General features: G+C 44.1%; 2 protein-coding genes across 2 annotated transcripts; both read left to right on the forward strand.

Annotated features, from left to right (window-relative positions):
• The first annotated feature begins 9,290 nt into the window (after positions 1–9,290).
• Positions 9,291–9,920, forward strand: FIBIN (fin bud initiation factor homolog). Its single transcript, XM_086472352.1, has one exon. The coding sequence runs from the start codon at positions 9,291–9,293 to the stop codon at positions 9,918–9,920; it is 630 nt and encodes a 209-aa protein (XP_086328478.1).
• A 16,270-nt stretch (positions 9,921–26,190) lies between these two features.
• Positions 26,191–57,498, forward strand: BBOX1 (gamma-butyrobetaine hydroxylase 1). The gene is made up of 7 exons (XM_086472285.1): positions 26,191–26,574; positions 29,667–29,781; positions 48,836–49,034; positions 52,346–52,451; positions 54,801–54,997; positions 55,654–55,820; positions 57,338–57,498. The coding sequence occupies exons 1-7, from the start codon at positions 26,191–26,193 to the stop codon at positions 57,496–57,498; spliced, it is 1,329 nt and encodes a 442-aa protein (XP_086328411.1).
• Positions 57,499–71,691: the final 14,193 nt, after the last annotated feature.

A 71,691-nucleotide genomic window follows, 5' to 3' on the forward strand; every position in this document is an offset into this window, starting at 1 on the left:
CGCAGCCCAAAAATTTAAAAGAAAAAAGGCTACTGTCTGCAAGTAATTTGCAAGTAAGCCAAGTGCAAGCAAGGCAGTTACAATATAGATGACAAATATATTTCCAAGATTTCTCTTTGACTCTGCCCCGCCGAAGAAGGCATGGGTAAAGTCCCGTCACTTTCAGGAAAAGTCAGAAAGAGCTTGTTTAGAAAATGCAGTCCTCAATGTCTCTTTCTCAGTATCTCAGTGACTAAGGTAGTTATTTTCTCCATTTATGCTGAAGCAGCTTTGGACTTCCTTTTTGTCACTGCAGCAGCAGCAACACCAGCAAATGTCCAGAAACCCTTCTTAGAGGTGTGCTCCCACTCCTGACAGTGAATTAAGATTAAACCAATCCCTTTCAGAAAAAAGGAGGGGAAATAATATTGATAAATGGAGTAAGACAAACAAAATATTTTATAATGTGCAAACAAAACTATTTAAATGATCGCCATAGAATTAGTGGTCCTAGCTATGATTTATAACTTGCAAGTCTTCCCAAAAGTTACAGTATAATGCTTATTGCTCACTTTAACACCTTCGAAAATCCCGTGCATATATTTTCAGGAATATGAGAAACCACCACAAAACAAGATTGAGTTTGCAGCCTATAGTTAGTTCTATGTGAACCCAGCTGGACTACTTCAAAAGAAAGGTAGGTTAGTTTTAATAGCTGTCTGAGTGTGTTTTGGTTAGCGCATCCATCTCAGCAACTCCTTGTTAGTCCAAATTACTGAGTTTGACAAGGAATCGAAAGATTAACGAACTACCATCCATGATTATTCAGAGAGTAATGTTAGAGAGCTTGGCCTGATGTGTTGTAGGTTGGATCGGTTCAAATGTATAACATTTTTTTAGAAATCAGCAATACAAGAAAATGAGCAAAATGTAGTTCTTTGAAGATAAATCCATAAAAACATATAAGTATGTTTAATGGCAACGCCTTTTACTTGCAGCGTGAGGGGCAAATCCTCAGAACTGTGCCTGGACAGCAACCTGACCCTGCAGCCCCTCTGAAAGCGCAGTTTCCTGGGGCAACGAAGGTCCAGCACGTCTCAAAACTGTGCTTTGGGAGGTAAGTGTGAAGATAAGTAGAAAATGGGAGAACCTGTATGGTTTCATTACCCAGAGAAATCCCTGCTGCTATTCCCAGTATTTTACTTTGTGGTAAACTACTCCTTCATCAAATTTACATGCAAATGACTCCAGTACAACAAGAGGTTAAGAAAACATGGAATGTGTCACCCCTTGCCATCATCCTGTGTATTACAGTCTTTCTACAAAAAGGAAGTGATTTTGCAGTCCAATGCCATACCACCCCAGGAGCATAACCTGCAAAATATATTGTAAGATGACAGAGTAAGTATTGATTTAGCGGGTTTGAAACCAAGGGTGAAATCCCACCTCTCACCAAAGGTATGGCACAGTGCCAGGGGCCAGCTTTTACCCAGAGGTTATTGCTAGTCTATCACACTGTACAGCAGGGGAGACAGAAAGAGGAATATTGATTGCCTTTTTGCTCAAAGCAATTTTTGTGCCTCTGAATGTGTCTGCCTTCAGCTATTTCGTAAATGGGGTGAAAGAGGCCACACGCTCCTGCTGTTCCTTTCTGGTCAGCCATTGTTGCTGCTGATTTAATACTGGAAACTTAATTTAGAAGGGTCTTCCTTGGGAGAAGAGTTGGAGGGGAAGGAGAGGCAACCCTGTAGGTGTAGACAGGCTCCCTCTGCTCTGAGTGCTGCTGGCACTGGATGAACAGCGCACGTGGCAGCCATTTAGCCCACGGAGGCGTTCTGCCCGTGGGTTACTCTTGTGGAGAGGATTGGTTGTCCAGCCCTGCCTTCCAGACACTTCTCGGTTTTGAACGTACCCTCTTAATTTTAATTTCAAACAGTTGTCACAGCATTGCTTTGGCTTGCTTGAACCTTCTGAGGGCTCTGAATAGCGAAGCGTTTTGAACACCTCCGAAGCTGCCTACTGTGAAAGAGAAGCGTTTATTCTGTTCCCTGAGGGAAGCTGCTCTTCTTTGTGCTTCTGCGGGTTTGGGCGCTGAGATCCTTCAGCAAATTTACACTTGGGCATCACCTGTCCACAACTGCCATCGCACTACAGCGCTGCTGTCTCAGGCTTTCCAGCGCCCTGGCAAGACAGTCCCTAGGGAAAGGCAGGTTGATCAGCTGGCACATGGGAGCATAAACCCCAGTAGGATTAAAGCACCAGAATGAACCAATTTGCGAGAGCAAACATGGTGTTCAGAGGCTCTGAATGTCAGCTGTAAGGCTGGGGCTTTCTCATCCTCCAAGGCAACCAAGCGGGAAGAGCTGTAATATTTCCTAAGCCTAAATTAGCCCACAAACTTTACTCAGTCCAGCTTCTTTCCATTAAAGCCGACCATACGTCTTTGCTTCTTGACCGTAAACGTGGCAACAGGCGGGTAGTGTTCCTGCAGCTCTGCAGAGCACCCCGTGTGCTCTGGTGCAGAGTCACTGGTAGCACGCTGGGGCTCCAGGTCGAGCTGCAGAGGCAAGTCTTACCAGTGCCCATGGCATCCTCTGCAGAAGGGCCTGCAGAGCCATAAGAAAGTCATCTCGAATGCTGATTCTTAACATGTGCCATTCTGAATAGAAGTTGTAAATTGTAGCAGGAGGTATAAATTCCCTATCAATATTCTGCACCAACCTCGGCATGGCAGAATAACGCAGTGTTAGGGCTGCTGAATGAGCGCTCTGTGTGCACCAAGTCATTAAAAACCCGGGGAACAGTCAACCATGACTGCACAAAAATAAATATAGAGCTGACTGTAAATAGTACTCCTTCACCTGCTTCTTCAAGTAGAATTGTATAAGAAAGTTTGTTAAAGGGAATGATTTTTTTTTTCTTTTTAACAGGGAGATTTGGGTATATTTCAATTGGAACCATATGCTTGGTCTTATGCTGCTCAAACACAAAGTCAGTCTAGTCTTAAATTTAATACACTGTTAAAAACACCTAAATAAAAATCCAAGTGAATGTGTTAGGATACAGAAACGACATTTTCCAAAAACAGATCTGGGAAGAGAAGTGAATTTTACTATAGAAGCACGTTTTGCTTTATTCTTTATTTTCTACATTGGGAAAGGTATGGGTGAGATGAGACTAAACCAGTTAAATCCTAGGAATTTTTTTTTTATTGTTTTCTATCATCTCTCTTTTTTATCTGCACAAAGGATACTATTATAAATATTTCGGGTTTATCTGAAGCAGAGAATAGAAAGGCTAAACCATTGCGGAGACATGTTTAATAAAACTACGTGCAGTTGGTTAGCCTTAACATGTAGGCTCTCACTCTAAATTCATGAGCAAGGACTTTAAAGCACCTTTAAAGGTGGAAAAGAGGAAGAGGAAATTTGATAACTAATTAGTATAAAATGTGTCATGATCTAGCGTTTATTCAGGAATTCATCCCTGATCTTGATACGTAAGATTATGTGTGTAAATCAGAAAATGCCATCCTCATAAAGATGGTAAAACTGGAAATTTTATAGTGTAAAATCTAGTTAAATTGTTTGGGAACCAACCTAGAGAACAGGCCTGGTGAAATTCAGTTTTCAGAAAATTTAGATGTTTTCAAGATCATGCCTCAAATAAATACATCAGGTCACAGGACTGCAAATCCTGAGCAACTGTATCAATGGATTAATCCCATTGGAAATGACATCAGCATTTCCCCACCAGACTCTCTTAGATTTCTTCCAAGGCTTTTATTCAAATTCCTTTCCAACCCTGCCTGAGCAGAACATGTCAGGTTTTGAGCTTTTTCTATTTTGTAAGAGAGGGAAAGAAGGAAAGGGAAGAAAAGTTGTGGGTTGTTTGGTTTTTTTTTTAAATCCTAAAATGAATCTTATTTTAATCCTAACAAGTTAGAGGCAAGCAGAATGTGTTAATATGAATAATTAGTGAACTGTGTTTCTGTAACATCTGCAAAGTATATGTTTTCACATACAGCCTTTCCACGTTTATGTAGACCATTAAATATAACACAGAAAGGACTGAAAATCAAATCAACATTTTAACAGCACGATACGCTGTCTCTGTAACAAACCACATTTACAGTAAGGGGAAAACTTCTCCATGTGCTGACCAATTATCTTGCTTTTAAAAGTATTTTCATTTCCACCAAGGAAGTGTTATTATTTCCACTTCAAGAACCTTGATGAAGAAATACTAACGATATCCCTCTTGGGGTTCAAGGCTTTCCATCAACAGACAGAAACTGCACTAGTATTGTACCACTAAATATTCATCCCACTTCATCTCTCTTTTAACCTCTTCCCCTCTTAGGAAGCATCCAGATGCATCATTTCTCCTTTCAAAAATAACCTGAGCACATCCTCAGTTTTCTGCTTTAAGCAAATTACATTTACATAAAGTAAACCAGCACCCACTACAGAGATGGGCTGTGGTAAAATCTCTTTCTGTATTTTTCTGCCAAGGTTGAGCTCGTTTTGGTATTGGCTAAGGTTAAAGTAGATTTAATACTAAATGGCACATTCTTCTGAGACAACCAGCCTCACAGACCCTTTCTATTAGTTGTATTCACGTTCAGCCTCATACCCAATACTTCTATAGCTACTTGGGTTTTTTTAATACAGTTTTCTCTATTGCTTATCCAAGAGCAGCCAGTGCTAAAGGACTCAGAGGACTCTATGCCCAAACCCAACAGTGGTATCAGCCTGAAATCTGTGAAAAAGAAAAGGGTTATCAGAATCTCTCAGCCTGAAACACAAGCTAACAACAAAGGTGTTTTCTCTACAAAATTGTATTTGAGAAATCTCTTGTTCAGCTGTTCCAATTCTGAATTAAATGCACCTTTCTAAGAAATTCAAAATTTTGGTGTAACCACAGATAAGCATGCTAGTCCTGGAACATTCAGTACAGTCCATGCTTCAGCATATTCTTTCCCAATTTCTGTCGTATTCCGAAGTTATGCTGAAGAAACATTAGTTCACTATATATAAAATGTTATCTGTAAATTATGAAAGTTATAAAAGTTCCATTCCACAAATCTTTTTTTATTCTGCACAATTTCTGGTATATTCTTACGGCAATTTTCCTAAAAAAAAAAAAAAAAAAAAAAAGGCATTATTCCTTCACAGGCTCTTTCGTGCTTACCTCACTTGACATCATTTAAGCTATTTAGTGCTATACCCTACAATTAGAAATTACACACACATACTTGTTAGCCTCATGTTTAAACAAGGTTATCTTTATGTAAAGTTATAGAACAGTTCACAGCAGGAAAACAGAAGCCATAGTCAGAAAACAACATTTATACCCTAAAGCCTGTGGGGCCTTTAGGACCGTATAACGTATACCTGTTCTCCAAATTAATGGCCATTTACATCTGAAACATTCTGATGCAGCAAAGTTTACCATCATCTGCGACAGAAATAGCAAGTACGTGTAAGCCAAGAACCAAAGACGAAGCACTGCTTGCAGAGGAAGATTATGCAAGCGTCACCTGAAATCACAGAATCACACAGAATCACAGAACGTTAGGGGTTGGAAGGGACCTCGAAAGATCGTCTAGTCCAACCCCCCTGCCAGTGCTGAGCTGCGTATTTGCCACCAGTTTATAGGCAATTTCTGGACTGGAGGCTTATTTTGGTGCTGTTGCATAAGAGGTTATGCAGAGTAAATTCTGCAGTTCTTTATAGTACTATAAACCTAATGCTGTTCATTGGAAAAACAATGGCTTTAGCACAGCAGAGCGTATCATGCCAAGTATTTGTAAAAAGACAGTACCAGTATGCTGCTTTATTTTTGTTTCCAGTACTTTTTCCTCATTTTATGCAAAAGGGATTTTTAAATGCTTGAGCAGGCACGGAGGGTAAAATACTGTCATACTGAAATCAATGGGCCTTTTGACAATGCCACGATTTCAATGAGGGCCTTCATGGGAGCATGCCACAAGGAGCAGCTGTTTCTTGGATGCATCCCAAAAGCTCCCCAGATATTTGATCTTGTACAACCACCCCTATGGACTCCCAGCAGAAAATGCAGCATTCAGCAGAAAACAGCTTGCTCTCCTCCCTGTTTCTCTCCATGCTGCGTTTCTGGTATTCCCGGGAAATTCCCTTCTGTCCTCCTTTGGTTCTATTGCCCTCTGTGCCTTCCAGATAATGCCAGAAATTACGTTTGAGAACTCTACATTGACACTAATTTTTGATGTTGTTATTTCAGGCATTGCCGTGGTGTTCCTGCTGCCATTAACTGTGATGAAAATATCTGACCCTTCAATCCTTGTCTCGATACATAAAGGTAAATGTTACTTCTAATATGTGCCTTTCAAAAAAAGAAAGATCTAATTTTCATTTGTATGCACGTGGTTTTATGGACAGTTTAAGGGTACTCAGATCATCCCAATGCAGTCCTTAGACTTTGTCTTTTAGATGTGATCTTGGATTGATAATGGCTACTCATGCACAGTACTGTTCTGTCAGTGTGAGCCTACATCTTTCACATTGTTTGATGCTTTTCAGTTAAAGTCTTCTGTTAAAACTTAGGACCCTGTTGCATCATAATCCTGAACCATACAGGTATTGCCTTGGATCGGGCTGTTGCGTATCTTTCAGCAAGTTCCAGCTTTTACCAAAGCTTTGCCCATTGAGTCACCAAGGCTGCAGATCCTGTATTCCAGACTTCCTTCAGAAGCAGACATTCCAAGCGGGTTACTTGGGGAGAGACTATTTTGGTGCAAAATTTAAATAAAGCTTGGATAATTCATATCGGATTGAAAACAGCAGCGGCCAGGAGTCGGCAGCTGCAGCAGGGAGCAACAGGCACCTCTTAGTCTCTTAATGTATGAAGAGACGGAGAAAAAGTATTTACTAAGGCTGAATTTTTTACCCACTGTGGCACTGGTGAAAGCATAACCATGCTGACAAAGCTACAGCTAAGTGATTTACAGCACGGTACTTCCATGAAGAGGCCTCAAAAGTGGAGTCCACCACAACCCAAGTATCAGCCAAACCAGTCAACTGGCAGTAACACCAGCCTGGGTGGAAACTTATGTAGATAAAGTACTATAGCTGGGAAAGAATTGAGAACCAAAGAAAATATTAGGTGAAACAAGAGCGTCTCGGGAATAAAATCATTTGAAAGAGCCCCCGTTGGCAAACAGAGACCAAGGATAAATGCCAAGCAGGCTCAGTTGAATAAGCTTTAAACCTTTTATAGAAAGCTGAAGCACAAAAGCTTAGCCTAATCCAACCTATTTATATGAGTATTTTCTGAAATTGATTACAAATTTAAAATGTTTCCAAATGCATGGAGCGTTTCTGTTTGGGTAGCTTGTCTGGCCTGGGTTCTCAGCAGTACAAAAGAAGTTGCTTGGACTCTGCAAAGATTGCTAACTTTGACGTGTATGTGCACGTGGTCTTAACGGACTCTGGGGCTTGGAGAGACCAAAGCAATTCAGTAAGTGAAGGGTTCAGCTGTCTCTGGGTTAGGTTTTTCTTGGCTGGCTGACTGGTTGGTTTATTTTTTGCTCTTGTTTCTTGGTGTTTGTTAGTCTTAGGACCTCCTGCGCTTATATAAAGCGCTTCAGCAGGCTCTAAAGTGAATAATGGGGAACACTGATAGCACAGGCTGTCATGAAGTACTAAGGGCCACACTGACAGTGAGAACTTGCATACGGTGCTGCTGCGTCATACCTTAAAGGGCCTGGCCGCGTAGTTAGTCCCATCACGGAGCTCCCAGGAACCTACTGACCTACACATTGGCAGCGGGGGCACCTGGGAACAGAATCAGCAGCCGGCCACCAAAGCCAGATACGTGGAGATGGGGGCCTTGCTGGAGCCTCTCAGGGAACTGCAAGCAAAGAAAGGAGCAGCTTGCGGAGCTCGAGAAGAGCAGCTGATCTCTGCAGCAGCGATTTGCTCCACAGGTGCCCAGGGACAGGATAGCTTGCGATTACAGAACGAAGCTGCCGTGAGGGAAGGGGCTCAAGACTCCGCATTTGAAATGTAGGTGTCTAAAGTCACGGCAGCATAAGAAATGGTAGAGCCAAATTCCCCTGAGCCCCACAAGGCTCTAATCTACAATGCCCTGCATTAATAGTGAAAAAAGCAGAGGTACAATGTAAGCGTCTGGCCTGTCTCCCAATGAAGTTAACTGTAAGCATCATAGTTAGTTACCACATGCAGAAAGTACCAGGATGATAGTCGAAATATTTCCATTAAAGAGGCAATGTAAGTATTTTTGCACAGACAGCAGTGGGAGTTGTAACTCTGGACGACTGCAGGGTTTGGTATAATCTCTGCTAGCTGGTGATTTTTTCCATGAAAGAGAAAGAATGATGTGAAAAGAGCTGGTAACTTTACAGACCCTTTCTTTGTGTGATCTCACCTTGATTTAACAACTCAAAAATAGTAAAGGTGGATTTTGTACTAGTTACGCGCAAGGTTCGTCCCTGCTGTCATTCAGCTACTGGATTCACATGGAATATTGTTTCATGAAAGAGAAACGCTTAAAATTTTACATAGTCAGTCGCGCAGGATGAACCGTACTAGGATTATCCTCAAGCGCATCTGACATTTTACTCAAGAGCAGATTTTGCGTTCCTTCTCCCCGTCTTCACCCTATCATCAAGGTTCACGGCATCACACCTTACACTTGAACCTGCACCCTCTTCCCTGTCAAGTTTTTCACCGGTGACAAACCGCGCGGCCCTGAGCGCGCCTCCAGCTCTGCGAAGCCCCCCCTGCCCCGCACCCCCCCTGCCCCGCACCCCGCGCCTGCTGCGGGCTGCGCGGAGCTGCTGTGAGCTCGGGCTGTTCGCAAGAGAGCCCTTTGCGACGGGAAACCAGAACCCCCCGATCCGCTCCAGGTTTGGCGTTCCGTGCTTACGGAGGGCAGAAAGGTGCACGCGGCTCCCTCCCCCCGCCCGCCCGCCCGCCCGAGGGGGCGATGCCCGGGGGCGGTGCCCGCCGGCGGCTGCCCGGGGCGGGGGGCGGCCCGGCCCGGCCCGGCCCGGCCCTGCCCGGCGCGGGGGCCGCTTCCTCCTGGGCGCGGGCCGCCCGGCTTTTAAAGGCGCTGCGCCGGCAGCCGCCCCCAGAGCGCCGCCGGGCCTCCGCGCCGCCGCCCGCCTCAGCCGAGCCGGTCCGCGGCGGAGCCGGCCGTGCCCGCGGGGCGGCGGGGACCGGGGGGGAGCCCCATGGGGCGTGGGCGGCGCGGCCGGGGGCAGCGCGGCGCCGCCCGCCCCTAGGCTGCCCGGCGCCGGCCGCAGCATGCCGGCAGCGCTGCGCCTGCTGTGGCTGGGCGGGCTCTGCAGCCTCTGCCGCGGGTACTTCGAGGGGCCGCTGTACCCCGAGATGTCCAACGGGACCCTGCACCACTACTTCGTCCCCGACGGGGACTACGAGGAGAACGACGACCCCGAGCGGTGCCAGCTGCTCTTCAGGGTGAGCGAGCAGCGGCGGTGCGGGGCGGCGGCGGCGGCGGCGGGCGGCGGGCTCAGCCTGCGGGAGGAGCTGACGGTGCTGGGCCGGCAGGTGGAGGACGCGGGCCGGGTGCTGGAGGGCATCGGCAAGAGCATCTCCTACGACCTGGACGGGGAGGAGAGCTACAGCACCTACCTGCGCCGGGAGTCCGCCCAGATCAGCGACGCCTATTCCAGCTCGGACCGCTCGCTGAGCGAGCTGGAGGGCAAGTTCCGCCAGGGGCAGGAGCAGGGGGGCCGGGAGGAGGCCCGGCTGGGCGACAGCTTCTTGGGGCTGCTGCTGCACGCCCGCGCCCTGCTGCGGGAGACCCGCCACATCTCCAGCGGGCTGCGGGACAAGCACGACCTCCTCGCCCTCACCGTCCGCAGCCACGGCGCCCGCCTCAGCCGCCTCAAGAACGACTATCTCCGAGCCTGAGCCGCGACCCCCGCCGCACCGCCGGCGGCGAGGGGCTTCAGGCGGCGCCCTCGGCCCCGCTGGCGGCCCCCCCGGGAGGTGCCGGAGGGCGCAGCGCCGGGGCCCGTGTGGAAGGAGCCGCCTCCTCGCGCAAACGCAGCCTTCGTCCTGGAAAAACTTATTTATTGTACTTGATTTCCTGAACAAATAAGCGCGTTTCTGTAGAAACCGGGGGGTTAGAGGTATGCTTCAGTTAACACCCCATATTTAAAAAATTACCCCCCGCTATAGCGTTCATCGTTGGTTACAAAGCGAAGTAAGCTTTCTCGTCTCCAGCGGTACCTGTCGTGGGTTTGTGCATCGCCTGTGCTGCCGCGGCTCACCTGCCGCAAGCGTGGGTAGAGCATCGTGCCCGCCGGCCGCGGCCAGACTCGCGTGTAGCAGATGCTTAAATTGCTTTTGCTGTTACTCCCCTTCAGGGTGAAACCTCTGGCCCTCTATTAACTTCCTTAACCTTTTGTAGCAGTATGTATTCTACCCACGTTTAAGCATTGTCCTACCACGTAATTTAAAGCTGTGATTTCTGTTTGCGTTTTTGAAAGACGGGAACTATTCTGGCAGGATTTGTGCTCTTCCAGGCTTGCTTATCTGTGACTGTAAGCTATCGTAACCCCGAGAGCCAGCCAAAAAGTCTTATGTCAGATCCTGAGAATGCTGATGCAGATTTTTATAGTAAGAAGAAGGAGCCCTAGCGGTGATCGTAATTTCGGATCCCAAATTTGAGAGCTAAATTTCTTGGAGCGTGTTTCTAAAGCAGACAGAAAGGTTTTGTCTGTGCCAGCACAGTGACATTTCGTGTTGGTGCCTTTGTACTTTTGCTAGCTAAGCTATTAATAAAATTATTTGTGCTCCTAGACAATAGCAAAAGTGCCTGGTGGGAAGGAGGGGAAGGATTGTTTGGGTTTAGACTCATTTAATTGTCAATTTGGGGTACTATGGCTACTAGGTTACAGATACTGCAGGCAGAATCACTGTGTGGATGAAAAAAGTTCTTATGTTGTTATAATAAATATTTGAAAACAATGTTAAAGCACGTTTTTTTTCTTTTATTGTTCTGCTTGAGACGCTTTTGATTTAAAACATGCTGTTGTAATATGTCTTTTCAGCAAAAAATTGCAAGTATGTAGATCCTGCTAAATGCGATAACTTGTTTTTTAGTAAAAACAAATAAAAATTTACAGACTCAAGAGGTAAGCAAGTTTCATTAAAAGCAGTGACGCGGAAGGGCGCGCAGGGTGGATTTCTCGGAGTTTGTAAGCCTTTTTAAGATGCTCGCAACCTCATGGCACTGGAAGAGAAGCTGTTTGATGCACATTTGAGGTCTGATCTTGTGAACCCTGCTCGCATTCAGGGGTGCCTTGGTCTGCAAACCAAACAGTTGGTCAGTTACTCAGCGGTGCAGTGGGTCAGCCTAAGTCCCCTGGGAGCAGAGTGCCGAGGGCACCGAGAGATGGCTGACAAAGGTATGTGCTTGCAGAACCTCTGGACCATCCAGGCAGCTGGCTTTTGCTAAAGGCAGTGAGCTGTAGCTCCTAGAAGGATACTTCACGAGTCAGTTTGCACCTTTAGATCCCCAGTATCTTTGAAGATCTGCCTGAAAAAAACACGAAACATTTTCTTGATTGACTTCGGTGGAACTACTCCGTTGTTTTCAAGTATGTTGTCAAGTTAGATGGTATGACAGGTTCTGGCTCTTAAAATTAATTTATTTGTGATGCTTTCCTTGCCAGTAGGGCTAGATACACCACCACAAGCGAAAACGGCCACCTGAGTCCCTAACTCTTGTCTGCCCGCTGCCGCAGCACACCATAGAGCATTTCTGGGACGGACCAAGCTTTGGAAGTGCCTGACAGCGTGCCCAGTCTCCCCCTTCTGATTCTTCCCTGTTCAGAAGTAGGTACCAAAGATGTTGTGTGGTTCCATTTATGCCCAGATGCTTCTTAAAAGGAGTTGTAATCTCTGCTTAGCCACTTTCTGAGTCATTGGTTGTAACGTGAATTGTAAACATCAAGAAAGAAACTAATTTCTTGAGCCGTCAGACAGCGGTACTCAAATCCTAATAGAAAAATAGTAGCGGTAGCGTAAAACACAGCTTCTGGAACGTGCTTTAAGCAGCTTGGCTATTCTATGGGCAGCAGCAAACTTTTAGTCAAGCTCGAACTATGCTAATGTACGCAGCATACCAAGAGGGTAAATGTTTGCAGAGCACTTACTTTTGAAAGCAGGAGATTATGTGAGCTGTGGAGATTTACAGTAAAACTCGTTCCGCTCAATACCCCTGTCTGTAAGTTGTCATCTAATGGAATAAAACCATGGTTCTTTAAAATACGGTAAATATGAATATTGATCTCCATTGATCTATGTTTCAGCAAAATACAAACATTTTCATATTTGAAACTGAAAACCAGAATTCTGCTCTGTAGCATTGACTATAAAAGGCGTTAAATGTTCTCTTTAGAAAAGAAAATCTGTACATCTGAGTCTGGTCTATGCATAAGTTCACATGTTTAGCAAAAAGGGTCAATCTTATGTGGATTTGATGAAGCCAGTACAAAAGTCTTCTAGGACATTTAAATCTACTAGAATTTGGTTTACCTCATTTTGGCTAAGCATCCGTATATATTAAATGTATCAATTTTTAGTCAGAGCTGGTAACATTAAATGGCCTTTATGAATCTGCAGTGCCTGCAAGAACTGGGTATTTAGCACTATCCAGCAGTTTAAAGTTTTAAATTCAGAATAGTTCTTTAAAAACTATGAAAACTATATTGCAATCCTCTTTGCAACATTATAATTTTTTTCTGCTTTTGCTTTTGTATCTGATAAAACTTATTTAATTAGAAGAGATTAAGATCCTCTGGTTTTATACAGACTATTTAAATAGTAAAGGCCTTTTTATGATTGAAAACTCAGTAAGGATTTTTAAGCAGAGAGCTTGAAAAGGATGATTGTAGCAGCTATTTTGACCCAATAGCTCCTCCTTTTGTGTTTAAATACTGCATCAGTGTTGGGCTGCTTTTTTTTTTTTGCCTTTTTTTTTTTTCTTTCCCTTTTTTTTAAATGCAGAAGTTTGAACTAAGATTAAGCTGGCTTGGTCTTTTTTCTGGTGTTCTGGAGATTTTCAAATTTTATACTGTTTTCTGAATTTATTGAAGAGTTATTGGTGCTGAAGAGTTATTGGTGCTGAAGAGTGGAAAAAAAATAATAACCAAGTAATGCAGCTGGAACAGCCCTAGAGAGCTTACACTTCTGTTTTCTTTGCTGCTCGGCCTGTGACTTAACTCCTCGAGAGTCAAAGCAAGGCATTAAGAGACACCCCTCCGCTCCTCTCCAGGTAGCTTACTTTTGAAGGCAGGGCTCTGCTGTGGGCATTCTCACGTCTACTGATCCACACGTGGGGAGGAAGAAGCTCAGAGTGTGAATATGGAGCAAACTTGCTGTCTCATACCAGCACTAACGGAAGCCTGGGAAAGAAAAGGCTGCACTTGCCCTGTGACTAGTCAATGGCCAGGAACTGACGGCGGTGGTGGTGCAAATTGTGGCTTTCTGATTGCAACTTCCAGTTTCACAGGCTGACCTACCCCCCGACCATCCTGAGAAGCAGAGAAGTGGAGGGAAGCTTTTAAAAACACGGTAAGCCTCTCAAAACCTCTGTGTGTGCCAGGCCGGGTGTTTGAACTGTCTGAAGCTAAGCTGTTGCTCCTATAGGCTGTCGTGAGCTCGGGTGCAGGTTGCCGAGCTGCGTATCTGAGAAGCAGAACATACGCTTGCTTTAGTCCATAGAAACAACCTGGTGAGCTACACGGACAGCCTCAGGTCTAGTTATAATCTTAATCTAGAAAATGTGTTTTTTTGAGAGAAATGCTGTTGGGCGTGTCGCTGTGGGTGTAGCTGTTTATTTAGATGGGCCTTCACGTTACTTTACCAGCTTCTCGGTTATCACTTTTGTGATCGGTAAAGAAGTTTTCAGCTCACATTGAAGTGCTGTTGAGTGAAATGTATTTGACAGCCATTATTCTTGGAGTAATCCTGTATGTTCCCGATCTGGCACTTTTCTATGTTTTAAAAGGTATTTTTACTTACAGCCCATTGGGGAATTTATTTTCTATTGCTTTGATTTTTGGCGAGCCATTAGCAAAAATTGAGCAATTTGTAGGTCCATGTTTCATTCCTGAAGTATGTGAAACTGGCGAAAATACTGACCCCACTACATGCTTTTTTAAAAAGCTTTTATTAAAATGTATACTATAAAGAGACTATAACTCTGTGCTTATTTTATTTTCTTCATAAAATTGTCATCCTGCCTACAAGATCAGCTTACAACTGGAAAAGGCAGAATTTAATGACTAATTCAAGAAAAACATGTGGTCTCCATTATCATTACATTTTTAATGATGTGGCTTGGACAGAGTCATTCATGGCTTGTAGAGTCATTCGTCCTTGAAAACTGCCTTACCTTGGGGAGGTATTGCTGACGGTCTCCACCATGCCATTAACATTCTTTCGTAAGAAAAGACAATGCCAAGTGTATCGTATTTTCTCAGATTACAACCTTCCTTAGGCTGTACATATACCTCTTTTAAGTGCTTAGAAAGTGCCTATGCGATAGTAATTGTTCATGTCTGAACTTTCTTGGGGGGGGGGGGGGGGAGGTCCTTGGAGAAGGCTGGAGAGGTTCATTATCCAGCACTAGATATTGGCAACTGCAGGATGACTGAAAAAGCTGTGCTACTCGCGTCGTATTTTCCATACTTTTTCCACGCTGCAAACATTTTGCTGTGATAGGAGTTACCAACATAAATTAGTTTTAGTGTAAATAACAGAGACCTTACTATAGACAGAGTGTCCAAACTGCAAGATTTTTTTTCTGTCTACTTCTCTTCTCAAAAATAATGTGACCAAGATTTCCAGTTTAGTGCTAGGTCCAAGACAATTAATTCAGTGGACCTTTGGTCTTAGGTTCTCAGCTTTTTAACTTAAATTTGTCTAAGAGCTCATTATGCCTTTACCGGGGTAATGATAAAGAATTCTTTCGCATGTACTTTCTGTGTTGACAGATCTTTGGTTACTCAAGAGCAGGCAACTTTTCTTAATAACAGTTTTTGTCCTTTTTTTATGAATATGAATTTGTTTCCAATTTAATGTGATTTAACTGAGATTTGTATTAAAATTCAGAGTAATATGACTGCACATGTTAAATATCTTGCAAATTAGCTTTATGCTTTGATGCTTTCTTACAAAGTAGTATATTTATTAACGCTGGATTCTAACAGAGGCAGAACAAAACACAAGCTAGTCCATAACTGGGTCAGCACATGAGTCAGGATGATATTAGGTTTGTAATTTTAAATAATATCTTGCATATCCTCTAATTTCAGAAGAGGAACCCTAGAAAAACATGAGTGAATGAACAGGAGATAAACCATGCTCAGGTTGTTTTCCTGATACGAGTGCAGAGGAATAAATCTGACCCCGTTCAGTTCATTCTTCATCAAGAATGAACTGAAGTTCACCCTATGCTCGTTTACCCTAGAAGCTAATTTGCAACCAGGCCCAGTTTTTGTTTCTAACATTTTATTTGTGGCAACTAGGGTTTTCAAAAAGCCGGGGATCCCCCCGTGCTACATATATATAGATTTATAGCTCCTATCGTAGTTGCCTTTCCACTGGGTCTGGTTCCACAACCATATGCAGGCTGCGTGGTATTTACTTACATAGTCTGACTGAATTACTATTAATTCCTCTACATTTCTAAGCTACGTTTCAGTCTGCTGTGCCGCACAGCCATCTCGGGCCTGCGCTAAGTTGCTTCTTGCATCTCCTCAGCACGCACGCAGAGCTGAAGCTCACAGGACCAGGAAAACCTCAGTGCTGTTGGTATGTCTGACTCCACTGGGAGCACTGGTCTGGGCCATAGCCTTTTACAGTCATGTCAGGGTAGCAAATTTATTGGACGAACATCAGGGTTTGCTTCCGAAGGATGTTCTGCTTCTTATGCTCTTTGCATGTTAGCCTGTGACTTTAAATTTTGCACTGGCCCTTTACCTACTAATAGCTGCCAGCCTTGAATGTGTTTGGCAGTAACTCACTGCACAGAGTAGTAGCCACACGGAAACCTACGGCATAACCCCCGCGGTATTGTCCTTCCCTGTATGAATGATAGTGGCAGAGTAAAGCCCAACGGGAATCGGTGAAGTGATCTTGCGCTACAAGATTCAACAAAATGATGTTGTAACCGTAAAAAGACACATAAATGTACTGTAAAATAAATAAGGTCCAGGTTTTCATTATATAGCACTTCTGACATACCTCTTTTAAAATACTTTTCTTTATAGATACTCAGCAAACACAAGAAAAACACTAATGATTCATATTTTGCTGAGTTATGTCATCTTGAAGGCAGTTTGTTTTTGTTTCCACTCGGATAGGATACTTTTTCACTTGCACATTATGTAACACTCCTTATAAAAATAGAGCGCTGGTCTTGCAAATGCCTTGGAGTGCTCCTGTTACCCAGTGAGACTTATGACCATTATAATTCTCACACCCTCCTTATTATGCTTAATAATACTTCAAAATGTTCCCCTTTTGGCTTGAAAAAAACCCTCCATTCTTGGTCTATGTACAGCTTTTCTTCCTGAGGTCTAAACAAAATTTCTTCTGGTTCTTTTTTTTTTTTTTTTTCAGCCTGATAAGGATTTGCATGTATGCTTACATCCTTAGTTTATAACAGATTTCACTCATTAAAAACCTTTAAATATATTATTTAGACACAACCTGATTTGTTTCTCCACGCTTGAAACAAATTGATTCACTTGATTCTCCCTTTAAGTAGTAAAAATAAGAAATGAATTGTAAACCTATACAATATACAAATGTTTTCTTTCAGCCAGTATGTATTTATTAGGGTGTGCACTGGTTCTAAATGTAAACAAAGAAGCAAAAATACTTGAGAAGCCTAATGTTAATGTAATAGGTTGCAAAGCCAACAGCACAAGAGTCAGGAAATTAAAAACTGTGGCTTCTCAAGCAACAATCTACATTCAGCATAGCCAGAATGTTCACACTGCCCTTTCCTAAAAGCTACTACTTGTAGATTAGCGATTGACACAAGAAATAAGGTATGCACTCTTTACAAAATATCTGTGGGTACAGAATTTATTTTTTTTTTAAAATGAGTAATTAAAACTCTGGAATAAAGCCATTTGTAAACAGTTTATATTTTGTAAACAGTATATACGAAGTGAACCCAGTTATCTGCCAGACATCCAATCTATAAAACGTTGAAAATAATTTAGAGTTTTCAAGTTTTTGGTTTCAAATAACGTATTTAAATGGGGGGGGGGGGGGGTGGGGGTGGGGTGGTATACATTGGTTACTTTTTAAAAAATTTTAAAAAAACCCAGGAAGACAGCCATGACAACCAATAATATCTGTGTTCCATAGAGAAAATGGGGGAAAAAAAAAAAAAAAAAAAAAGGCAAGAATGTGAAAGCAAGGTGGAAAATAGATTTGGGACCTAATTTGAAAGCAACCAATTCCTACTACTACTATTTCCTTAAAACAAATATATCCAACTCCATGCATTATAGCATTGCTTTGGCATGTGAAGATTGTTTTTCATTGAAGATGTGGAATGATAACTACCAACAAAAATATTTAATTTCCTATAAGTCACAGACTCAGTCTGAGCCCTTTTTAACTGCCAAAATGCTTAGACGGTCTCTAAACAGTCATTGAATATCTTCAGTTCTGCATGTGCTTGTTTCCATCCAACTAGCCAACTTTTCATCTTGGTGAATGCTTTACTGTCTGTGAAAAGAGCTGCTTAGGCAACGTTTATGTTGAAGGTTTTCCCTTTATTGGTTACACCGAGGCACCAGGATTTTTGGGTGCTTTGCAGACCACAGTACGGCCCCTGAGCGCCCAGTGGAGCAGGTGCCTCTGGCACAACTGGGAAGAAGCTTCCCAGCAGGGAGGAAATAAAGGTTTTCCTTTTCCGTTTAAGTTCAGCTCTTCTTTCCCATGTTGTGGAGTTCTGGACGTCCGACCAATCGCAAAAAAAGAACAGGAGATTGTGACAAACATCTGTCCCGACAAACAGAAGGCAAGCAAGCGGAACCTGTGGCGCGGGGTCAACCTGATAGGGGGGTTTTTCCTTCCTTGCTTTCTTCCCCTTGCTCTTTGCTTTCTTCCCCTTGCTCTTTGCTCTTTGCTTTTTTTGCCCCCTTTTCTTTCCTTTTTTTCTTTATCTTGCTTTGGTCCCGCGGTCCGAAGCGGGCTCCTAGCCTGATCTCTCGCCTCACTAGAAATGGGAGCCTGAAGCGGCTGGGAAGCGTTTGCTGCCCCCAGGGGAGAAGCAGCCACGGCAAACGATGCCTTTTCCCACCTCTCCATCTTCAAATCAAGTCCCAAGGCCTCTCCAAACCCCCCGCCTGCGTCAGGCTCGAGGCCAGCGCGGCGGTGACGAGGCGCTAACCGAGCCCGTTCGCTCCCGGTCTGTTTCGCAGGCGACCGAACGATTTAAGCCGGACCCCCATTAGCCTGAAACAGACACCACCCCACCCCCGAGCCGCCTTCCCTGGCGGACACCACGGGCGGGTGGGCTGCTGCGAGCCGGCGCTGCCCGCCGGGGGGGGGGCGCTGCGGCGGCGGGGTCCTCCCCGGGGCCGAGCCGATCCCTGCGGCGGCGGGCGGGCGGGCAGGTAAGGGGAGCCGGGCCGGGGGGGCGGGAGCGCGGGGCCCGGCGGAGGCGGCTGCCGCCGGCAGCAGCGGCCCCGACCTCCCTGCGGCGCCACCCGAGAGCGGGGCGCGGCCTCGCCTCCGCCGCGCTTCTGCGGGGGCCTGCGGCGTTCGCCTCCCGCCTGCCCCGCAGCAGCGGCCTGCGTGCGTGAGCTTCCTCGTCGGGCGCCAAGCGAGAGGCCGGCAGCCGGGCGGGCCGGCAGCCGGGCGGGCCCGCAGCCTGGCTCCCGAAGGGGACCCCTGCAGGCAGCGAGCGCCTCTTCCCGGGCTTTCCTGCGCGGTACGGTGCCGTCGTGCGGTGCCGTGCAGGGCCTTGGCCCTTCACAGGTTTGCGTGTTGTTTTTCTGCTGTAAGCTGAGATTGGAGCCTCGGGGAGCTGTTTTCCCGCAGGGGCGGTGCGGTACGCGGGTGCAGTGCGGCCTCGCGGTCCGCGGCGTGCGCGCCGCCGTTAGCCCGGGGTTATCCCGTCCCTGAAGTTGGCGTTAGGCGGTGGCTCGGGCAGTGCTGGCAAGGTAGAAATCCTCAACTCAAACTGAGGCCAGTTCAGGCTCTTCCTGCAGTTGTCTGTGGTCTTGTAGATCTGCGTTAAATTCTGCTGCGCCTTGCAAGGAGCTGGCTGCGTTGACCAGCTTCTCCTGCAGCAAACTGGTTTCCACGTGGGGTGGTTGAAGCCCAGCCAGCGACTCAGCACCACGCAGCCGCTCGCTCGCTTCACGCCCCCCGATGGGATGGGGAGGAGGATCAAAAAAAGTAAAACTTGCAGGTTGAGATAAGAACAGTTTAATAATTGAAATAAAATAAAATATAGTAACAATAGTGAAGAAGAAGATAACAGAAAGAGAGGGAAATAAAACCCAAGACAGACAAGAGATGCAGAGTGCAGTTGCTCACCAGCTGCTGACCGATGCCCAGCCAGTCCCCGAGCAGCGATCCACCCCACAGCCAACTCCCCCCAGCTGATATACAGAGCACGACGTCCTATGGTGTGGAATATCCCTTCGGCTAGTTCAGGTCAGCTGTCCTGGCCATGCTCCCTCCTAGCTCCTTGTGCACCTCCTCGCTGGCAGAACATGGGAAACTGAAAAGTCCTTGACTTAGGATAAGCACTCCTTAGCAACAACTAAAACATCAGTGTGTTATCAACATTATTTTCATACTAAATCCAAAATACAGCACTGTACCGGCTACTAGGAAGAAAATTAACTCTGTCCCAGCTGAAACCAGGACATAAGGCATTGCTAAAAGTTGGTTATGATACACTAATACCCTTCATTTCTCTGCAGCTTCTTAACATTGTGTGAGGAGAACATACGTTGTCCAAAGTAGCTCAGCTGTCTTAAAGTACCCTTAACCAGCATTAACTTTTAAGCAGCTGTGCAGGTAAAGGTAATAAACATACTGCTGATGTCAGCGAACAGGGGAGTCTGGATAATGTCTAGTGGGGTGAGGTTTAAGCAGACTGAAGGAGACAGATTTTTTGAGAAAGTGAATAGTGAACATTACCATTTAACTGGAGAGCTGGGGAAGACTGAAAGCGTAATCTCCAGGTGATGGGGATTGCCTTAAATCGTGATTGCCTGTCAGCATCCAGGCTGACCCTCGTCTTGCTGCTGGGGATTACGAGTGAACAGTGACAACGTGGACAGAAAATCCTTGAGCCTGGGACGATGTTCACGTGGGACGGTGTGACTTACAGGACCTGTTGGTAATACTCGTTTTAAACTCTGCAAAATCTAAGGTCTGATAACTGAAGTGGAGTTACATACGGTGTCTTCCAGGTTTATGCAGGTAACTAGTTAGAGACAAGAAATACAGAGAGCCGGGATGCAGACAGTTTGTTGCATGACCAGTTGCTCTTCGATTTGGCTGTGGTTATGAGCATGCTAACTTCAGGCAAATCAGTGAGTTCTGCTCGTAGTTTAGTACAGAATGCAATTTCAAGTGTAAAATAGCAATGCAGGGATAAGTGTCTGCCTGAAAATTTTGAGGGGGCAAGGGGTTAAAAACTACTGGAACTCTTGCTGGTAATTTGGCCGCCATTAATTTGAGTTTAGCATCCTACTTTATATAAAAAATAAAAAAAAAAAAAAAAGGAAGAACAAGGTAAACCTCCAAACAACTGTCAAGAATTGAAAAACTACACTGAACACGATTAGAAAATCCATTAAGCATCTTCACTAGCCTCCTAGAATAGGAGATGTGTTTTCTGCAGTGGCCTGGCACCATGAGCACCAGGCATTTGGATTTGTTTTTCTTTACCAGCAGCTCAGCTGTTTTGGAGTCCCTTTTTTTTTTTTGAAATGTAAAGTTGTATTTTTATAGCATTTAGTATCATGTCAGCATAAAGGTTTTGGGAAAACAGCGGTATAATCCAATAGTTATAGTTGTGCAAATGATCGGAACTGGAAACGGTCGTTTTGCCCAGTTACACCATTTATAGATACACTTATTAGTAAAGGGGGAAGAATGTTTTCTTTGTCATCAAGTAGGAAGGTAGTAGTTAGCTTCTGTGCAGTAGTTTTAAGCATGCAGTTGTAGGATTTTCTGGAAGAGTTAGAGTTCTTCACTGCCATTTGCAGGCCCACCTTGATGACCTATACATGTTCAGTCTAAAGAAAAATCCCTGAATTAGAAATCAGGAATAACACATGGTTTCCAGATAAATCCACCCGGTCCACGGACACCTTTCCTTTCCTTACAGCATTCTGGAAATGGACAGAGCCATCAGACAGGGGGTTCTTGTTCGTGTGGCAGCTAGGGGCATACTAGTGCCACTTGAGGAATATTTCGTCCCAGCTCTATTCATTCTGTGATCCGTTGCTCCAGGAGGGAGGAATGCCAGCACCGGGCTGCGTTTGTTATTCCAGTAGGAGCTGTTGGTTCCCCTCTTCCCCCTTGCTGGTTTTGAGCACTGGAGGCTGGTGGTGCCTGGGACAGTCACAGTGGCTGCACCGTGCAGCTGGATAGCCTGACCGTCCAGGTCTTGCACGGTGCAGGTGAGAAGGGGGGGGCTCAATGTGCCTGGCGCTCGCCTGGCACACAGGTCCCAGCTGGGAAGGCTGAGCACCGCAGTAGAAGTCGTGACAGATCCCCAGTTGGTGTGAAATCCCTTATTGGAGTGGTCCGGTGAAGACATGCCAGGTGGCCCCTGTGGAGAACTTGGCCAGAATACTCTACCACCCCGCTGATGCAAACTGGAAAATCGTACTGAACGGAGGCGTTTCTGCTGGGATGTGTATGGGACAAAAACCAGGCTTGCACATCTATTTGATTTGTGTGCCTAAGAAGAAAACCATCTAGAGGGCATTCTGTAGCAGACATTTTTAATCATTGTCATCTGGATTTTCATTTTAATAATGACACCACAATATGACTAGCTCAGGGAAAACAGTAAACAGCCTTTTTATTGTTACAAGATTTCTCTCGGTAGGTGGCTAACTTGAAGAATTGCTTTACAGAGAAGACAGAAACAGAAGTTTAATGCAAACACTGTGGTGTGTTTAAAGAGTAAATGCTTAACTTCACCACGAGGGAAATCTTTTTTGCTGTAATAATTTTCACAGCTTCCCCTTGCATAACCAGCAAACCGAATAATACTAGAGCTGGAAGGCCTGATTCTTTGCTAATTATCAGTGGTGTTACACAGGTAGAAGTTCATTGACTTCAGTAAACAGATATAAATGAAAGAGCTGAATATGTCTGGAGTCCTGGGACAGAGTAACAGCAGACAAAGTAGATCTGCATATTAAAAAAGCCACATAGAATGAGTCTTATTAATATTGCAAAGTGTCCAGTGGAATTGTTTCCTGTCCTAAACTTATTGAAGGCTCCTGCTGCAGCCTGTGGAATAGATCCTCCGCTCTCTCCGCGGGATGCGGTGGCTCATTCAGATTCTGGCTGTTAGGACTGGAAGTATTTCAAGAGAGTATTTGTGATTAACAATTGGTTTGACTGGTGGCACCCAAAAGTGCAGTCTTACAGAACAGGGGTACCACTGACAGCAGTGTAGGCTTTCTCTGTGTGGCAGTAAAGTTTAGGTCTGCCACCATCCATGATTCTGCCAGTAGTACAGTGTTTAGTGAATACGATAGCGATGGTTGTCTGTAAGCAAAAGTATCAGTTAATCATAACATAAATGCCATGAAAAGCAGTCTTGCTGAATGTGAGCACTGAAGGTGTAACATCCATGTTGGAGCTAGTCGCTGAGGCTCTTTTTGTAGTCAGTGGAGAGAAAAAAAGAGTTTGGTTTGTCTCTTCCTAAAGGAGGTTTCTGAAAAGGTCAGCTGAATTGTGATCTAGACGTTGCCTGTTAGTTAGGGGTGTTGGGAATGGTGTGTGTGGTGTTCAGGTGTAGGTCACTGTGGTACATGTCTGAAGTTTGGCAAGGTGAGCCCTGCTGTACAAGCTTCTCGCGTCCAAGCAAAGGTGAAAACTCCTGTTTGGCTTACAGCCTTCCCCATTGTAACAAATTACATTGATCTCCCCTCAGTAACTTCCAGAAGTTTTATTATTCATCTAGAAATTGTGTCTGGCAGGTTTGGTCGCATCTGGGGTTTTTTTTAGGTTGACCTTTTGTTCCAAAGCATTTACAAAACTCAGTGTCATGGATTTAGAAGAGATTCTGCCTGACATGCATTTCGTGTGACTGAGTTATCCATTACCAGGTGAATAAATACTAGTTAAGTGATACCTGTGGTAGGAAGACAATAAACTCACCTTAGTTTCTTTCCATAAAAAAAAAATAATAATCTGATGTGGTTTTCTGTTACCCCTGGTGCTATGAGGAATGTCTTAGAAGCAAGTTCGGATTTCTTAATTGAATGGTAAAACAGGAGATACCTAGAAGCCCTTTGAATCCGGCAAGCTCCACATAGGATTTTAAACCTAGTGAATACTTTTCCTTGAGAGACATTCAGAAAGTAAAGGCTTAAATATTTTTTCCTGTCCCTTGTTTTGCCATTTTGAAGAAAAATATTTATAAGTTTATATACGACACACAGGTAGTTATAACCTCTGTGCTAACATTAAAGAGCCTTTGCTTAGGTTAAACACTAAGCATGTGAATAATGCTTAAATTGTTTGGCAAGCTACTTAGGTAAGGTGAGAAAATGGTGTACAAAACCAGTAGGTGAACGACTGGGTAGAGGGATGTAATGAATGTATGAAATACATTATGGACAAACTTTGTAATGGACTACTTAGGTGGGTGTATTATGTATATCCTGTTCTCAGAATTTCCCCTGCCCCCCTCTAGTAAGCCAGAGGAGCTTCCTGATGGCCTTGAACTTCAGAAGCAAGTTCTGGTTCTCATGGTCTTGTCTTAAGCAGATACCTACAGGGGTGCCTACTTGCATTTAGTACACAGGGAAAAGCATCTGTATCCCCAAAGGAGCTGGGTAGTTTGTTCAGGGAAGAGCGTGGTGTGTTTGAATTCTTACACACTGAAAGACATGTGGCATAAATTGATCCAGCCATTGGTGTTGCTCATATGCTTTCCAGCGGTGTTTTTAAATTCGAGTGGATGTGAGCACCATACTTTGTGCTGGACAATTCAGCGTTGTACAGATGTCAGGCGTTTCCTAATCCTGCTCACACTATCACGCCTTGCAGGGTTTGCTGGTGTGCAGCTATCTGTTCACCAGTCTGAGGTAAACTGGGTAAGGGGTACGTGTGAGGATGCTCAATTCTGTCGGCATCATGCTGGATATGGGTAGTGTCAGCATTGAAGGGACTCAGATAACTTCGTATGCTGAAGGGCGAGTATCAAGAGCTTCTGAGCTGCCTAGGCAATTAAGCAATGGTTTTGTGGCTTGCGCTCCTGCATCTTAATTGTCCTGATTCCATCTAAACTATATTTTGATTGCTTAAGTGTATTTGTGGATCTGACCCACTACCATCAGGTAGTCCACTGTCTTGAACAGAAAACCATCCTGAAACCAGTCCAGGTGCAGCAAAAGTTTACAGTATGTTAAAATGGTCATCCTCTTTTTTCTTCTTTGGAAACCAGATATTCTGAAATTTCAGTCTATTGGAAACCTTCATTGTGTTCCAGTACTTGTCTTTTATTTCAAAGAAATTACAGTACATATCCCATTATCGCATGTTAAAAACCCAAAAACATACCACGTCTTTGCAGTTAAACATAATAAAACTTCTTCCAAGAAATCTCAGGACAGCTGGTCTTGCAGTGTAAATATTTTTACAGTTAGGAGGAAAATTGCAGTGCTTGAATAATACTTTAGAATTAAGGTGGACATATAAATATATACATATATTTACATATGTATGTTTGTGTACATGTTTATGTACATATATAAAAGGAAAGATATTCAATCTGGATATGAACCCATTTTTGGATAAAAGGTGTTTAAGTCTGTATGCACAAAACTGTAGCTGTGGCTTGGGATGCATTGCAAGTGAAGGTTGGTAATTACTGGGTTCTGATGGGACTACTGCACGCAAATAAAGTAGAAATCAATATTCTGCTTTGCTATACTCAACCAAATGAAATAAAACCAAAAGGAGACCCAAGGGTCATGTATAACCTAGTTCTAACTTGTAGCAAAGGAAAAAAATAAAAAGCCTTCTCATAACTCCAGTACGTCTTAGTGACTCAAAATACTGAAGCCAATGAGGTTTTACCTGCACAAAGAGAACTGGGGAGACCTTTCATCCTGGCAAGGCATCACTGTTTTGCTCTGTGAGCTTAAGAACAAAAGCAATGGAAAAAGATACTGAATAAATGCAGTATTTGAAATGGTTAAACGGTCTATTAAAAATATATGTAATGTATTATTTATTTATTCAGGGGGAGGCGAGGTATTTTTCTGAATAAGAAAAACATTAGACCAGAACTTCTTTTCTAATTTAAAATTTGGATGCATCATCTTTCTGCAGTACAGTATGCAGCTAGCTTTAAATTAAAGAGTAGCAGTTCAGCTGTGAAAGGAGAAAGGAGCTCTTGTGGAACTCTGTTGCTGTAGTTAAAGTCATGTTTACAAAGCTTTTCCTTGCAGGGAGGTGGATTCTGTGTTCCCTTTTCCATAATATCCACAGCAGGAATTAAGGTGTGTGCACTTTAAAGCTTTAGCTTTTCAACATGGTTGGTGGTAGCTCCTACTTTTGATTTGTGGAACTCAGCTCAAGGTGCCTTTTTAAAAGAGACTGTTTGTGCGATACATGTTGAACTGACTGCAGAAACAAAAGGCAGCCAAGATGATGAATCAAATTGAAGCCCTGCTAAACTACAGGATTTTTGAATAGATGGGTCAGACTACACCCTCTGCACCTCAAAAAATATAAGCAACAGATAGTGAGTGTTCCTAAAGGTCTAGGTAGCCGGAAGGGAGGGGAGAATAATCTTAAAATGGTCTTTTTGCTGTACTGACTCCTTCAGTAATACGCTGCTCTTCATGGTGTTTTAGGAGCTCCACAAAGGCATTCTCCCTCCAACAATTTCACAGAATCTCGTTTCATTAAGGAACGCAAAATGTGGAGGGCGGTGGCTAACGTCCTGCCAAGGGCCAAAGTCCCCGGAGGCAGGGCGTGCTGCCTGCCGCCAGCGCAGAGGGGCAGGAGCCTGCTCGCCGCGACCACTTGGCATTGCTGGCGGGGTGCTGCTCTGGGGGTCCACGCTGCCCGGCCGCTCAGCATGAACCTGGGGATACAGAAGGTGGAAGCTTCGGACGCAGGTCATTTCGTCCGCGTGGAGTGGGAGGACGGGAGCGAGAGCCGCTACCCCTGCGTCTGGCTGAGGGACAACTGCCAGTGTCCCCACTGCTTCCTCCGCTCGGCTGGGGCACGCAGGCTGGTCTTTGAGGACCTGGATGTGAATATTGTGGTGAAGGAAGTCGCTCTGGCAGATAGAAAAAAGGTATTTGAAGTAAAACTTCATTCACCCTCTTGTTAAACTTGTCTAAAAATGCTTGTTAATCTGCAAATTAGAGGCCATCCCAGGTTATACTGTAATCGCAATTTGTTTATCTGCGGACCCCACGGTGTATTTGCAAAGCTTTTAGGAATAATTGCAATTTGGGGAACTCGGATCTTCCCACCTTTATAGGAAACTTTATAGATGTTATCATAAAATCATAGAATGGTTTGGGTTGGGAGTGACCTTAAAAATCATCTAGTCCAACCCCCTGCCATGGGCAGGGACACCTTCCACCAGAGCAGGTTGCTCCCAGCCCCATCCAGCCTGGCCTGGAGCACTGCCAGGGAGGGGGCAGCCACGGCTGCTCTGGGCAGCCTGTGCCAGGGCCTCACCACCCTCACAGTGAAGAATTTCTTTCCAATGTCCTATCTAAATCTCCCTTATTTCAGTTTGAAACCGTTACCCCTCATCCTATCACTGCACTCCCTGATCCAGAGTCCCTCCTCACCCTTCCTGTAGCCCTCTTTGGGTACTGGAAGGCCACTACAAGGTCTCCCTGGAGCCTTCCCTTCTCCAGGCTGAACAACCCCAACTCTCTCAGCCTGTCCTCACAGCGGAGGGTGTGCTTCAGTGCTCTGATCATCTTTGTGGCCTCCTCTGGACCCACTTGAGCAGGTCTGTGTCTGTCTTGTGCTGGGGGCCCCAAAGCTGGACACAGCACTGCAGGGGGGGTCTCACCAGAGCAGAGTAGAGGGGAGAATCACCTCCCTTGACCTGCTGGTCACGCTGCTTTGGATGCAGCCCAGGATGCAGTTGGTTTTCTAGGCTGCAAGCACACATTGCTGGGTCATGTTGAGCTTCTTGTCAACCAACACCCCCAAGTCCTTCTCCCCAGGGCTGCTCTCCATCCACTCATCCCCCAGCCTGTATCTGTGCTTGGGATTGCCCCGACCCAGGGGCAGGACCTTGCAATTGGCAGGTTTTGCACAGGCCCACCTCTCCAGCCTGTCAGGGTCCCTCTGGATGGCCTCCCTTCCCTCCAGCATGTCGACCTCATCACCCAGCTTGGTGTGATCGCCAAACTTGCTGAGGGTGCACTCAGTCCCACTGTCCATATCGCTGACAAAGATGTCAAATAGTGCTGGTCCTGATACCACTTGGACATGGAGCCGTTGACCGTGACTCTTTGAGTGTGACCGTCCAGCAGCTTCCTTATCCACCGAGTGGTCCATCCATCAAATCCATGTCTCCAATTTAGAGACAAAGATCTTGTGTGGGACAGTGTCAAATGCTTTGCACAAGTCCAGGTAGATGGACAAGGGAACAGCAACTGGCACCACCAATGCTGTAACCCTCTTGTAGAAGGCTACAAATTTGTCAGGCACGGTTTGCCCTTCATGAAGCCATGTTGGCTGTCACCAATCCCCTCCTTATATTCCATGTGCCCTAGCATAGTTTCCAGGAGGATCCGCTTCATGATCTTACTGGGCACAAAGGTGAGACTGACTGGTCTGTAGTTCCCCAGGTCTTCCTTTTTAAAAATGCAGGTTATGTTTCCCCTTTTCCAGGCAGTGGGAACTTCACGAGGCTTCCCAACTTTTGGTTTCTATGTGGAGGCCACAGAAACCCGGGCTGCGGTTTTTAGAATGTAATTGTGCTTCCTGAAATTCTGCTGCATGTTCCTTCATTACCAAATGTTGAAAAGAAAATACAGGCATTCCCTACACATTTAATTGCACTTACACTTTTTTTTCCTCTTTGTAAGTAAATGGCTTAAAAATCAGAAAAACAAATGGCAAAGTGGTGATGACCTTAATCCATAACAAAAATATCAGTTTATTAGCTAATTTCCATGTGCAAAAGCCTTCATCTTAGAGCAAGCTCTCAAACCAAAGTTGAACCCAATGTTCAAAGTTGGCCTAGTGTCTGTATCTATATCCTTGTCTACCTATCTACTCTGACATCTGTGCATGAAAAAGAAGAGGCTGTTGGGCAAGAGAGAACAAGAACTGCCCTCCCTGTGGATTTTATCTTTCCTGCCATATAAAAACGTCATATATCATCTAGATTTTACAGCTTTTGCTAAAAGCAGTACACGGCTGCTTTGATATGCAAACTTATTTCCTTCGTTTTACACTTAAAGATGTTTTAAACATGAGAAAGATGCAGCAGCCAACCCTGTGGCAGCTGAGGCAGCCGCGCTGCAGGGTGAGTTTGCAGAGGCTGACCCGTGTGGCGGTATGGCTTATCCACAGGGTAGGGGGTCTGTATTGAGGAGTTCTGGGCTCCAAAACTGATTGTTTGTTACCAAAATTAATGCCGTGTAAATTCACGCTTTAGATAGGCAAATGTATTATGATGGTAGAGGGATGGTCTGCTTCCACTCGTACTCAGAGACTGATGAAAGCACAGCGCTAATCCTAAGCTGATAGTGGTGTTTCACCATCATGTGAACGAGCAGAATTATGTGAAATGAGAGTTGATACCTACTCAACAGCCTTGAGCATTCAGCTGAGGTGTGTGCTGCGCTGAACTCTTTCAGTTCATGACAAGCAAAGCCATATGCTTTCTTTCCATGTTTTTTTCAGGAATTAAAAAAGATCCCTTTTTAAAATTTATTTGAAAGGGGGAAGACTTTTCAAAATTAGAAGAGTTTGTCTCCTAGCATTTCTTTTTTGCCTGTCTGTCTTGTCCTTTCTCTTTTTTAACAGGCTGACAGTGTTTTGGAAGATATTTTTGCTGTCTTCCAAGTTGTGGCAAAACGCTCTCCCCAGTGATATGTGCCAGCTTCTGTGATTCTCCTCTTTCTGCTAAGTGCAGCTCCCACAGTGAAAGCAGGCCACACAAAACAGCAAATTAGGTCATGGGTTCATGTGAAAATGACCATTTATAAAATGTATCAGAATTTGGATGATGTTCAGGTTGGGTTTTCATTACTTGTTTGCCATTATGCTCCAGGGAAAGCTTAACTGTGATATTATTGATCTAAATATTACAATTCCTGCAGTTTCTAAGGATTTTTTTGGTTCTTCTAGTTGGTGTTTTTTGAAAAATTTTTTGGTTTACAATTCTCTTTTGTTTTATGTTGGAAGATCTCTATTACATGGCCCGATGAACACGCAAGTGAATATGAAGCTGAGTGGTTGAAAAAGCGATGCTTCTCCGAAAAAGCCAGAGCAGAAGTGCGAGAAGATTTATTTTTACCAGGTAGGAATTAAAACCACATCTGTCATGCTTGTTTCAAATGCAAGGGGTCTGACATTGGCAGTCCTGGCTCGAGGTCCCTGTGTGAGGGGGTCTGCCAGGTCTACCCGGCTGGAGCAGTGACAACTGCTCTCGGTGCTCGGTGCCAGGCTGTGCATGCACAACAGGAACCCATGGTTACCCTTTCCCTCTTCTGACCTTTGGACCTGAGAGAAGTTCAACTGTTTGGGCTTCATTTGCTTTCCTAAAAGCCTTTTCTTTCCAGAAAGGGTTAGTAGGTCTCAAAAGTGAGCCTTGTGGACCAGCAGTGGTCTGTGTGACAGTGCAAGTGTGTTTGTGCTGTTTAAATTATTTAAATTTTTATTTTTAGAAAGATTATTTAGAATTGCAAGGGAATTACAACCAAAATAAAGGGTTTTCCTTTCCCATGGCCTTCTGTTAAAAAGTAACTGTCTAGCATAGCCATGTCTAGTGCTGAAGTTCAGTCTGTGTTTGCTCTGTGTCCCTTATTTGTTGCGGTAGTTGACTGTTTTGGTCATGAAGCGTTTTGTGCAACTGGCAGTGTAACGTTTACCCAGTACAAATCACTCAGCCTTTTGAGTGAATAATTATAAACCCGCTAAGTTTGTCATGATGCACGTCATCCTTTCTTTGGCAGCCTTTCCGATTGTGAGCATGAAATGTGTGAAAACTTGCAAGGTTCCTGCTGTTGCTCTTGACAGTGTTCCTGTGAGATCTGCTGTTACAGGAAGTTGTGGATCTGTATTCAGAGTTAAGATGGTGTCTGTTAAAACAGGATATTACTTTAGAAAAAAGAAATTAGAGGCAGGCTGATGTGTGAAACTCAGATCCAGGTGTCAGTTTCCTCAGAGCTCAGCCAAAGGCAAATCTGTGATTGGTTTATGCTCCTTATTTTGGGTGGGTTTTATTCTAACAAAGAAAAGAAAGTTTGTTTGATTGTTGGGTTTTTTTTCCCTGAAAGATGAGAAATGGGAAAATATGTGGCCCTAAATATCTCTTTGGCATCTGATCTTTGTTTGGTACTTTAGGGACGACTGGAGGGGCCAGTTATCTTTCCCAATATCTGCAGGTCAAATATTCCCTGGCTCCTAGCACCCGTTCTAAACAAAAGTCAGTTCTTAAGATTCAGCATTTTATATCTGGCTTAAAACTTAACTGATGAGTAATATTTCCATTCATTTCAATGAATCATATAACAGACTCTTTATAGTTCAGAATGGAACTTTTTTCCCCTAGTGATATAAAAGTTCATGTCTACTTTAGCTTTGGCAAGGATAAACTATACTGTTTACTATTTTGGAGGGCTGGGCATGTTCCCAAAATGAACGTGGTGAAGATGCAAACCTCATTCAGGGAAACTAGACTCAATTTCTCAGGTAGTAAGAATTTTTCTTTGGAAAAATGAAAGTGCTGTGGAAGCTAGCAAGATGTTTTGTAGCCTTTGAGGGGATCAATGTAAATCAAATGTTGTTTTAATTAATGCCCAGGCAAATTAGTTTTGATCTTGGGTTATGTTTAGCAAGGTCTAGCAAAGGTATCAATAACTGAGATTTCAGTATTTCACATGTAATGTTGCTTTTTTCCCCCATTACGAAGTCTTAATTGGCAGTGATTTGCCTTCATGCACACACATTTACACAGTGCTTACTCTCAGCATCTAAATACAGTGCTTGTTTTGGAGAGGTCAGTTCTCTGCTCTGCTACTGCTCTTCTCCAGTGGAGCCATCATGGTAAAATACACACCAAAGATATGTTTTATTCTTTGGGCAATGCTTTTGCAAATTCTGTTTTCCATGGTCGATCTGAAGAAATGTGTTTATAAAAGCTACACTGAATAAGGGCCTGTGTTAACTTTGGCTTTGTTTAGTAGTGTCATTCTGCTCTTCTTCAGATTCTCAGGGAAGACCTGGCTCATTGTGATGGACAGCTTCTCCCAGCTTTTCTCAGGTTTCAGTTGCAAAAAAGGCTGCAGTTACAAAGCATGCGAGTTTGCTTGCTGGCTCTTTAAGACCTGTTTCTCATTGTATATTGGGGTAAGTTTAGAATTTGCTTCCTTCTGGTCAGTGGAGTTACGTGCTGCAAATTACATGCCCTTAAGTAGCTAATCATATCCCAGCAGTATAGCACTGCAGACGATGATATGGAATGCCAGCCCTGCATGCTGGATAAACAGCTATAAGAGCAAGCTCACCAGACTGCTCTAGTTAGAGGTTAACCTTCACTGCTGACATTATCCCAGCTGTGGCTTTTTTTTCTTTTTTTTTCTTTTTTTCTTTTTTTTTTTTTATTTTGCAAATGGTTATTTGCTTTTCATGTTGCTTTTATGATGTTTTTTCATCGTCATTTCGATTCAAAAACTACATGTCAGGCGTGTGTCAAACCCGAAAAGAAGAGTAGGTCAGATTTTCACTGCATGATAGAAGTAACTATAAATAGCTCTATGGCAATATGTCAACATTTCCCTTTTAAAAACACTGCCAGATCCTGTCTGTGTGTTATGCAAAGTCTGCTATTTGTGGATACCGAGGCTCGTTTCAGCCCAGCTTGTGAGATGCTTCCAAAAGAGCAGCAAAAAGACCCATCTTCTACTTCTCCAGCGTCTCAAAGATACTCCTATTTACTAGTGTTCTCCCCAACAAATGTCACAGGAGTGATTTACCACCTCCTGCAGTCTCTCTCTAACTCAGATTTTGTGTGCAGTAGAGGAAGCTTGTGGGAGACACTGGGTATGACAGGTGCTTTCCAGTATCCAGCCTCTCACTGCGTTGCATTGCATCTTGTGAAGCTCATTTTCCAAGATGCTGGTGTCCCAACAACAGGATGTGAGGAGGAAAGAATTAAATTGTATCGCAAAGATATTTTCCTGTTTGGGTGGAGGAGAAGAAGATTCAGCAGAGATAGTACCTGGTGCTGCTTAATGCTTTTAACCTTTGGTTAAGTTAAGGCTTTAACCTAAATTTAAAGGTTTCAGATTGTGATTGACCTTTAAAATGTGGTAATACAATATTGGATATATATCAAGCTCCACTGAAGTTTGAATCAGGATGTTAACAGCGTCAGTGGTGCTTTCAGTTTCTCTACTGGTCCTGAGAGATGATAATTTTAAGAGGAAGAAGTTAAAAGTTGTTTTTTACCAAGAGAGTTTGATCATTGGAATTTATCCTGTCGTAATAATTAATAAGAGGTGCCCCCATGAGTTAGGCTGCCATATAATTCACAATACAGCAGAAATATACTTGGCCTTAAACAAGCATCGAAACACACATTGTAGACAACATAATTTTAGATTAAATAAATTAATCTATGATGCCTAGACTTACTTTCCCACATGACTGCAGTATAGAAGGTTTTGACCAGCCCTGTCTCAGCCTGCACAGTAAATGCTGAATAATTCCAACTGTTGATGCGTGCACACCGTCTGCAGGAGCTGGGCAAAGGCCATCTTTATTTTGCACAAACTCTAATGTAGGTGGCTTTTTATGACTAACCTGGTGTGATCAAGAAATGGGATTCTTTTTTCCTCTCTTTTTTTTTTTTCCAAATTATTGTTCTGAAATCAAAAGAGATAATGACTCATTAATTCTTTCAACAGTGTTTAATTACTCCCATTTTGAAAAACCCATAGATCTGGGGGTTTATTAGTCATAATGTAAACGATCAGTAAATAATTCTACAAGAGCTTTGTTGTTATCCCTTATGAATTGTTCATCTGCCTTTGTCAACATGAAGATTTTTAGTTTGGCAACTGCAACTGTGCTGTGCAAGTGAGACCTAAGGCTGCCCAGGCACTAATGGCTCGTTCCTATCTTTCTTACCCCTTCAGCTTTCAGAGCATATGTTCTTAGATTTCTGCTATAGTACAATGGGAAACTATATTAACTGTGGTTACGCAATGGGAAAAAATATGCTATGCTGACATGGTAAAATAATGAAGAACATGAGTGGGATCACTTACCACCAGGAAATATTGACAGAGTACAGTCCCTGTTCAGTGCAGCTTCTTGACAGATTTTCAGACTGAAGGGGATAAAAATGGGAATAAAGTTTCTGTTGTTCAGTATATGGGAGAATAACGTGCCCTATGGGGCACACAATTTTCTAAGAATTTCATATAGACTTCTTTTAAAATGTTGTTAAGTGGAAGGAGTTAAATATCTTCAGATCACAGGATCTTATTTTGGTTTTATGATTTATGCTTTCCTATCCCTTTTCCAGAGAATTACGGACCTGGTAATTTGTCAAATTGTAAATATTGGACAGCGTGTAAGATTTTCATCTGGGGCCGAGGAGAAGGAAGCCTTCGTAAATACTGTTTTATTATTATTTTAATGTAGACCTATTACTTGTCTCTCTCCTACAACTGTTGTACTTACCTTGCTGTGATGGTCTCTGGGACCAGTTAGGAGAAGTCCTTCCCTGCTTTTCATATAAATGTGAGTTATTTAAAAGGAGTTCATGCATATGTCAGACGTAAGCATTAGAAATTAGACCTCAGATGTATTGCAGCTAATAGAAGGATTGAAAGTGGCACCAGTATATTTGAATTAAGCTCTAAGAGCTCTCTGAAAAAAACCCCACAATTACTAATATGTAAAGCGTAAAGATTAAAAAGGCTGTAGGAAATTCTGTGCTAAAATGATGAGGAAGTCACCATGTAGTCTACTCTCTGCAACTTATTATATATGCCTGGTGTAAGTAATCATCTGATAGTCAACTGCAGAAAGGCAGTATCATTGTCAGCCAATTTCTTCCTTGCTAATAGTAAAAAACATTTATTATGCACACAGCCTTGATCTGGTATGTACATGCTGCGAGTTTTTCCCCATTTTGTATGGCTTTATTGCTGCAGATTTTATTTTAGTCGTTGCTGTAAGTTTTTTCCCACTTCTTTCTGTTCATGGAGATTGTGACTTTCTAGTATTTTGAAAGGTTTATGCAGTGCAGTAAAGACAGTGGTTTGGCTTGTGTTCTAAGTATGAAAGCTTGTTCTTTGATTGTTTTTCATCATTTTCTTTGGTGTATTTAGTATTAGATGAAGTGATCACATTCATATTCTTAGCATAAAGCATTTGACCTGTTGTGCATGAAATTGTCATGAATGTGCCAAGGAAATGTGTCATCTTTAAAAAAATAGTCAAAGAGTAGCTGTAATGGTTTACCGTCAAGACAGAATGATATAGCAAGATGGTGAAGGGCCTGGAGAACAAGTTTTACAAGGAGTGACTGAGGGAACTGGGATTGTTTACTCTGGAGAAGAGGAGGCTGAGGGGAGACCTTATTGCGCTCTACAACTGCCTGAAAGGAGGCTGTAGTGAGGTGGGTGTTGGTCTCTTCTCCCAAGTAACAAGTGATAGAACATGAGGAAATGGCCTCAAGTTGCACCGGGGGAGGTTTAGATTGGACATTAGGAAAAATTTCTTTACTGAAAGAGTGCTTAGACATTGGAACAGGCTGCCCAGGGAGGTGGTGGAGTCACCATCCCTGGAGGTGTTCAAATAACGTGTAGATGTGGTGCTTAGGGACATGGTTTAGTGGGCCTGGTGGTGTTGGGTCAACGGTTGGATTTGATGATCTTAGAGGTCTCTTCCAACCTAATGATTCTATGATTCTAAGATAGGCTTTGCAAAGGTCTGTGTTTTATGCAATACTGTTCCTTATTTTCATTCATGACTATGATGGAAAGGAATAACCAGATTAAATTTGCAGATGACACCGAACAGGGGTTGACTGGAAATGTGTTAAAGTACCAGGGTTTCCATTCTAAATGACCTCGACAAAATAGGAGAAAAGGTAAAAACATAAAAAGATCTTTTAATGGGTTGGATGACCCATATAGTTCATCTAGCCTAATACTCAGTCTCCAGCAGCAATGTAGTAATAGCAAGTGAGCCAAGCCACTCTCTGCAGTCTTTTCCTTCCTATTTCTTCAGCACCCACAGTCATTGCATCAGGGTTTCCTGTAGGATACAGCAGCTCAGCACCTGTTTGAATGCAAGGTAGGGAAGTAACCACCCGGGTTGGGAGGGGTTGGTACTGATCACAGGCTGAATGTGACCCTGCGCTGGCAGACTATTTTGGGATCAGGGCAGACATTGCTTTCAACTGAGTCCCAAGAGAAGTCTGACCTGCAGAAGAGATGAAGTAGTCCTTCTGCTCCATTTGGTGGAGTAAGGCTTCCGTAGTGTGTATCAATTTGGGGCGCCATACATCAAGAAAGACTACAAAGTGCCCATTGGAAAGCACTGCACATGATTAGCGGTCTAGAAATATTGCATAAATCAGGTGTGGAGTGGAGGGAGAGAGAGAAGGAACCGTTTGTTTTCAATGTTCATGGTAGATGTGTCGCTATACAAATGCCTGTGTACATATGTGAACAAATTTTCTCAATGCTGTTTGGAATAGGTAAAAATTGGAGCTCAGACAAACCATAAAAAGTTTCAAATTAAAAGGGAGATTTTGAGACACAAAGTAAGGGTATGCTTTTAATAGCAATAACTGTACAAACTGCACTGGATTTTTTTTCCTCCCAGATAGCAGCTGCTGCTACGTTCCATCCACGTTTCCCAAGATTAGCAATACTTGGAGCTGTACACAATGCGTTTTCAGCATTTGGCATCCTTACCGCAGTGTCATTACAGAGTACATTGGCCAGTGTCAAGGGGGAAAGGTTACTCCTGCAGTAGCTCAAAGACTAAGCTCTTGGCTGCATCAAGATGCTGCTGAAGGGCTGGGAACTTGGAGCCTTTCTTCTCTGAAACATGAGGTAGGATTTATAAGCATTTGTATACCAGCCTGCACCTTTAAAAAGAAAAGCAAACCCAAACCACTAACGATGCTGGCCGCACTTGTCACTGGAAGTGAATTCATGTGAGAGAACTGGAACTTCGAGGACAGAGTTTATAGCCTTGCCAGGCAGGATTTAACTATATTTACCACTTTCTGTCTTTGTTTGTTTGGTTTTGGGTTTGTTTTGGGTTTTTTTTTTAAATACAAAGTAGCTAAACATGGGGAAAAAAGCCTAAGAAGCTCCTTTACTTGAACTGTTTCTCGGTTTTAGTAGCTGCCTGGAGAATATCAGTGAACAGTTCAATTTCCATGAAATTTTGCAATTTCCATGCCATAGCAGTACTGTAAAGGTTAAACATCTCTTCAGTCAATAGGCAGTGCTGGCTCCTGAATACACTGCGGAGTCTGGGAAATGATAAATTCCCAGTACCTCAGCGGGATTCACGTCGTTGCTCTTGCAGATTACTTACAGAAACATTTTGAATTTAGCTTTTGTCTTCCTCAGCTCCATAGAGTTGGAGACGTGAGGCCAGCTGATGGCCTCCACTGCAGGGGGTCTGGTTGGGAGGAAGACCAGTCTGGTGGTTGTTCCTTGAATGTTCTCCGCAGGTCACCTATAAGGGGTGGCAGAGTTGTTATACCAAAATCAAGGACAGTCCCAGACAGGTATGCTGAGCATGCGCTGTTTTGCAGGTTTGTGCAACAAAAGCCAAAAACCACCCCAAAAACCACCACCGCAGCCCATATCCATGGGCTGCAGAAGGGGCATTCCATATTAGGTGGAACTTCCAGCAAGCACAGTAGGAATTGGGAATTTGAACAAGAGGACTCCACAGTCCATGTGCTTGGGGAAGCTTCTGTTAAATTCCAGGTGCAGGTATTTATTTCCCAAAATAGGGAAAAATTTGTTGATATAGTCTTTGAAATACTGATATTCCTCCACCCCTTGTTTTCTGTAAGGAAGATCAGGAAAATATTTATTAGCAAGACAGCAAGAAAGACTAAGAAGGAAAAGTTGAAACTCAAAATGTTCCATTAGTTTTCATGTGGTTGTTTACCTGCACCGACACTGAAGCTTAAATTTGTCTTTCAAAGGATATTCTTGGCAGTTCAAACTGCATACCTAAAGCTATTTTGGTTTCATAACTTTTAGTGGAGAAAAAGGAAAGCATTCACATTTTATTTTTTCCCCATCTTTCAAGTGTGTGAAAGGATGTATGTTGAGTTAAACACACTGGAGCAGTGAGTAGCAGGCCATGGAGTGGTCCCAAAAAGGAATTTAATGAGGTGAGATTATATCTTTCCTCGAAGATTGCGCTTTTTTTTCGTTTTGTGAACATGTTGTGAAATTCAGCAGCTTGTCAGTCATACTACAGCTTCTTTGAACCACAGCATAGAGTATAAAAGATGGTCTATGTGGATAGCTTATATTTGGGTATGTACTTTGTGTTTCTTGGACAGTTTCTGACTAGTCTTAGCCAAATGGGAGAGGAATACTAGTGGCTGGAAATTTGCAGAGTCCGCAACTGTTGAAAAATGTTGTAACTATGTAGTGTCTGGGTTCGCTTTTTTTATGAGCACATTGCATTTTGTACTTGCTACCTGTATCTAGAGAGAGGAAAAATAACCCCAAACCTGGCCCTTTACATCTCTTTGAAGTGCAGCATGTCCCTCAGTCACCAGGTGAAGTCCCCTAGAGCTCCCATTCTGAAAGCTGCTTGCAATATGTAATAGTTTTTGTTGGTCCTGTCAATTGAAGGGATGTTGGAATAAAGAGAGGTCTAAGTACTTTGTAGTGAACTTCATATGAACATGTGTGCGTGTTTATTTGTGGATACAAACTGGTGAACTGGCAGACTTCTGAGCTATTACAAGTGGCATTTAGTGAGAAGAGAGCAAGGAGGTAGGCAGTGTTCTGTTCAGGGAGTGTGAATCTGAAATAGGTCTTTTGTACAGGAGAGAAAGTACTTACCCCACGTCTATTTCTGTGTGTTACAGTAACCTCGAAGGGCAGGTGTATCTGTCCAAATGGTCTTTTGCATCTGCCACCGGCCCTGCTTTTCCAGATCAAGTGACCAGATCACACCTCATTTCCTCATTCTGCAGGTTAACGTAGAATCACAGAACGGTTTGGGTTGGAAGGGACCTTAAAGACCATGCAGTTCCAACCCCCCTGCCCTGGGCAGGAACACCTTCCACCAGACCAGGTTGCTCCCAGCCCCATCCAGCCTGGCCTGGAGCACTGCCAGGGAGGGGGCAGCCACGGCTGCTCTGGGCAGCCTGTGCCAGGGCCTCACCACCCTCACAGGGAAGAATTTCTTTCCAATGTCCTATCTAAATCTCCCCTATTTCAGTTTGAAACCGTTACCCCTCATCCTATCACTGCACTCCCTGATCCAGAGTCCCTCCTCACCTTTCCTACAGGCCCCCTTTCAGTACTGGAAGGCCACTACAAGGTCTCCCCGGAGCCTTCCCTTCTCCAGGCTGAATAACCCAAACTCTCTCAGCCTGTCCTCACAGTGGAGGTGCTCCAGCCCCCTGAGCATCTGTGGCCTCCTCTCGGCCCACTCGATCACGTCTTTCATGGACCATTGTTAATATCCCACAGAAAGTCTGAAATACGAAGACACGAAGTTGCTACCAAAGAGGCTGGAGAATCACAAGCACCAGGGTTGTTTTGCTTCTGAAATCAGCCTCATGGCACCGCAGCCAGCCCGGCTGAAATCAGTGCGGGGACAGAGTGCTGTTGTGATGGCAGGTTATAAAGGCTTACGTGCTCTCTGTTTAATGATAAAATGTTTTTTTTTTTCCTGTGAATTCGAGTTGAATACCCTGTATGAACGTTTCTGGCATAGCAGGCAGTGTGTGAGGTGGGAGCAGGGCAGGGGCCCAGCGAGCAGCTGGTGCTGGCGGTACGGCTGTGCAGAGCCCAGGAGCTTGGCAGCTGGTGGCTCTCTGGGCCATCCCTCCCTTCAGCACCTTCTGCTCTAGGCACCCCCATGAAATAATTTACACTGCTCCCCAGGCAGAGTGGTTTTACCCCAGAGATTACAGGAGAGGGGCCGCCAATGGGGTCTCAGTGCAAGGCACTGCTGGCAGTTTCTGGCAGTTTATGCAAAAGGGGGAAAAAGCAGTCTGCAGACTGATTACCCAGTTAGAAGAGCCTCAGTTTTCTGGAGCTCTCTCATTTTGCTTTCAGCTCCCAGTGCCAGGCTGTCACTAAACTCTTAACTCTTCTTGCCAAGCGGGTACCCCAGCTCCACTTGCTTGGCTACAGTTTCCTCCAGCCAGAGCAGCTTTTACTCACTCTCCAGACCCAGCTTCTTTCTACCACTCAGTCCCCACTTCAGTTTCCCTGAGTTTTTCCCCAGGTAATGCATCTTTTTCTCCTCCCTGACAGCTACTCCCACCCTTCAATTCACATCTTCCTTCCTCTCAGGCCTGGGACAGAGACTCCAACAGGGAGCACAGGAATGGCTCAGCTCATCTTTCCTTCTCATCTCTCTCCGCAGCTCATTGCATCCACGGGCAACCTTCTGTCTGGGCAGCACAGCGGTGGGGACACTTTCAGCTGTGAAGCTGTAGGAAGGTCTGTTACCGAGTCTCCTCGTGGACTTGCACCTCAACAAGATTAGGCGAGGGGAGGGATTCACCAAAATGTATTTCTGACATTGCCTCAGTCACCAAAATTAGGGGAATTAGAGCCTTTGTTGGATTTTTTTTCAAACATGAGCAAAAAGTGTACTCCCGTGCTCAGTTTTGTCCTAAGATACAGCCGATCGTTTTGACTGCCTGCTCTCCTCATAAATTCAATATAAGGGAACCTTCAGCATAAAAAAAACAGTCAGCTCAAAAGGTTGTATTTGGCTGAAGTTATAAGCGTTAAAACCAGAGTTTTACAATAGAAAAAATTATTTCTGGGGAAATCTTAGGACCACATATTATTAACAACTCTTTCAATATAATAACTACGGGTGTGTGGGGGGTCTGTATGTGGTATCGTACACATAGATAAATGGTAGTGCAAATACAAGGGAGAAAAGAATTACTGATGGTGCTTTCTAGCAAGGCAGCTTAAAGTTGTATCTTGACCTAAGATTCATTTACACTACTAAACCTGTAGCCTTTTCAGTTTTAATGTACTAACAATGCTTACAAATGCAATTTGTAACAATAAAATCACTGCCAAGTCCCTGTAGCAGCTTTCTTTCAGGTGCATGGACAACCATTTCACTTGGCTTTAAACCCTGTACTGCTTTAAACTCCCTATTTTAAAATCGCCGTGGATAAACAAATAAACAAAAGACCAGGATGGGTTCAGTGGTCCGGGGACATCGTGCAATATTTTAGGGCATTCTTCTCTGGAATTCTTTCAGCTGTGGATGAAAACCACTATTAGTTGTAAAGTACCAAATGTGACCCAGAACTGCGGATTCCAGTGTCCTCTGCCAGTAGCACAGACAAATTAAATTCAAGTTGACTGCATTAACAACTGGCAGACTCCAGAAAGCGTCCTGGTGAGAAGCTGTGCTTTGGGCTCCATGATTAATTTCCTGCCTTTTCGCTTTCTGTCTCCATTACCCTTGAGTTCTTGGCTGAATGCACTGGAGCCATTAAAACTTAGGTGATCTCTGTTTCAGTGTTGTCCAGCAAAATTGGTCCTGGCAGGATTAGTCTGGGGGAAAAAAATGGTGGTGGGGGGCAGGGGTAATCTTGATTATTTTAACAAAAGTGATCTGGGCCTATGAATATTGAGGCCAAAATAAAGACTCACGGGGTTTAGTTGTTATCATGGGGGTTTGCCCGCAGTAATGAATGGCTACAGCACTAGCTTTTATTGAAGGAAATAAATTTGATTTTGCAAATGTCTCTCAAAAAATCTTAAAATGTATCTGACTGGAGCAGCTTGAAACAGATGGTTAACAAAGAGGTTCTTCATGCAGCATCTCAATTTGTCCTGGCTTCTCCACATGGACAAAGGACTAGCAGTAGTATTTTTCTAGATCTCTTGTATGCTGCTGGTACGATATGAACGTGAGTTGAGTTTGTGCAGAATTACATGTGGAATAATGGCAAGTATGAATTTTGAGCTGGCACTCAGTTATCCCTCAGTCTGGGGAAGTCAGTGATTCGTCCCATCACTTGAGGAATAACAATCATGTTGTTTTATTATATCTCTTTACAAACTTCAGAATATTCTGAAGTCGACAGGTGAGAGAAGTCCCAGAGGAATGGATGCTTGAATTTAGAATGACACCATTTTTGAAGCACATGTATGGTGCTATGTTTGGACTCATTTCCTGTGAGTCTACTAATTTTACACAAAAATGACTTCCCTCATCTGTGTTTTGCTCTATCCCTCACCCAAGCTCTGGAGCACATTTGATGTGAAAAGAATATTTGGACAATTTGCTGCCAAACTAAAAAAAATGCCTGTGGAGCATCTGCAAGGTGATATTTTCCAAAGCTGTAAGCGTTGGCCAAACTTGATGAGTTTCACAGGAATGGCAAATGTGTATTCCTAACACGTGAACAACTTATTTGCCAAACTTGATGCTTGAGAGAATGAAAGCACTCAAACTTCTCCGCTAAGCCAATGTAGAAATTGTGACTTGGCTACACTACTCTTTTCTCACTGGCCTGGGCTTTTGATCCGTTTTCGTTGCTGTTGAAGCTCTCCCAAAATTATTTTCAGCAGATTCTGCCATGGAAAACCGCAGCCTAAGTGGTTAAGCTTTAATGAAGTTACGAGCAAGTTGAACCACTCTGTGAGAGAGGTGCGAGGCAGCGCCAGTGGTAGGGAGCTCCTCCAGCTGCGCTCTCTCATTAAAAATGTTTCATAGCCATGGGCAAGGGAATCCGAAACCACTGGCCTCAGGTTATTGAGTAAGCTTCTTCACAGAGCTCTGCCAGAAGTGTCAGTTGTACAACCTTTTCCTCTGACACAAGCCGTACATTTGATGCACGTTTTTTGAGCCGTATGGGTAAGATGCAGGATCTTGCCATGGAAGGATGGTGGAGGAAAAATCTGTAGTTGTCTACTGAGGAGGTCCTGGCTGTCTCCAGTGGCAGTCTTGGAGCAAACCATTTGGCACTCAGCCACGCAGAGAGCCATAACCTTCATTCTTCTCTGTATCCATCTTTCTTTGGCCCTTAAAGTAAAATGAGCATGGTTTCAGGTGGGGGCAACCTTTTGGTAAGAGTTAAAAATCAGTTTCAGCAGGAAAGAAGTTTCACATAATTCACAGGTCTCGTGAAAATCATGTCAAACCTGGCTCTTTATTCTTCATACTAGAATAGAGGAATTTTTTTTTTATTATTCTTGGTGCTGGTGTGCTGTCCACTGGAATAGAGGGATTTTTTTTTTTTTTGGTTGTTTTTATTTTCCATGGGACAATGCTGATCATGCTCAGCAGTGTAGTGCTGGGAGTTGAGGGTGAAAGTCTGAGTCAAACAGACCATGTCACAAAGCCCACACCTCATAGCCGAAAGGCTGACAGTGCTGAATGGCTGAATGAACGCTCCATGCAGAGAAGCAGCCTGATTTACTTGCATTTAAAAAAAAAAAAAAAAAAAAAAAGGAAATTCTCCATCATTAAAAATTCAGTACAAATAACAACAGCATTTCTAGGGAGAAGGCATCAGAAAAAAACTGCCCTGGGCCGCATGGGCAGCACTGGACTGTTCTGATGAGAACTGCTGAAGGCTTCACTGCGCTGGGGGGTGTCTGTGAGGCCTGGGCTGGGTAACCTCGTTGTCCGACACCAGGTCAGAAGATGTTGCAGTATTGTAGCCAACACCATTTATTGACCACAGCATGTCCCAAAAGCATGAGTTTGACTGCAAGCAACCCTGTGGGGTAATTGGTTGACCTCAGATGAACCCAGTGTGGTCCAAAACCAAGAGTTTCACCTGAAGTAACCCCAGGGGTCTGATTGGGTGACCTCAAGTAACCCCGGCGTGGTCCCAAACCAGGAGTTTGACCTCAAGTAACCCCAGGGGCTGATTGGTTGACCTCAAGTAACCCCAGCGTGGTCCCAAACCAAGAGTTTGACCTCAAGTAACCCCATGGGCTGATTGGTTGACCTCAAGTAACCCCAGCGTGGTCCCAAACCAAGAGTTTGACCTCTAGTAACCCCATGGGCTGATTGGTTGACCTCAAGTAACCCCAGCGTGGTCCCAAACCAAGAGTTTGACCTCAAGTAACCCCATGGGCTGATTGGTTGACCTCAAGTAACCCCAGCGTGGTCCCAAACCAAGAGTTTGACCTCAAGTAACCCCAGGGGCTGATTGGTTGACCTCAAGTAACCCCAGTGTGGTCCCAAACCAAGAGTTCGACCTCAAGTAACCCCATGGGCTGATTGGTTGACCTCAAGTAACCCCAGCGTGGTCCCAAACCAAGAGTTTGGCCTGAAGTAACCCCATGGGCTGATTGGTTGACCTCAAGTAACCCCAGCGTGGTCCCAAACCAAGAGTTTGACCTCAAGTAACCTCAGCGTGGTCCCAAACCAAGAGTTTGACCTCAAGTAACCCCATGGGCTGATTGGTTGACCTCAAGTAACCCCAGCGTGGTCCCAAACCAAGAGTTTGACCTCAAGTAACCCCATGGGCTGATTGGTTGACCTCAAGTAACCCCAGCGTGGTCCCAAACCAAGAGTTCGACCTCAAGTAACCCCAGGGGGCTGATTGGTTGACCTTATTTGTCCCCAGCCCTTGAACCTGAGCTTGTTTCCCTGGCATGATTTGGTCTTTTATGTATCATATTGACGGACCCGCTGCTTCGTTTTGTCTTATCGCAGCTTCACTGGTCGCGGGGAGCTTGCTCCACGGTGGCTGCAGCGTGACCCCATCACTCACTCTAGGATTCCTGGTGGTTTTGGTCTCCTCTCTATCATCTCCACCATTAGTTGCTCCTGAAGAGCTCCATGCGCCCCTGCCCCGAAAGGCCATCTCCATGCCCACCCTCCCAGCAGCCCCGGTTATGTCCCCATCCTGCTTGCACCAGCCCCTCTCGGCTTGTCTACGCGGGTGCTCTGCTCCCCTGCCCACCTGTAGCACCTCACATAGTCCATTTTATTTCAGGAGGGTGAGGATGCTGCTGTGTTTGGAGCAGAAAGATAAAAGACCTCAGGATCTCTTGTCCATACATACCTTTATTTTTACGTATAGCAGTTACAGATTTGGTGCTGTGTTTGAAAGACATCAGCACAGTGTGAAACTTCAAAACAACGCTCTACTGGATTGACAGGCATCAGCAGTACACAGAGTTGAGGATTAGTCCTTCATCACAGTCCACACACAGATAAACGATTAGTCCGTAACAAGCGTGTCCTAAATTAGCCCCGAGTATAAAACAGCAGAGAGCTGGCCTGCTAGGTTCAGCAGTTGTGCCTTGGAGTCGGTGCTCTGGTCTGTCTGGCTTTTCAGGCGAGGGGGGAGAGTACATTTTCTGTGAAGGAAGCCAGACCTGAAGTAAGATACCTTCTTTTCTGTCTTGTGCTTTTGTTGTGGGGTTTTTTTCCCTCGTTATTTATTGGTGGTTTATTCTTCTCCTTCTTCATTTGAAATGATGGACACTTCCTCTTGACTGAGTTGTTTTATTTTTACAACCAGGACTTGCTTTGTGGGTTTTTTCCAACATGTTTCCCATTATCCTATGGGGTTACTTTGGCTTCACCAGTTATCTTCTCCCCCTGCTGTACCTGGGGTTTTTTCCTCTCTCTTTCACGCTTCTTGTACCTGTTCCCTGTATTTCACGTGTGCATTTGTCTTCCCCTTTGTGCTTACTTGTTCTGTGTGTGGTTTTTCTTAACTATTTCAGAAAATGTCAGTTGCTGATTTTGCTATTTGAAGTGGTACTGTGCTATAAAACACCTACCCACAGTCAGGGGTTACATTACCTTGGTGTGCCTATGTCTGTGTTTAAGGCAAGCCTTACGTCTTGCTTAACTTGCTTCTGCATTGTGTGCAACAGGCTACCGCTCTGGCTACCTTGCTCTGCGGTGGGTGGCTGTTCAACCACAGTGATGAACGTCCCCTGTTGGAGTCCTCTGGAAGGACTATGCGGTTACTTGAGTGGAAAATGTTGAGAAAACACCATCCTGGGGAGGTTGCCAAGACTTCTGCCCTCAGACATGACTGACCGGAGAGGCTTTCCCCCCAGCATGTTCCCAAGACTGACTTTGGTTTTGTGTGTCCTCAGGCATGAATAATTGGGCAGGCTTTCTTGCATTAGCTGTCTTGTGCTGTTGTGGACCACAAGACATGGAGAGCAGCTGTTGTCTTTTCCTGAGCTCTCTCCGAAAGGAGGGCCCCAGCAGCACTGTCAACCCAATGGGCTGCTCTCCTGCCTAAAGCTTCTCCCGTCTGGGCCAGAGCCCAAATGCCTCTGCAAGTGTCACGGGAGCTGGTGAGGCCTGGGCTGGGGGAACAGGTTGCCCGCACTTCTCTCCTGGCTGTGCGTCTGAACTCTTAAGGGGAGTCTTGGGACTTGGCTTACCCTTGGGTGAGTGTGGGTGTGTTCCCTTGACCATTTGCCATCACCCACCCAAAGTCCTGAAAATGAAGAGAAGTGAGAGACATGTAGTAAATTCTAAATCTCTGTATGTTTGTATTTCACCTGGCAAAAGGTGAATATTGCCTGAAATTGGGAGGAATGGAGTGGAAGGCATGGGACTTCTGTCCTGGGACAGAAAGGAGGTGGGAAAGGAACAGCTATTTTTAGGTGCATGTGAAGGGACTGCATAGCTCTGTAAACACTTGGGCCATTTCTGTGGCTCACACCGGAATTGAGAGTGCCTCCAATGTAAACTAAGACAACTCACTGTGTGAGAAGAAGATTCTTCATTAGACCCACTGACAGGAATTCCTTCTTAACTTTGTGTTAAAGATTTTGTGAGAGAGAGAGAAGCCCGGTCTTGACATCCCTACTTGAGTCAAGGTCTCAAAATTTAAGGCTGCCTGATGGAGAAGGAAGGAAATGCATGGGAAAGAGGACACAAAATAAGACAAAAAGAAGAAAAATAAAAGCAATAAATAACTGCACAGCCCAGAATCTGATAAGGGGCAACCAGAATCCAGGTGCCCTCACGCCTTAATACCCAGACACAGGGTTTTAGCAAAGCAGAGCAGAAATACCTTCTGTGAAGACAGGGGTAGCCTCAGCTGAGTTCCCAGGTTTCTCTCCCTGTGCCTGGTGGGACTGTCCTCTTCACATGTAGTGCAGCAGTTCAGAGGATGCTGGGGTTGGCTGCCAGCACGCACCCCAGTGACCTGCAGCGACACCAGGAGTTACGGCAGCGTGTGCGCCTGGTGATCAGAGGGGACAACCGAGGGCTTTGCCCCAAGACCTTGGCTACAGTAGTTGAAGTTGTGGCTAAATCATCGCCTTGCCCTCAGTGGTGACCAGATCCCAAGATCAGTGCCAGAGGAGCTGTGTATTCTCCTCTGGGGAAGCCTGATCCGTGAGGGAGGTATCTTGGCACTTACGCTGCGAGCAGTCGCTGTGCCATCCCGCGGCGTGCCCGGGGGTGTCATGTCCATCTGCCTGAGTAGACACGTAACAAGCCTTCCTTCTTCCTGGTGCAGCCTCCAGTGCTGTAAGCCAGATCACAAATTTAGGTGTGTGCAGCTTTGTTGAATGGAGAGTACTGTAGGTATCATTTTTAGAACTTATTCATGATGGAAGATACAATTTGGATCACGTAGCCCTTCATAACATGAAAAATCCGCCCAGGCTTCATGATCTAATTATTACTTTATTTTGTCACCGAATGTTTATGCTTGTCTTTTCTGTAGAGCATCTTTACAAATGTATATAAGGCCATGTTGTCTGACACCAGAGTATGTTTTTCTGAGGAAAAGTTAAGATAATACAGTTACGATAAAATAATTGGTGTGTCTTTTCCAGTTATGAGCCGGTATTGTCGTTTTATTTTCTCTCTCTGTATTAGGTGACTGAGAACTCTCCAACTGAATCAGAATGTTAGGATAGGTTATGAGATTTTTAAAAAGCATTATTAAATGAAAGCAAATAACCGTTACAGAACCGTGATACTAGAAAAGTACAGTAATAAGAATTGGTCACACATTAAAAGTCCATGTATATAGACGCAGGTATGGCTATACCATTAGCAAAGGATACTTTGCCCAATAGCAAAGTATTTGGGCAGCTATAAGTACATAAAAGGATGAGACTAAGCAGGACTTGATTTTAAAGCTGCATAGACTTTTCCCTACTTTTGCAGTTTTGGATGATGTGCCATACAGCTGCCACTGGTTTGAGGGGAGAAAAAGAAAGAAGAGGCGAGCAGCAAAAGGTCTGAAGGAAAACCGGGCTCAGAAGCCCTTCCCGTTCTGCCTGCAAGCCTATACTTGCCTCTCACAAATGGCTGTGGGTTTCCACCTTTTATATCGTAAGGGCTATTAAACAAACAAGTGTCTGATTAAGTATAGCCGTTCTAATTCTCTTCTATTATTGTATGCTCTTCTAATCAATTTTGTTTGAGAATGGGCATGACATAACTACTTGCTCATCGCTCAGTCTTTCCATCACTTTCCTTACCTTCTAGCAGTCCTTGGATTTGTTAACATCTTGGGCTCCCATTTGAAATAAGATAAATGTTCACAAATGATCTGCAGAGGAAAAGGTACCGTCCTGCAGAATTTAACGTAACTGGGTATGGTTTCATGAAGACAAATCTACAAAAGAAAATTCATTGGTCACTCATGCAATTGTAGTTACTCTGCTTCTAAGCGGTTATATCGATGTGTGACTGCTCCTGTTTCTTCATCAGGAATATAATCTTTTCATTGTTATACATCCATACAGTAATACCTCTGAGGGGCATCTTGGGGTGCTGGATGCTATTTCACCCTAGACGAGAAACTTTGAAAGGAGTCTTAACTTCAGATTTTCTTTTGAAAAACCATTTCTTGTGGTTCACCAGTACAGACAGAAAAATGAACTTGCACAGTTTTGATGTACTGTTAACGACAAAAAAATCCCTTTCAGATGGCCTTTTAATCAACTGCTGATTTAAAATTTTAACTGCAATGTTTTGTGGAATTTCATCATAACGCTTGCTTGTTGTTCATGCCAACTCATGGACCCAGTTTCAGGTGGCTGACGGCGGGATCGAGAGCATATTCACAAGTGCACAGAAATCCTATTAATTTCATAATTCGACTATGTCCTGAGCTTTGCTGCTAAAACAGCTAAGCACTGGTTTCTCTATTTCTTCCCCTTCAGAACGCCAGTACTGGGGCTCAGACCTCCAACTTCCCGAAATACCTTTTGAAGAAATAATGTACAATGATGAAAGCGCGTACAAGTGGCTGTGCACCCTAAAGAAACTGGGAATCGTGCTGCTGACAGGAGCTGCTACTCAGCAGGGAGAGTTGGTTAAACTTGGCCACAGGATTGGGTTCCTGCGTCTCACTTTTTATGGGTGAGTTTGTGTTTCGATGTCCTTGCTTTGCTGGCTATGTAATCACCTCTAATGTACTTCACTTCAGCTTGCTGGACCTTAAAAAGAGAGGGAGGAAATCCTAAAATACTGGAAAATACAAGCAGGATCACGCATAAACCTTGTATTGTTACGTGTAGCGGTTTAAGAAGTTAGCAGTTTTTTAAAATAAAGTCACAAAACTGGTTTCAAATGTTGTAATACAGATGTGTGTGAAGTGGTAACATGCTAAACATAGCAGAAAATAGTTAGAGGACTGTCTTCAAACACCTTAATAACCCTGTGTTTGTTAAAGGTGTAATTCATCACATGAAGTCTTGACAAAGACTTTAATGGATTTGGCTTGGGTTTGGATATTTGGGGGGTAAGTGCTTTATAGAGAAATATTATTTTTTGTACCATGTATAGCTGGAACTCAGCCTGAAAATACTACAGAGAAGAAAATACTTCTTTTCCTGTAGTATCTTTTCTCCTAATTTCATCTGTTTCATTTTCAGCTATAGTTATAGTAGTGCCTTGTCTTGTTGCTCTTACATATTCCTCTCAGTAGCAGAAACTCCATTGAGTTTTCAGTCTTGACAACAGACTGAAAACCAGCAGCATTTTTACAGTGCATCTCTTCGTCTCTAAAACAGAAGTTCATTTCTTACTGGCATCTAATTCTGAGGTGGTTTTCACAACTGTAATAAAATAATAAAACTTTGGGTAATTCCCTTGCTATTTCACTAGCAGCCAAATACAAGGCCTACCAAATATTATAAATGAAAGGATAAATTTGGAATGGGCAAGCTTGCCAAATAAAACATTACCTCAACAGAGCCATGAATTTTAAACTGAAACGTAACAGCCATGAATATAACCCTGACACGTGGGAAAACAAAAGGCTTTTTTCTTGTCTAGATGTCTGTTTGGTACATGATGCCTAAAATGTCATTACTGTTAGAAGTGGAAACACTCTGTATCAGCCATATAACAAGATCAAGGGGTTCCACCCTTTTAAATTAACCTTTTTCTTTATGTTACGGAGGCACAACTCCATTAACAAGGTCTCCAGTCACACCACAATTCATTTCTCCAGCTTCTCATGCGCTAGACCTTGTGCTCCCTACCTGTTCTGAAGCCTTGTCCAGGGCTTTGGGTGGCAGGAAGGGCTTCCTTTGGAGCCCCAGCACTCCCACTGAAGTAGCCAAACCATCTGCACCTCCCAGAGGCCCTCAGCTGCAAGAGAAGGACACGGGTCCCAAATCTGGTAGGAATGAGACTTAGATTTTTTTTTTTTTTTAATGAAGTGCAAGACCAGATGACACAAGTGTGGCTTCAGTTCCTAGTGCAGTGGTTTTGCAAGACTAAGGATGTAACAGGCTCAGGGAGACTGAGCCCACCTTGCTACTTAATGCCAAGAATTGCTACACCTTCTGGTGCCAACCTGCCTCCTCTGCCTGAGCAGTTGATGTTGAAATCGGACCCTGTTCCCCCCTTCTCTGCTCTTCCTAAGGGCCAAGAGTCCTCTGACACTACCCTCAATTTCTTCCTTTACTTCTCGTGCGCTCTCCCTGTGACTGAGCTGGTACTTCAGCTCAGCTGAGACTTTGACAAAGTAAGGGTCACTTTTTCACTTTCAGCGCTGAGCTCCCTATTCGCGTCGCTGACTTCAGGTCTTCCAAGTCAGTAACTTGAGCTTTGACCGAAGCTCCTTGCGTGGAAGGAGAGCTCCCGGGGACCAGCTCTCCTCGCAAAGTGTGACACAGCATGAATGCACTGGCCGCTTTTGCAAATGCTTACAACGGTTTTATGAAGTACTACCGTTCCAGCAATTATATATATTGCATATAAGTGACACAATTAAAATATGTTAAATTGTTTTAGAACCATCAAGTGACACTGGAGCCTTTTAAACTAAAGATATAGTGAACTTAGCTACCTTCAACACTAACTACAAGGATACTGTAACGGGCTATTTTTGGATGCAAAATTGGGAACTAAGGAAGTGTGGTTGAAATTATCATTCTTGAGTACTGAAGTAATGTACTGACGGACAAGTGCTGTACCAAATAATAAAAATTATTTCTCCCAGGCAGTTAAAACACATTTGTACATACTCAAGGGGGTTTTCCCCTGGCAATTTCAGAAATTTAGTTTTAGCATTTTATGTAGTTTCTGTACAAATTACCACTCCTCGAACAAAAAGGTTTGTATACTATATATAAGGAATTTTGGTCTGCATGTTCTATAGCCTATTTTCTTTTTAAACTGATACTAAGAAGTAATGCTAGACACACACCACCTGAAACATAATGTACTTGGTCTATAGTATTTCCCAAGGGAAAATCAGTTTCATATTTTCTTTTAAATCCCTTATTCTCCTGCAATTACAGGGACTATGTAAGTGACTTATACTTTTCCAGGCAAATGTCTGGATCTCTAACATGTATCTGCTGAGGACTGTCTTCAATCATGTGAACTCTGTACAAACAAAACATGTCGTTCTTGGTCTTAAATTCTCCTGCACGGTGTGTCACTTGAAACAGATATTGATTGTGCTGCAGCATCATGTATTCATATCTCTGTCATATAACTAAGACTATTTTTTTTTCCCTGCAGTTGTTAGTAAACTTATTGAGTTTTGTCCAATTTCAAAACCAAATACGTAACGAAATAAACAGGGGTAGTTCTTGGAAAGAGCCTCAGAGAAAGGGAAGGAGCTACAAAGAATTTCATCGAGATGTTTTCCTTTTAGCATCAAGTCTTCAAGTTACAGGAAAGATCCCCCTGCAAAGGGTGCTCTGTATTTTCTAAGATCATAAATGTTTAAAAATAAATTTTGGGGAAAGTTGCATAGCCTTTAACAATTTCATATTTCATTGACAACGTGCTGCACCTGGCAGGCAAAAATGGAAGGGTGACAAAAAGAATTGGACGAACTTCCCCTCTCATTTCTGAAGCCTCGGTAATAAGATGATGGTTTATCCTAACAGATACCTCTCAGTTAGTGTCTTCAACTGACCTTTGCGTTCAGCAAAGTACCACCACTGGAAGGCCGTCATTCTTCCAGATGCTACGCTGGGGCCAGGTGTCCCTTGGGTTCTAGCCTCAGTGTAGGACTGCTGAAATAAGCCTTCTTTGCTGGAGTGGGGGACACTGCTAAATCATGATTTCCTTATAATTTTACAGTATTTTCATGTTCAAAGATAGAATGGCTCTTTTGTACTGTGATTTCACAGTTTCAGTGTGTACTGTCTGGCATGCTGGATGGCTCTCCTAACACGTTTTCTCTTTTACCTTTCGTTATAAAGACCAACTTGGCAAGTGCAAGACAAAGCAGATGCTAACAATGTAGCTTATACAAGCGGGAAACTGTGTTTTCACACTGATTACCCTGTTCTACAGCAACCACCTGGGGTAAGGTGAATCTACTGACTTTTTCACAACAGAAAAGGGGAAAGGGAACTGTTCCTATAGCTTGAAATACGGTTAGCATTCAGTGACTCTGAATTTTGTCTTAAAAGAGCAATGTAAAAATAATGATATAGTAATCTGTATATAACGATCTATATACACATGGACATGCAATATACACATTATGATGCAAGTTCTGCATCACATGCACATGATGTATCCCATAATTTTTAAATGAAATTCACCAAGTATTGAGAGTGTTACTGTTTGAGAAAACATTAGGGTCCTGTATGTGCTTTTGATGCTGCTTTCATTATATTCAAAAAGTTAGGTGTCTAAATGCTGTAGTCAAGTTGTGACATTTTAGGACTCATCTGTTCACCTCAGGAGGGGAATGTATTAGAAGAAATGTGATTACGGCGTTATATTCTGTTCTCTGTGGATTGATGGAAGTCAGACGCTTATTTGCCTTTTCATCATAGGCAAAAAAGGGGCACAGCTTGACAACAACCACAGGAAATGTATTTTCACCTGATCCCTGTCATATCAAAGTCTAGTCCACGTAATTCACTAGAGGACTGGAAAGTAGTAGGAACAGGTACAAAGGAACCCTGGAAAAGTTTACATCTATAAAACTTCCCCTGCTAATGTAGCGTAGATCTTTGTATCCGTTGTTTCTGTAATTAAACAAAAAGTCAATGTAATTTATCCACAAGGAAGTGCCAGATACTTCACACTAACATGACCTTTTTAAATCATTTAGATACTGTTCATTAATGTGGAGTGAGAATGGAACAGGGCTTCATTAATAGAGAGCAGATGTGAATTAGCTCACTGTCTTGTCTGTGCCAAAGCTCACACTCTGCTATGAAAAAGAGCATAACCTTTTTCATTCAAACATGCTTGTAAGAAATAAAAGTATTAAAGTACATTGAAATATTTTTTAACATTGACCTGAATGGGCAGTTTTATTTATTTATCTAGCTATTACACAATATTTGCATTGTGAAGATGTTTTTATTACAAATATTTGAAGAAATGTTTTTAAAATGGATGGTGATTAGTTTCAGAACTGTCCCATAAAAATAGTTTTAAGATTTCCTTGGGTTTTGATCTGGCAGCTATTTTCCCGGAGATATCCTGCTTAAAAACAAAACAAAACCTGATGATGAGATCTAGCAGAAACATCAGCTCTCTAGAATGTAAAGCTGTATTCTCCTTTGAACTAAATTCCGCCTTTGAAATTTTTCAGTCATTTACCATGAAGTACATTACTGCAGCCCTCCTCAGCAGCACCAAGCTGTGCTTGCCCTACGCAAGGCTGTCAGGGGCCACAAAAGAAAAGAGCTTGTTGCCTTGTGCTCCCTTCAGTGGGAGCCCTGAGTCCTCCCCACAGCTTGTTGGCCAAGAAGAGCATGGCAGGAGGGCAGGAAGCTGCTTCATCAAATGAATAAGCTAGTTATGTCCTTTCCAAGCAAGTCCCCCTTCTGCACTGTCAGTTATTTCAGGTTCCCTCTTCATCACCACCACCAAGGTCTGAGGAGATTCTGGGACAAACTCTGTTCTCTGCTCCTCTTCCTCCTCCTGGGTTTTTTGGTTGGTTTTTTGTATTGTTTTTTTTTTCTCTCCTAGTGCTCTCAGAAATAATTCACCATCATGGAAGGGAAAGGTGAGCACTGTTACCATTGGTATGACAGATGTACCTTGTGTCGTTTGGCCGAGATGAATGGTTACACTCGGTGTGATGCTGGACTCTAATGCCACGGGGAGTTTTACAGCCTGTGTCCCTAGCTCAGATTTACACTGGTGCAACCAAGAGCCCAGTTTAGGCTTTCTGCTCCATCTTACACCTTGACAATTCCACTGTGAGGTGAAATGAAACTGTCTTAATCCTACTTTATCATGGAGACGCTGGGCCTGTTGCCCTCTGTGACAGCCACCTTTTCCCCTCTGTGAGCAGATAATTCACAGCAGGTTTTGTCTCTGCAAGAGAAAGCTAATCCTCCTTGTTGAGATAAGACTGCAATGCATTTAAAATTACATGACTGCCGCAAAGAGGGACTCAAAGGAAAGAAGCGAGGCCAGAGCTTTGCAGTTCAGTTGCAGGTTACGAGCAGTAGAAGATATCCCAAATGGGATGGGTTTATTAACATGATGCTTTAATTTTCTGCCCTTGTGACAGAGGTGACAGAATACTGTGAATCTGCAGTAATGGGAACTCAGTCTTTCACTGAAAAAAAAAAAAACCACCAAAAAACCCCCCCCGAACTACAGATATGAGGAAAGCGATGCTAATGAACTGTTAAATATGCAAGCTAATTCTTTCTGTAATGAGATGTTAATTCATTCCAGGTTCAGTTTCTCCATTGTATAAAGCAAACAGCTGCAGGAGGGGAAAGTGAAGTTGTGGATGGATTTCATGTATCCAACAAGCTGAAGAAACAAAATCCTCAGGCGTATCAGATCCTGTCCTCTACTGCTGTAGACTACACGGATGTTGGGGTCGACTACTGTGATTTTGCTGTGCAATGTAAACAAAGGATTATAGAGTGAGTAGTTTCAACAACATCAAAAAATAAAATCCCATGTTGGTAGAAGGTCCGCTCCTGCCACCTTGTGGGGCGACACTGGTTTGACTTGGTCTGTAGTTATTTGGGGGGGGGAGGTTGGGTTGGTTTGGGTTTGGTTTTTTTTTGCCAGTGTATGACTTGTTCTGTGCTTTGTACCACCACAGCATAGTTTTCCTTATTTGGTTTTGCCGCACGCTAGCAAGAAGGGGTGGTAATTAGAGCAGCTCCTAGGTGCAGACACAGGTTAACAGCAGCTGGGTCTGTTACTAACTTCCAGCCGATGTACATCTGTATCGTGCCAAAGAGAGGCATAATTTGAAGCACTTAGATTAAGAATTATGTACTATAAAAAGATCAAATGCGAATGTTCATAATGTCTTCTGGATTTAAAACGTTTATATTACAACTCTTTAGTTGTAGAAACAGATTTTTGAGCAAATTAAGTATCTACATTTTCTCCTGATTATCACTTTTCCTAGTTAGGCTTAATTATCAAAATCCAACCCAACGACAGTCTGAATTCCGCTATAGAAACATACTGGAATTCCAGCAGGAGAGTTTGGTTGTTTAACTATCTTAAAGCGTTTCAGTGACAACATAATACATTCCTTTTCCTTTCCTTCTCTGTTTCATAGTGTGGATTCCAGAGGCCAAGCAGTTCGCATCAATTATAATAATGCAACAAGAGACACAGTGTTTGACATACCAGCTGAAAAAGTGAGGCCATTTTATGCCGCTCTAAAGGAATTTGTTGATTTATTAAACAGCGCAGAACACAAGTTTACTTACAAGCTGAAACCAGGTCAGTAAGTTGCTTCTCCTCGCAATGATTTTTCACATGCTTTCCTAACAGTCAAAACACTTGAGCATTGTTAGCACTGGTAGTGAGAGGAAATTTTAGTCCTCCTATCATCTACTTCATTTCATACTGCATCCTTACACTCATCTCAGAGATTTCTTTTGCCGTTGTTACGCTATGAAGAAAAAAAAGAAAAAGGTGGGGGGGGGAATAAAGTCTGTCTATTGATTAGTCTGACATATCTTTATACTACATCAAAAAGCCATAGCATAGAGGAGACTGTAACTGGTCATATCAATAGCACCACAGATGGGAAAGACCGCGTCTAAGACTGCTGTGCCAGCCCACCTCAGTGTCTGTTCATTAAATAACACGATCACATACTTTTTCCTCTGCTTCACTTGATGCAGAGTACAGACATTGAGCCAAATGGCGCATCTTTCTTTGTGACACCTGAATTTGTTAGTGGGGCACCTCCCCAATGGCTGCAGGAGCTGCACCCAAGGGCCCTGCTGCTGTGCTGCTCTTTCTGGGTGGCCTATGCAAGACATCTGGAGGCAGGTTTGCAGAAGTGCTGAGTGCTCTAAACTTCAGCTGGAGTTGTACAGGGCTGTGATTTGAACATAAAACATGCTGCAAAAATGCCCTTTACTCTTTAAAAGTCAGTCCATGCATACGTTTAACTACTTTGGCCTTATTCTCTGTTCTTTCATTCCCCAGCTATAAAACAAAGCTATGAATAGTCCCTCATCTCTCAAGAGATGTTACAAAAGGAAGTGCATTAGTGTGTCTGACTGCCTCATGTACTATGATGCTAGTGTCTTTAAAACATCTATGAGGAAATTAATCTCTATTAGGAACATGTAATAAAATAATTTATAAGATCACATAATAAATGGTAAAACAAAGTACCTCACATTAAACTAGTGCCATCCATCCCATCAATTAATGCACCAAAATGGTGATAGAGGGGAGGGGGAGAAGGAAAGCAAGACTATAAAGTTATTTAATTAGAGATTTATCATAACAGTGGCACACAAGGGAGAAAAATTAAAATGGCATGCTAGCCTTAATGATGTGATTTCCTTACTTTCAACAGCTTGATTTTGTTCTCATAAAATTCTCTTAGCAGGGATAGTAATGCAGAATGTGTGTAGTACAAATTGTACCAGACCGATCAAATAAATCCCATCCTAGTGACTCTCACCCTTTTTATCCTTCCTGTGGAGCTGCTGTAGTCGCCGCTCCCCTCAAGGCCTGCTTTTCTCAGCATGGACTCCCCTACCACTCCACTTTTTAACTCCTGGTTTTACCAGAAAAGAGGCGGAGTCAAAAGGGACCTGCCCTTTCTGGTTGTGAAGGACCAGCTAAATTAAAATTACCGTGTCATTGCTGCATATCTCCAGCAGAGATACGTGGAATTATTGCTACCTGTGGGCATAAACCTCCTTTCATCTTACCTGTTCGAAGGAATCAACTATACCATATCATAGGTTAAACTTTGTGCAATGTCTTTATAGGAGACATAGTGACATTTGATAACTGGCGTGTGCTTCACGGTCGCCAAAGCTACCTCTCGGGATCAGAAGTGACTCGTCACCTGGAAGGTGCCTATGCAGACTGGGATGTGGTCATGTCAAGGCTCCGGCTCCTCAGGAAGAGGGTCCTGAATAGGGACTGAGCTTTCTTCTAACTGGAATGAGCAAAACCTAGATGGTCTAGCCTCAGTAACAACAACAACAACAAAAATAATTGTTTTTTCTTTTGAGAAACTAATATCTTCAATATTGAATTGTTGTTCATAACACTTCGAGATTTATCTGTGCCCCAGTCTTTGAATCTATAAAATTGTCTACATTTAGCCTGTGCCTGGGGTGAAACTTTAACGCTTCCTCTACCACCCAACAATCCCTCACCAGCGAGGGAGGAGAATCGGGAAAAAGGAGAGCAGACCTGTGGCGGGGGGGAAGTGAGAACAGATTTTAATGAGATGACACCAACACCAACAGTGATATACAAATGAATATGCAGTCCTTAGGAGCAGGGAGAAGTCAGAGGAGCAGGAGGAACCCCACGGGAGCTCCCTTCCTCAGCCAACCTTCCCCCTTTACAACGACCACGACATTACGGTGTGGGCTGCCCCTGTAGCTCACTCAGGGCAGCTGCCCGGGCTGACTCCAAACTGGGAACAGCCTGCCCAGCACGGCTGGGCTGGGATCCTGTCCCAGCCAAACCAGGACAAGAATGTATTGCTACCTCTTGTCAGTTTATTTTTGAGATAAAGCTTTTTAAAAATCAGTGTGAAAATGGCTTGAAAGATTTATCACTTTACCAGGTTCATGGTGTCACACTGCCTTCCTTTGCCTCTACAAACATACCTGCCCTCCCTAGCGAGCTTGGCAGGCACCATCAAGCTCAAAAAGAGCTTGAAGTATTACTTACTAAAGGATTGTTATGAACAGCACCTCCCTCTGTTTTCAGAGAGGCATTCTTTATGGCATAAATCATAACTAAAATTCATTCTTAAATGAACAACCACTGCTGGGGAGTTATTTCTATATACACAGCTTTTTAGGTAGAACTCCACTTTAATACAAGATCTCATTCAACAGATTCTGTATATCTTGCTGTACGTGTGATGACTGTCACAGCCACAAATAAGTTTTCCTACATTTCCAAGTCTATAAGCTCAGAAATGATGGAGCTACCAGAGAACGCATCATTTTAATTTTCCTCTGCGTTGTGAACAGAAGTCAGTCTCAGTGTAGAGGTCACAGATAGGGTCAGAAACCCCATCAGATGCTGTGCACAGACGTAATTAAGATCTGCAGGGCAGACAGACCTCTGAGTAAAGTCGGGAGGAAGAATGCTGATGCTGCTAGAAACCACAAAGCACAAGAGGTGGTTATTGAGTCGGCACCTGACAGAGAAGTGGCAAATGAACTCGGATCCATTTTTTGTTGCACCGAACAGAAGAGCCTCCGACAGACTTGGTCTGCAGGACGTTTTCCTCTAGGTTTCATCCTGAATAGACATCACACTGTGTAAAAATTACTGCAGCTGAAGTAGTGGGGTTTTCCCCTATATTCAGATGCCAAATTGAAAGAATTTTAAAATACTTGATTTTCTACCCAACAATATGTCCGCTGAGTTTATTTTTAGTGTCCTTATAGCTGCAGAGTTAACAGGACACCCTCTCCCCCGTGCTGTGAGCCTGACACAATAACCACACCTCTACCCTTGGATCCGCTCTGTTCAACTGTTTATTTTCAAACTATTCCTTGAAAGTCAAATAAACCCTACTCTTTTCCTAGTAGGCTAAGAAAATAGAACTTTAACTCTGGAATTAAAGAACTGTGGGATTAAATTTGTTGACACGACACAAAAAAACCTCAACATAAGCGAGACCCTGACATCAGCCTGCAAACACTTCCTTAGCGTCGACTCATCGTTTACAGTCAACAGGTCTCTCAGCTGAATAATCAAATAAAACCGAGTTTGGCTTTGGTCATGAGCTAGCATAGCGCGCTTCGAATTCATTCCTCTTTAGTAAATAGTGAAGTGTTTTCATCAAAGTTATGACATAGCGTAACAAAACTGGCTTTTAGTGGCAATTTGATTTCTCAGTGCCTCCATTAATAACTAATTTTGGAAACATGAGGAAAGTATTTTTTGCCTTTACTACAAAAGGGGGAAAAGATAAGGAAAGTTTAATATCTATATTCTGTAAGACACCAGCAGTACCGTGCTTTAACTGTGATACTTTCCATATAAAAACTGAGTGAAGATTTGCAGTTTGTAACTTTAAAACCATTGGTGTTTATACCAATGGTTAATAGGGAAGAGATATTTTCTGATTTTATTCTGTACTTTTCTAAACTCTGTTTTATTCAAATTTCTGTTTATTAAAAGCTATTATGGAACTGATTACTGGTTTGGGCTCATATCTAATCCTGCACAACATCTTCCGCGCAGATATGAAGTCATTACTGTTCTTTACAAGTATTTGTAAATATGTGGACCCATTCAGGTTTGTTCTGTATACTTCACATATAGTTGAAATACAACTAAACCCATAGCTTTGAATGGCCGCAGGGAAAACAAACAAACAAACAAAATCAAACAAAATTAAAAAAAAATAATTAAGGCTCTTAATGGATCTAATTTTGCACTGCTGGGATTTTTTGTCAGTTTTATTATGCCCTAATAAAAACTCACACAAGAGATCCCTGAAGTTCATGACTTGATGCCTTGAGATTTATTGTACTTTGTATACCCACACCTCTTGAACTTCAACATTTCCCCAAAATATGTAGTATCAATGTTAAATAAATAATTTTTTTAAAAGGCGGATTTGCAGATTGCAGGCGTGTGCCCCGTACACCGGCAGGATGGGTGGGTGTCGGAGTGCTGTGGCTCCGGGTTCCCAACAGCACAATCACCCTGCTTGCCTGCAATTTGCAGTGTATAAATCCTTTAGTATTATATATAAACATAATTCAAGCTACTATATAGTCAACAAAGTATTTCACGCAGAAAGGAGTACAAATAATGGTAAAAACTGTTCATCAGTGGAATTGTGAAGTCCTGCACAAATAAAACCTAATCTTTGCGGTGCCCCCGTGAGCTATGGCATGATACCCAGTTTAACTGGGAAAGGGTCAGACTATCCACACAAACACGATGCACAACCAAAACTTACGTTTCTGGCTGCAAACCCTCTGCTCAGCTCCTGGGATCCAGCTACTATCTATATCACAAACTTTAATTCTGGACACGTTTGCATATTTGTATAGTTGTACTGGGAAAAGAGAGTATTTCTGTAACTACCTGCAAAGTAGGTCTTCTGATGACTATACTGGTACCTGGTCAGGCTAAGCAATGGCAGAAGCCCGAGGTAAGTTGATGTCCCCTTTGTCTCCAAATCCACGCCAAAGAACGACATCGCCAAGCTTTCAGATAGGTCTGGCTTCTGCTCTGCCTGCAGTACCGACACGTGGGTCGCCCAGCCCGGGTACCCCAGCCACCACAGGCTGCCAGCCCCAGCTGTCTCTACCATCTTACAGCAGCAAGAGAAATCAGCTGGTAATAGGTGTTTGCAAAACAACTGTAAAGAAGCTCTGGGCTGTATCCAGAGGGTGCTAGTGGACCTGATTTCACTTGGCCGGTTTAGCCCAGAAGCCACAATGCCGTGTTACCTTTGTGCTGTCCATGACACGCCACCTATCCAGCCTGTGGTCAGCAGCTGGCTGCATCTGGTGGGCTCACGGCACAGGGGGAGAAACAAAAAAGTACACGTCCGTTCTGTTATTTGCAAATGCCTTTTGTCTTTTGTCCTAGCTTTCTTCTCCCCTTGCGTTTTGTAGCAATGGGTGTTGGATCCAATCCCACAGAATCGTTTTCATGTACCATTTTAAAAATTGGGGGGGGGGGGTGTTATCGGATTTCCAGCTAGTTTTTAAGCTTTCTGAAAGCAAGTAGTGTCTTGGGCATCTCAGTATCCTCACATCTCTGTGGATCACTTCAGCACAGCTCGGCATTAGCCACTGCTGAGCTACCTGCAGCATGTGCCAGCTTCTTTGGGCTGCACGGGCAGGAAACTCAAGTCCAGAGAGATTTCCTATTGCCTGTTGCAGGAAGAAAGCTGGATTAGCTGCCCAGCTTTGCCAGTTGCTTTACATATGTCCAGATCCACCTAACAGGTTGTGTATATATATGTATAAACACACACAGAGTCGTGTTATCCAGAGGAACAAAGGCAGACGCAGTCCTGTTTCACACTGGGTCTGTACTGGCTATGATAAGGTCAAGAAGGCTCGCTCCAAACAGCTTACTCTCCTTACACAGGTCTTGTCTAAACCAGCACAGGGCGCACGGCTTGCACATCTCGGCCAGGAAGGCCTGGAACAGACGTGGCTGCTGTCGCGGGTCACATCGTGACAGCATCTTTTCAGCAGAGTTCCCACTGACTTGATGGTAGAGTAAAAGATGAGAAAACATTATGGCCAACAGACTGTTCTGCAGCAGTGGGAAACACAGGCACTAGCTGCTCCCTAAGGCTCACCAGCTATCTCTGCGCAAAGGGACATCCAGTGATGAGGCTCAAACTCCATTTCAGGTTTATTTGCTGTGTTCATTTTACTGAAAGTTGGGGAAGGTAAAATAATGATCACTTTGTGACTGGTTCTTCCTTACTCTAAAATACATTCAGCATCTAAGTTACTTGAACAGGCAGATAGAGTATAAAGCACATACTGCTGCTTAAAACTCACACTTGTGTAAATTCACAGCAGAATAAATGCAGCCTTTCATCACTTGTGCAATATATTACTCCTGGAAAATCTGTATTTATTCTGTACTGTGCTTTTCTCTGACACAAATCAGAGAAAGTACTTAGCGATCTTAGATTTTATTCTAATCTACACATTCATAAGGGTAACTGTCAGTTTAGGGCAAGTCCTTATTTGAAAGCTTCATGTTGGAAACTTGAAATAACTTTTGCTAAAAGCTAACATAATAAATATATTTTATACGCACATTTTAAGCTTACAGCAAAGGATCTCCCCACCCTGCTATGCCAGTCTAGTAGCACAAAAAAGATGGTAAAGACTGAGATGGAGAAAGAGCGCAAAAATCCCCTTTGAAAACAACCAAACCAAAAAAACCTCAGCCAAACAAAAAATCCACCCCACACCAGAACAAAAAGGAAAATAAATCACAACTGCTCATAAGAAACCTGTTTTTCTACACAACATCTGATTGAAGACTAGAAAGGGAAACTGTCAAAGCCAGGGAACTGGCTACATCACCTCTAGAAAATAGCCGTAGTATCAAACTTTGACTAAAGCATAGATGTGGCAGCTCTGTGGGATCTTTCAGACTGAAACCAGTCTCATTACTGGACATGGGATGAGATGTAAGAGAAGGGAGTGAGGGCATTTTGCAGCCACCCTTTCCGCCCTGGTGCTGGTGCTGTGAGGACCGAGGTCTGGTCAGGAGGGTGGCACTGCTCCTCCCAGGGGCACGAGGGAGGGGAGAAGCATGTCCCCAGTTCCTTACAACATCTCCTGTGGGACAGTGCTGGGGAACAAGAAAAGCAGCTGGAGCGAGAAGCAAGCTACTGTTTTCCCCAGCCTCTTAAAAGGATCTTCAGCAGAGCCATGGCAATTCAGAGTGGCTCCAAGGCTGCTCCAATTGCGTCAAGGACAGCTGGTCACCGAAGGAACAGGAGCTGCTTTTGGGGCGTTTTGTGAGAGATCAGCTGGTTTAGTTAGCAAAATACAATGTCAAATGTTTTATGTATTTTAAATGACTTCTTTATAATATGCAAAAGTGCCCATTAACTTTAAAGCAGGCAGAGGATTTTCTTTGTTGCCATGCCGCAATATCGGTCTTTCTCCACTAGCTCAAGCAAAGTAAGGCAGGAGGTCTAAACATATGGACAACAGAGTGTGGTTTCTCCATTGTCCTTTCTTTCCAAGCAGTCATTGAGGTCAGTAGCTACTCACGTTGGCAATACTTGAGCTATGCATCCCTTTCAAGTTATTTTTGGACGCATTCAAAGCAGCAAAGATCACAGAGCAACGGACACGGAGAAGATATAGCAGTTTTCAGAGTACGTCGTACTCAATTTCTGAAATGTTGGCCTGCTTTTTTTCTTTAATCAAACAGGAATGTTGTTATAAAAACGTGCTAAGGGCCGTATAATGCCCTTGAAAGGAAGCGGGCGAGGAGCAGGCTGCTGCAGCGAGCTCTGCGCTAGCGTACCTTCGAAACGCTGCTCGTGACGGAGACCTGCTTAACTCCCTACGGCACGTCTGGAAATCAGCAGGATGCAACTCTCGCTTCTAACCACCCATGTCCGTAGCTGTCTCCAGCCCTTTGCCGTCTTCAATACCCTCTTCACGGTTAAGTTTTCCCACACTGCTCCCTTGCAGCTTTGTTTGCACTTTGACAAGTAAACACGCTAGACCAGGGTAGGCAGGAGGAAAACCCTACTCATTCATTTTCTTGGCTCCTCCACAAGATTGCCAAGAAAAACAAACACTGCACAGCCAGATCACATGATACTTTTTTTGGCAACTGCAAAGACTTAGAAAGAGCCTTTCCTCATCCCTTCGCGTTTCCCCAGTGCCACGTGGCGGCGGTTCCCTTACAGGCACACCCTGCCAGGAAACGGAGGCAGTTTTTGCCTCCGTTGTGTTTGCAGCTTCTCCTTGACTTCATCACTCCCCTGCCCTCACAACATCATCCCTTTGCCCAGAGGCATGCAATCCACTAAATTCTTTAACTCTGGATATTGTTATTTATGTTATATGCTTTATGTACCATTTACTTTTTATCCATTGCCATTATTTCCATCGTTACTAATTTTAAAAGCATAACTAAATAGTTTGTTCATAATAAGTAGCTAAAGGAACCGTCAGTGTCAGAGGGCGAAACATTGTCTCCTCTAGTGCACTTCACTCATCTCCAGAGCTAAGGATTTACTTATTTTTCTTTTTTTTCCATCAGATTAATTTTTTTTTTTTTGAGTAAGATGCAGCAGAGGGGTAACCTCGCATATTTCAGAGTCTACTTCTGGCTACACCTGCTGTGGGAAGAGCTCCTTTCCCACTCTGGGGCATTTAACCAGCCTAGCAGATTTCCACTTGGCTGTTTGAATTTCTTTCCCTGGACTCAGCGTTTGCCACCTCACAGCAGCAGCGACACAAACGTAAGGTGAAGCCCAAAGCCATCTTCTTCGTACGGGAACTAAGGGAAGGCCAAAGGCTAACGGGCAGGACTGTGCCTGCAGCTAAACTGGGGTTTTGGATTAGCAGGTGTTCAGTCGCTTTTATGGGATTTCAGATTAAATTTGTGGAAACGTAATGAGATCAACACCTTGTGAGAGGTCCACTAAGGTCCACCGAGAATAAGTATGGCTGGTGAGATTCCAGCTTTAGCCCAGCTGGAGGAAGACAGTAAGAACCATCCCTTTTTTGGATGCAACCCACAACTCAATTCAAATCAAGCCAAGTTAAATTCTCATAACTAAGGTTTAATATTCAAATCCCCCCTGGGGGCTGGAAGCCGCGTGCCAGCCCCAGCCAGCACCTCCTTCAGCAGCAGCCCAGCGACCTGGCCGCAGCAGCCCTCGGTCTGCTCACCATCCCTGCTGCGGTGTATGGGATGGAGGGCACTCAGCTAAGAAGCACAGCAGCCAAGGGGAAGCCAAGCTCCAGAGGGATTTCATCTCCACCAGATGAGTAAGGTAAACCAGTATGATAGGAAAAACAGACCACATGGTTGCTGCAGCGCAGACAGATGTTTGCTGTCAGATGCATCACACATTGTACAGCCACGTCTGCTGGAAAAGCACTTTACGGATAATTTATCACATTACTGTGCCAAGCTGAAAAGCCCCCTGAAAGTTTTCCCTTAATACTAACATTCCCAGCTGGGTGATCCTCCCTGACATTTTCTACGTTACTGTTCAAAGCGGTTCACAGAGCAGGGGAAACCGTCACCATCCCCTGGCTTGCCAGCGGCACCCTCGCAGACAGACCCAGGACATCTCAGGGAGCCAAAGCACCAGTCAAAATTTAGCACAGATTTGTTGCGTTCCCTTCAGGTTTTTCCATTTATGGTCATATTGCCAGGGAAGGGATGGTCTATCCTGGCTGCCAGTGCACGTATCCTCCACAGAGCCTTAGAGCCAGACACCACATGGGGCAAGGGGTTGTCCCGGCAGCTGCCGAGGTGCTCACAGGATCCTTCTGCAGGCAAGCAAGTCTCCTGGCATCAGCTGCCATTGCAAGAACAGGGCTAAAACGGAGAAATTGCAAAATATTTTTTTTTTTTTTATGACAACAAAATGATGACCAGAGTGTTCCTAGGGAGCTGCACTTTAGGAGCAGGATGTCCTGCACATCTCTCTCTGCTGCCAGCTGGGTTTCTGGTCTAGGATCCTCCTAATGGCTGGTCTCCCTTCCATTATCATTGCTGCCTACTGCGACAGCCGAGGGGGCCCAGAAACAGCAGAGGCCCAAATTAGGAAGGCATATGGATTGGTTTTAGTCATAACACTATGATTTTTAATCAAATTAGCACCAACAGCTCTTGGTGGGATCACTTGCTGACAGGGATCACCAGCAAGAGGCTGAGCCTCCCAGCAGCTTCTCCCTGCAGCAGGAGCACCCTGTTACCCCACAGGGAAAACAGGGCTGCCCACCCCAGGACAAGCCTCTAGTACCTGCTGTAGAAATCACGAATAAGAAGTGCTATTGATGGCCTCATGGGAGAATGCTTAAAAACAGCTAAAGAGTGAAAAGCCTATAGCTACTTAGAAAGGTACATAAGGTACATGCTTTCAGTAGCTTTGACCTTTTTTTTTTTTTTTTTCCCCTGAAAAATGCAGTGGATTGGCCTGTTTTGGCTGATGGGAAGGACTACCCACAGCACTGAAAGTATTTTGTTTTACCAGAGCAGGCGTTTAAAGACCTCCTGGGATCAGCATATTAGTCAAAAAAAGAAAACCGAAAGGAACAACCAGTGCCCTTGGACTTCCCCTGTGTGGGGCCGAACCCGAAGCCACCAGTGCCAGTGGACAATAGTCCCATTAATATTATGTACCGCCTGGACCACGTGCCAAGGTCCGAGTACCTGTTTTGGTTTGTTTCCCCTGTAGTAAGCTGGCTGCCTCGGTTTTAGCTGCAGCTGATGAGACAGGACCTCCATCTAGCGGCTCCAGGGAAAGCCCACAGCCTCAGCAACCCAGATGTGTTTGAGTTGAGAAACTCCATTACCCTGCCGCAGGCAACCTGGGCCATTATTATTTTAAGAAACCTACAGCTGGAAGGAGCGAGCTAAATCACAGTATGATGAAGGGTGCAGTTTCTGTTCTGGAGCCAAGATCTTCAGGTCAGTTTTGGTTATACCTGCTGCATTAGCAGCAAAGTTATCCTCCTAGTCCCATCGCCATTTGGGGCGTGCACCAAGCTTGCTCAATGCCCCTCTCAGCCTGAATGTGAGTAGGAATATGGATTTCACCTTGAGATAATTCTTGGGCATAAATTATAGGGAGATTGGGCCTGAGAGCGGTGGCACCATGCTCCCAACCTGATGCTTCATTTTGCAGTCCTCAGTTTCCTGGAGCTCCTACACTCAGAGCTCCCCCAGAAATTTACTCTTTGCTCTGGAGAGGAAGGTAATGGCTGAGCACAGTGCTGCTTACTCCCCAGAGGAACCAGATACAACACTAGTGACAGCAGAAAGCACGGCCTTCCTTCACGTTTGACACGGCAGGGCGTTCAGAAACAGCTCATTCAGTGAGGATGAGACTTGTTTCCAGCTTGACTATGTATCTGGGAATCCTGTGTTCCCATTAGGCTCTTTATCTTGGCTATGTCCTTGTTTCAACGTCACTGCAAATGCCCACTTAAAGGATTTCTCTTTCCACATGTGGCACAGGTCATAGCAGAGGAGTTGAGGAGCTGCAAGCATATTCCACTTCTCCCACGTTATCCTGCTGTCCACATACCAAGCGGTTCATTTGCAACTGCCTTTTTGTGAGCTGGATGAAGAAGACCTACTTCAGCTAGACTCATCTCCTTTTCAGTGAGGCTGGTTTCTTTTACCCGCACAGCTTTGGGCTCACCCCCTTGCCCGTGGGAGAGCACCGTGCTGAGCTGGCACTAGCGGCCAAGCACACAACGTCTGCACACGATGCTCTGGTGCACGGTCAAACCTCACCCAGGCATCAGCTGTCCGAGGAAGCCCTAGTCTGCACTCAAGCTCCAAACTGAACGGTCGTAAGAGCAGCAAAGAAATCAATCTTTCCTTTCTACTCCCGCAATTCACTCCCGTGAGCGAGCACAACAGCGTATGTTCCTGCAGTGAAATATTCCCTTTGAAACCAAAAGACAGGTACCTCAGGAATAATCTTCTACATTATGGACATACATTCCCCTCATCAAAGTATCCGCTTTTAACATTCTTGATCCCGGGAAAGCGTGGTATAAAGTCAAACAGCCCAGGACCTAACACAGCAATCCTGGTTCAGGGGTTGGAAACATGACTTTATCTACGCGGTGCCCAGAGGGCTGCAGCCCAGCACCCGGAGAGGCACAGCCCCGTGCATACGGAGCTGCAGGAACTGTGCACCAGGGGACAGATTGCGAGGTGTCATCCAGAGCTGGATGCACCCGAGACCTTCAGCGTCTCACTCCAGAGCTTCGGCTAACAACCTCCCCACCTTTCCCTGTACAGGAGGGCACCCAGACTCACAGCACACCCATCCCACCGTTTGACTTCAAAGCTCCCAAGGCACCCGCTCCCACGTTCACCTCCCCTGCATGCTCAGGACCACTTTTGCCTGCAACCCTGGCACCACGCCCCACCTGACCCACCAGCACTCCAGAGCTGGGTAGAGCAGCGCCAGCATTGTGCCAGGGGCCAAAACCAGCAGACACCTCCCCAGCAGCTTGGTGCTCACCCACAGGCTCAGGTGCTGCCCCAGACACCCCTGCGGATGCTCAAAGCACCATCCACACCTGCTGCTGCCTCCCCAGCAGGGAAAACAAACCTATGGTAGGCACTAACTGCCTCTCCTTAAAAGTGGGGGGAGTTCTGCCATCCCTCTCAGCCTTGCTCTGCTCTTGGCGCCTTTCAGCCGTGCAGAGCTCCGGTCCCTGGTGCAGGGCACACAAAAGCCCATAGCAACTGAAGATGCTGGTGCCCTGGTGTGTACTACCATTGGCTTACGTGGGTTAGGAATGGGGTTTCCAGCTCATGCACACCACTTGAACAAATCACCATAATGCAGGCTAAGGATTAGTAAGCATTGCCGCAGACTTTTTTGACATTTTTTTGACCTTCTACAGGAGGCTTCACCAGGGGTTACGAACTGACTAATGGGTCTGATCTGCAGCCCAGATCTCCTGGAGATTAGACAACACATAAGGTGAATTTGATGCTGAAACTGCCTCTCCCTATCAGATCAAATGTCTCGTCTGAGTAAACACATTTCTATTCTCTTTTTACTCATAGGTTTATTTGTCCAGAATAAGGCGAAGAATCAATAATCCTTGAAAGGCTCCTTTTTCCTTCCAAGTATTTTCATTTAGTCCACACAGCCTATAAATCTGAAAGCATCTTGAAGAGAGGCATAGCTCCAGTCAGCTTTTACACGGCCAAGGAGCCATATTCCATGTTTTGCAGCGAGGGATTTTGGCAGTATTTTTAGGCTCTTGTTTAGGAAAGGAGAGATGGGATGAGCTCAGATTTTCTGCTATGCCATACATAACCATCCTTGCTCATAAACACATCCTTCACTGCTCCTTCTGGAGGGGGAAAAGTGTTTTCTCAAAAAAGGTTGTTGAACATAGAAGTGTCATGAGATCATGAATCCCTTTCCTTCACAGGCATATTTCAGAACATAAAAAGAAACGAAGGACAAGAAAGAGCTGAAACAGCAAGGCCTCCTCTCACTATTAGAGATCCCCTGCATGTTCTCGCCCAGAGATGCTGACCCAAGGACTTGTGCAAGGACCTCAACACTGCTCAGTAAAGGGCAAGGGAAACATCATAAACCACAAAACTACGAGAGAGATGGCCATCACCGTGTTAAGACATTAAACCAGGAATGAAAAACCCCACATTCAAAACTTGGCGTTGCTGCAGCTGCCCTGTTAACTTGAATATATCAGTGAGCTGAGTGCGGAGGAATTTGGATGTACTCCAGTTCCTTTCTGGGTCAACACAACCTTTGGCATCAGGGTACCAGCATGACCGTGAAGCTGGCTAGATATACAGATAAGTGCTCTCTAAAAGTTGCTTAGACTTTACTAATCCCAGCGATCTCCACCGCAGGGAACACAACCGTACAGTGTATTTGAAGACGAGGGCAGCTGCAGCAGCTTTGTGTTGCTGCCTGAGCAATCGGTGTAACGGTGAGAGGACACCCCACTCGCCATGAGGCCGATGCTAGAGCAGGAGCCCTCAGCTCCGGGAGCCAGGGCTCAGCAGCATCAAAGCCAAAGGGTGCTCAACCCTCCGTCTGGCCGACGCTCGGTGCCCGCATCCTCCCCCTGGGGCTGCGGGGAGCAGAGCCAGCGGCGCTGGCACTCCCTAGGAAAAACCAAGCGACCTCCGGGGATGCCACCGCCTGAAAGCTTTGCACCGTATCTCTGCCAGAGCCAGGCCCCGGGCAGGGTTATTGGGGCACCCAGCAAGGCAAAGGTTCCTGGGTTTACTGCTCTTGCTATTCACCCAGCCCAGCCGGATCAGGGCCGATGGCGCGGCGAGACTTCACGTGGGGCTGCAGATCTGCTGTTTGAACAAACGAACTGTGGTGCTCGATTTCAAAGGAGTAATGGTGTCAAATACCACTTCTCTTGTTAAACATGAGTCTCTCAGCAGATATGTACCTTTTCCTCCGAGTAACGCTGTGTCAACACGAGCTCGTGTTTTCCCTTAGCCCAACGCCCTGTCAATACACACAACCGCACACAAGGTAATATTGACTGATGAAGTTTGAGAACATGAGTTTTCAACAGAAAAGTCAATAGGAATTCCTTTTTGGAGACTTGTATTGTTTGAGTTGTGCAGAATGAACATGCTGTTAGAACCGGCGTTTGAAAAATGAAAACTTAATGTTCAGCTGCAACCTATAAGCGTGAAATCAGCTCCATCAGAGCATTCTGCGAAGAACATTTTTGCTTTTGACTGCTAATGTGATAGCCTTCAACAGCAGACAAATATCATTTGGATCAAGGTGGAAATTGCCTTTGGAAGCCAATCTGAAGAAAGCAGAAAAATACGTTTTTCTTTAACTGAGGATCTTTTCTGCTCTTCAATTGCTAATAAAATTATTTGTCTTCATATACATTTGTGTGCATGTTTTAAGTGTTCATAATGCTTCAAAAAGAAAAGATTTAAAAAACCAACAAAATAATTATTTTGCTCTGATTAGGTCTGTACAACTCAGTATCTTTAACAACTTTGCCAAGTCATTGAAATCAAAAGAAGGATAATGAGTGCTTTTAATTAATATCTCTGATAATTCTTTTATTTAATCCAATAGATTACAGTATTTCCTAGAAAAAAAAATTAAAAATGTATTTTTATATTTCCTTGCTGAACTGAGCAAAATATTTGAGGAACTGTAAAATCAATGATCTGCCAAAATCAGGAAGGAAAGCAGACCTCTTAGCACACTTGAGAAGCAACATTAGTAATACGAACACTGTTAGTCTCTTTCCTATAGATATTTTAAATGCAATCCTCATGAGCGATGCATGGTTAAACAGTAAACCCCTATGTAGCTGGTTGTGCAGAGGCCCCCAGGGAATGCTAAATAGCACGTACTAAGCTTATATAGCAAACCAGCCACAGTTTACAACAGAGCCATGCATGTTGCACTAATGCTTGCATCAGTTTCTGATCTCACTCTTTCCTGGGCCGTCACCAAATGATGATGAACTCAGAAAATTCTTTCTGGAAAAGCAATATTTCCATAGAAAACATCCAGGGTCAGTTAGAGTACAAATTACTTCTTTTACCTGTGCTAATATTCACATAGTGCAGCTTAATCTCTTTTCCAAAAGGGCAGCCTCTGTTTCACCCCAAAAAACTACTTTAGAGCTCAGGGTATCACCTTTTTGTTTTGAGTGAAGACTCAAAGTGTTGTAAACAACAAGGAAAAGTTATCAAAGACAACTGAAAAGGCCTTGATCAAGACTGCTGTCTTCTCACCACAGAGCAAGCAAGCATCGGGCCAGACTGGGCATGGCACAGGGCAACGGAGAGAAAAGACACATCAGCATCAGCCCTTTCCGAGATGAATATTTCCAAAATATTTGTAAGGGCTGTACTTCACATGGAAAAAAAAAAA

This window comes from Leptosomus discolor, chromosome 12 (assembly GCF_034619465.1).
Source record: "Leptosomus discolor isolate bLepDis1 chromosome 12, bLepDis1.hap2, whole genome shotgun sequence".
Lineage (NCBI taxonomy): Eukaryota > Metazoa > Chordata > Aves > Leptosomiformes > Leptosomidae > Leptosomus > Leptosomus discolor.

Bases quoted from the DNA above. Each gene is read 5' to 3' on its own strand.
- FIBIN (XM_086472352.1), top strand. From the start codon at position 9,291: ATGCCGGCAGCGCTGCGCCTGCTGTGGCTGGGCGGGCTCTGCAGCCTC.
- BBOX1 (XM_086472285.1), top strand. From the start codon at position 26,191: ATGTGGAGGGCGGTGGCTAACGTCCTGCCAAGGGCCAAAGTCCCCGGA. The intron at 29,782-48,835 runs GTAGGAATTAAA...CTTCCCCTTCAG, and splicing joins AGAAGATTTATTTTTACCAG to AACGCCAGTACTGGGGCTCA. The intron at 54,998-55,653 runs GTGAGTAGTTTC...TCTGTTTCATAG, and splicing joins TGTAAACAAAGGATTATAGA to TGTGGATTCCAGAGGCCAAG.